The 72,089-nt window shown below is 43.3% G+C and overlaps 2 protein-coding genes and 1 pseudogene across 3 annotated transcripts; all 3 read left to right on the top strand.

Annotated features, from left to right (window-relative positions):
* Positions 1-25,245: 25,245 nt before the first annotated feature.
* Positions 25,246-37,218, top strand: LOC136510967 (uncharacterized). Its single transcript, XM_066505233.1, has 2 exons — positions 25,246-25,722; positions 37,135-37,218. Exons 1-2 carry the CDS (start codon positions 25,246-25,248, stop codon positions 37,216-37,218), a joined length of 561 nt encoding a protein of 186 aa, XP_066361330.1.
* Positions 37,219-46,451: 9,233 nt separating this feature from the next.
* Positions 46,452-49,224, top strand: LOC136512512 (uncharacterized). Of its 2 annotated transcripts, none has more exons than XM_066506478.1 (4): positions 46,452-46,676; positions 47,670-47,722; positions 48,209-48,401; positions 48,486-49,224. In XM_066506478.1, exons 1-4 carry the CDS (start codon positions 46,643-46,645, stop codon positions 48,620-48,622), a joined length of 417 nt encoding a protein of 138 aa, XP_066362575.1. In that variant the 5' UTR covers positions 46,452-46,642; the 3' UTR covers positions 48,623-49,224. The 2 variants fall into 2 exon arrangements, with proteins under 2 accessions (XP_066362575.1, XP_066362574.1); XM_066506477.1 differs by having other exon boundaries at positions 46,453-46,676; positions 47,670-47,881.
* Positions 49,225-67,214: 17,990 nt separating this feature from the next.
* Positions 67,215-69,040, top strand: LOC136512966 (probable beta-1,3-galactosyltransferase 8; annotated as a pseudogene).
* Positions 69,041-72,089: the final 3,049 nt, after the last annotated feature.

Raw genomic sequence — 72,089 nt, 5'->3', positions numbered from 1 at the left:
GGGTTCACAGAGTGACCGGACGCTAGGTTCAGAGTCTAGTCAGTAGCAGCAGGGAGCACACATCTCGGTCTTGTGACCGGACGCTGACGCGAAGAGTGACCGGACGCTGGCAAGGTGTGTCCAGTCAATGCTGACGTACGCTGACGTGTGGCGCATAGTGGAGACATTGAGTGACCGGAGGCTAGGTGAGTCTGGTCAAGCATGACCGGACGCGTCCGGTCGTGAAAATTCATGTTTGGAACCTTACTGGAAATGACCGGACGCTGAGGTCCAGCGTCCGGTCACTTTCTAACTGACGTGTCCAGTCATCACTTGACCGTTGAAATCGGGCGATCGGTGTTTGAAGTCGATGACACGCGGCGCACATCGCATGACCGGACGCTGAGGTCCAGCGTCCGGTCAATCTGACCGGAGCGTCCGATCGGCCTGTGTTTAGTGCAGTGAGTAGCCCAACGACTCTATTTCGTGGGGGCTTCTATTTAAGCCCCATAGCTGGCTCAAGCTCACCCTCTTGGCCATTTGCATTGTTATAGCAACCTTGTGAGCTTAGCCAAAGCCCTCCCACTCATCTCCATCATTGATTCATCATCTTTGTGAGATTGGGAGAGAATCCAAGTGCATTGCTTGAGTGATTGCATCTAGAGGCACTTGGTATTCGTGTTTTGCTGTGGATTTCGCTTGTTGCTCTTGGTGGTTGCCGCCACCTAGATGACTTGGTGTAGCGGTGGAGGATTGGCACGAGTTGGTGATTGTTCGTGGCCATCTCCGGTGATTGTGAGGGGATTTGTACCTTCCCCGGCGGAGCGTCGAAAGATAACTCTAGTGGATTGCTCGTGTCATTGAGTTACCTCACTTGTGGGTAGGTTCTTGCGGTGTCCAATTGTGTGGACGAGGTTTGTGCAACACCTCTTAGCCGCCGAACCACCAAGTGTTGGTCGACACAACAGGGACGTAGCGTGTTGGCAAGCACGTGAACCTCGGGAGAAAATTAGTTGTCTCTTGCCCCTTGGTATTCTCATGGTGGTTGATTTCATCTTCATCTTGTGATTGGTTCATCCCTCTACACGGCGGTATAATCACTCTACTCACTCTTTTATATTCTTGCAAACTAGTTGTGGAAAGCTCTTTAGTGTAATTAGAATTGAGAGCTTGATTTGTTATTTAAGTTCATCTAGTGGAGCTCTTTAGTGTAGCAAGTTTGAGAGCTCTTAGTGAGTAGTATCATAGCAAGTTGTGTGTCTAGTAATCATTGCAACTAGAATTGTTGGATAGGTGGCTTGCAACTCTTGTAGAGCTAGAGCAAGTTTGCATTTCGTTATTTGTCTTACTAATCAAATTGCTCTAGTTGATTTGTAGAATTTTAAATAGGCTATTCACCCCCCCTCTAGCCATATTAGGACCTTTCACCATCCCCAACGCCAAAGTGGCCACCAGAGACGAGAAGGAATCGAGTGAATCGATGCTGGGAGTTGGAAATCGTCTGGGATTCGCCCGCGATCTACTGTATCTCGGGGAAAGAAGCGTGTGGAAGAGACCGCATGCGGCTGCTCTCACTACCAAAAACCGTAAATATGCCGAGTGTTTATTTATTTGCCGAGTGCAATTAATCGGGCACTCGGCAAAGAGCTAATTTGCCGAGTGTAGGAAGTAAGACACTTGGCATACATATTACACTCGGTAAAGAACAAGATTTGCCGAGTGTAGACTATAAGACACTTGGCAAACCACAATACGACACTCGGCAAAAAATTAACACTCGGCAAAATCGTATCACGTGACCGGCATGTGCGACGGCCTCTGACGGTGTGTCGGCCGTTAGCAAAAGTGCAACTTTGCCGAATGTTTTGCCAAAGCACTCGGCAAAATAATCAGTTTGCCGAGTGTTTTTATCCAGCACTCGACAAAATTATAAGTTTGCCGAGTATTTTTCCCCAACACTCGGCAAATCTAAAACTTATTTTCCTCTCCTACCCTCCAAACTTTTTGTACCATCCACATACAACATGTGTTACTACATGTTAAAATTTGGTATATTTTGATATATTTAATTAATTTATTATGTTTAGAGGAATTTTTTGGTATAAGTCAAATTTGAACTGCAAGTGATTCAAATAATGGAATAAAATGAGTGGAAAAATTATATTCATGTTATTGAGTCCATTTTGAGGCCTTGCCCAGGAAATGAAAAGAATTTTTGAACATCTTATTCACGAAACCCGACCACGAACGTGTGGTCGAATGGTTTTTAAATTCTAAAAAAACAAACGAAGTCTGAAAAATCATGAGATTTATCAAAATCTCATGATATCATACATGGAGGCTATGGTAAAAAATTGAGAGGTTTCGGACAATCTGTCATGTACGATGTTTACAATCCGAAGTATCTCAAAAGAAGAATCGTAGCGTAGAGAATGATCCGGTAAGATTTGGACTCAAAGTGACGGTCGAATTGGGGTTTGACTTCAGAACTTTTTGTATAGGCAATATAGAACATAGATTGATCCATGTGTAATTTTGGTAAATTTTTTGATCCATTTGATAATTTTAATTTGTTAAGTGCAATTATAGAATTTTAATTGATATACATTGAATTTGAGCTACAACTACATGAAATAATAAGTTTTTTTCACTCCTGACCTTGAAACTTTTTCTAGTCTCCATATACAACATGTGGTACTCCATGTTAAGAATTGGTATATTTTCTGGATCCATTTGGTAGGTACATACAACACATTAAGATGTGGTATTGCATGAAATAATAAGTTTTTTTTCACTCCTGACCTTGAAACTTTTTCTACTCTCCACATACAACATGTGGTACTCCATGTTAAGAATTAATATATTTCTGGATCCATTTGGTAGGTACATACAACATGTTAAGATGTGGTATTGCATGAAATAATAAGTTTGTCGAGTGCCCGGTATATGGGGCTAGCTAGGTGTTTCTTATTTTTTTTAGGTTATTTGTTAATTAGGCCTGATTAGCATTGGAAGTTTGTGAGTGCAGTTTCCAATACGTCCTCGTAGATATCAAACTTGCACAATCACATGTCCAGGTGTGCGACTCGAAGAGAACTTTCTCAGATCAATGACCTACTCATGGTGCTAAGTAAGTAAGTGAAGCTAGTAACATATAATTTTCTAATCACATAGCACATTCTAATTTCACCGCCTTTCACACTTTATAGTGTCACACTGAGTCAAGAAAAATATAGACGGATACAGGAAGAACCATTTCGAGGCTCATTATATGGAAACACATATCCGTAGAATAGTTAATAGCCAACAATAAATGCGGGTTCTACGTGATGTGGGCAATGCATTAGTACCTCAACGAGAGCACAATGGAAGAAAATAAAATGGTGTGTATGTTTCTCATTTTATGTATATCGGTTAACTCAATAAAACACACTACTGTTTTGTCTAATACTTATGCATGTTGATGTCATCTTGCTTCAACGATAGCGTGAGAAACTTAAAACCCCAAAAGCTATTAGACTTCGAGATCAAAGAACTACAAGACAAGCTAGCATCCTTCGCCATGGACGATGTCTTGAGTAAAAGAGTATCTTTCAGCATTGATCAAGCCAAGGATAAGAGTAGTATAGATTCAGAGATGACGAAACTTCTATCATAGTATATACATTTTTACTGTAATGACATATACATTATTGTAACATTTGTAATATAAATCTTGATGGATTTGTAATGTATGTGATGCTTTAAATATCCAGTCCAGTAACATAGGAAATAAAAAATATATGACACAAAAATAATAAAATAAAATAAAATAATGAATAGGCATATGGAAAAATCAAATAAGTTTGCCGAGTGCCCGATAAATGGTACTCAGCAAATCTCAATTTTGCCGAGTGTCATACCTGGGACACTCGGCAAACCCCTTCACGGCCCCACCGAGCAGTTTAGTTGATTGTTATTGAAAATAAAAAAAAACAGAACAGGGTTTGCCAAGTGCTAGATCTCGGGCACTCGGCAAACCCCTTCACGGCCCACCGAGCAGTTTAGCTATTGAAAATGAAAAAAAAACAAAACGGGGGTTTGCCGAGTGCTAGATCGCGAGCACTCGGCAAACCTCCTTTGTAACCACCCCAGTCCCCGCTCGGCCGCACACACGCGCGCAGTCAAACACACCGCTGGTCTCACGCACACCACACCGTTGGCCGGCCCCGCCACCCGCCCACACCAGCCCCCGGCGCCGCTGGTCTCGCGCGCCACTGCCCGCCCACCCCCACCAACGCCGCTGTTCCCGCGCCCGCCCATAGCAGCCCCCGATGTCGCCCGTCCACACCCGTCCCCTCCGGCCCTGCGCGCGCCCGGCAGCCGGCACCCCTGTTGGCCGGCGCCCGCGCGTCCACGCCGGCCTGCCGCGCGCCGTCCCCGCAATCCTGCTGGCCTCCCGCGCCGCCGCGGAAGCTCGACGCCGCCCACGCCCCGGAAGCTTGACGCCGCGACCGCTGCCGTCCGCTCCAGCCCTGCGTGCGCCCGGCGGCCGTGTCTCGCACGGTGCGTCGGCCCCCGGCGTCCCGCACCCGGCGCCCGGCCCCGCACGCCGACGACGCAGGCTCCCGCGGCTAGCCCCCGGCGCCCGCCCCCGCGCGCCGACGACATAAGGTAGTTCAAGATTAGCAGATAGTTGGTGCATAAGGTCTCTGTACAGGTTTTTGATTAGCAGATAGTTGTGAGCTGTGCCTCCTTGTGTGGTGAGAAATTTGCAATTAGGGAATGCAACTCTGTTGTTTTGCTTGATTGATGCATATGTGAATTCAGTTGTTTCGCCCCCTTCCATTTTTAAGATTGCATACAGTAGAATATTGGGTGTACAATGCAACTACCTTCGAAGTACAATCTCCAAGTTTAGGTACTTAAAGTAGACCACATGGTAGCTGTATTATATTTCTTGCGTAGAAAAAATATAGGATGGCAACTTGTTTAATGTTCAGTGGTGTCTGTCAGCGTGTTCTGATTATATCATATGTACGTACACAAGTCTACTATATGTAGCACCGGAACTTACCAACCAGTTCATCATGTTAAGCTGCAAATGGATAATAGTATATATACAATGGTATTATTGTTTCTAGAGTTCTAGATAAGGACACTGCATTATTATTTCCATGTAGATGCCCTCTGCTGTCTGCTCATCAAAGCAGAGCTTCAGAGAACAAAAGGTTGCTTCAGAAAATATGACATGATGCCCCCTAAGTGTGATGGGCTAGAGTAGTGTTTTTTATAGTATCACTGGAGTATAATTTTGGGAAGCTAATATTTACATCATACCGTTGGTTTGTTGTGTATGTGGTTGTCGGTCATCGTGCCATTGGTTTGTTGTAGGTTTTGGTTATTATCTCACCGTGTAGGGGAGGTGCTGCCGAAATTTACAATTGACACTATTATGTTCATTTGTTGCAGGAGAGACTATTGCAAGGATCATTCCCCACCGTCCTTGACTCATCACTTTGCATGACAGCAAGGTGAGGCATCCTACACCCCTCTTTCCATATCATATTCGTATATCACGTAACCTAGCTAGGCGTCTCCCGTTCGAAAGAGATACGATTAGAAATATGCAGATCTTTGCATATCTATAACCGTATCTGTTTCGAATTGTCCATGTTTTTTGGATAGCCGGAGGATGTGTAGATGGAGTTAGTTTCCATGCTCTACTCGGATCCGAGACAGAGTTTCAGCAGTATCTCCCTGTTGTTCTCCGGATACACAATCTCCTTGCCAGGACGTGTATTTGGAGAACAGTGGGGAGGTGCTGCCAAAATTCTATCTCAGATAGGAGTAGAGCATGGAAACTAACCCCATCTACACATCCTCGGGTGGGATTAGGACCTATCTTCACCTATTAGACAATATATGAACCTGTAGATGTAATTGATTTTTATATTACTTGGTGATATGTTAGAGGATGGATGACCATGAGTGGATGTACACGGGCCGCTCTAGTCAGGGTTTGATGACCGATGAATGGATTGTGAAGACCGATGCTTTCTTGGAACTAGCATTTGCAAGGGTTAAAGGAGCGTGTGGTACTTGGTGTCCCTGCAGCATTTGTGCAAACACGCGTCGACAAACAAAGGTGGTCATGGGTAAACATCTTTGCAAGAATGGATTTACGACGGACTATACCAGGTGGATCTACCATGGTGAATCCGATCGTGTGAGAGACGAGGTCGTGAGACAACGCATTGAGGATTATGATGCTGATGCCGGGGTAGGAGACATGTTAAATGACTATCATGAAGTTCACTTCGATGAAGGACGTAGGGAGGAGGAGCCAGAGCCAACCACAAAGGCGTATTACGATATGTTGTCTACGGCACAGCAACCCCTTCACAGGCATGCCAAGGTTTCTCAACTGGATGCCATTGCACGCCTAATGGCCGTAAAGTCCTAATTTAGCTTGAGTCGAGAAGCCTTCGATGTTATGCTGACAGTTTTTGGTAGTCTGCTCTCGGATGGTCACATCCTACCAAAGAGCGTGTATGAGGCATAGAAACTCCTTCATGCACTTAAGATGCCATATGAGCATATACATGCTTGTCCGAAGGGATGCATCTTATTTAGGAAAGAACATGCGGAAGCAAAGTACTGTGTGAAGTGTAAATCATCTAGGTTCCTGGAGGTAGACTCTAGTGATGATCAGAAGAGGCGGCTCGCCATCCCCGTGAAGATCCTACGGTACCTTCCATTCATACCGAGGATCCAACGGCTTTATATGACTGAGGAATCCGTAAAATAGATGACATGGCACAAATACGGACATCGATACAATCCTAAGAAGCTGGTGCATCCATCCGATGGTGAAGCATAGACAAGGTTTGATATGATTCATCATGAGAAAGCTCTAGAGGCTTGTAATGTACGTGTTGCGCTGGCAACAAATGGGTTCAATCCTTATGGAATGGCGGCTGCCTCATACACTTGTTGGCCCATGTTCGTTATCCCTCTCAATCTCCCCCCTGACATCCTCTTTCAATGACAGAACATATTCTTGTCGTTGATAATTTCTGAACACCCAGGAATAATATGAGTGTGTACATGGAGCCTTTGATTGATGATTTGATCCGTGCTTGGGAGGAAGGGGTATGGACATATGACCGAGCTACAAAGACAAACTTCAAAATGAATGTTTGGTACCAATACTCCTTGCATGACTATTCGGCGTATGGGATATTCTGCGGCTGGTGTGTTCACAGGAAGTTCCCATGCCTAGTATGCAAGGCGTCTCTAATGTTCATTTGGTTGACGAAGGGTGGCAAGTATTCTTCGTTCGACAAACATCGACAATTCCTCCCTCTTGACCAGCCATTCAGACGAGACATCAAGAACTTTACGAAAGATGTAGTAGTTGAAGGTCCTGCACCCCAGATGATGATTGGTGCCACGGTTCATGCCCAGTTAGACGCTCTCGAGGTCAATGACCAAGGAGATCGTTTTCTAGGATATGGTGAGGAACATGCACGGAGCACGGGTTCCAGTCCGACGATACGCCCACGGTCGGACTCTACACGGTTTCAGATGAACGCACTCCAGGTTATTTCTGTTTTATTCATCGTTCATTGATTTTTACATACTTTTGCATTGCATTGTAACATTGGGATGAAATATTGTAGGCTCAGCTAGAACAAGAAACGAGGCGCGGGGAGGAGCTAGAGGCGAAGATGGAGGCAGAGCACTAGAGGACGGAGACAGAGCGCTAGAGGATGGAGGTAGAGATGGTGGCAGAGCGGCAGAGGATGGAGCTACATATGTTTGAATATATGAGGGGTGTTTATGCTGCAATCGGGCAACCTCCACCACCGTTTGCAGCCCCTCCTCCTCCTGCTCCAAATACTATTTCAGGCACTGTGAGCCACTTTACAACCTTATAATCTAGTTTATGCAGAATCAATCTTACTTTGCATCCTTTGAAAGAGAGTAAAGTTATTCAAAATGTCATCTAGAGATTGTCAGTTAACAAATGTCTTTTCATGGTTTTCAATATGCTATTCTATTGATTCATGTTAATTGTTTGTTGTCTTCCCTGAATTTGGAATCTCAGTTTATGTATATGTATTAGCACACTAAATGTTCACTTTATTTCATATATTGGCGCCATCATTTTCCAACACTGTATCTGTCATAATAGCAATATTTTAATTCTATCAATATTTATTTTATTGCTTGCATGATTTTAATACTATCAATATTTTATTCCTTCGCTGGTTCAGTACATGAAAGACGAATCATATCTTGAGATCAGCATTGTGCCCTTGTTGCTTGATGCACTGTTAGGTGCTGCCCTTATGCATGAGAGTGGTCCATGAGGTGCTGCCCTTATGCATGAGAGTGCCTTTGTTATTTACTATTAATACAAATGAGAAGATAAACTGGAAAATAATAGAAAACTGAGAAGATATTGCAATCTCTTCTCCTTTGTGCATATGTGTTGTTTAATCTTGTCTCTCACACATGCAATCTTTTCTCCTTTGTGCAGCATCAATCGGCGGCATCGAATCAGCCTCATGACCCAGCCCCATCGCTGTGGAACTCATGGCCTAAGTGAAGCCCTGTCGCAGTGAACTCGTGGCCTAAGTACTTGTGATTTTATTTGTATTTGCATTTGTGGATTATCTGTGACTACTTGTGGTTGTGAATGAGCTATGACTATTTGTGGATTTTGAAGTTTATTTGCATCTATGTGTTGTCGATATATCTATATGAATTGCCTATGAAGTCTATTGTGAACTATCTATGATGGATGTGATGTTTATTTGAATGTGGTACGTGGCTGTGACCGAACCAAATAAACTGATTATTTGTGGCATCTTTGCCGAGTGTTACACTAGGCAAAGAGCCTTTTTGCCGAGTGCCAGGTGTAAACCACTCAGCAAAGTAGACACATGGCAAAATTCTGTGCACTCTAGGACTAAAATGGCATCTTTGCCGAGTGTCTGCCCTATGACACTCGGCAAAGAAGCCAAATTATGTGGATTTTGGAACGGTCTTTGCCGAGTGCCCATACTTTGACACACGGCAAAAGGAGTCACTATGCCGAGTGTCCCCTCTTTGACACATGGTAAAAAGGCCAGCTTTGCCGAGTGCTCATAGTTTGACACACGGCAAATGGGCCAGATTTGCCGAGGGCCCAAAGTTTGACACATGGCAAACGGCCAAGCTTTGCCGAGTGCCTAATATTTGACACTAGGCAAACGGGACGTGACCGTTTCCGCTCCGTGACGTACTTTTTTTGCCGAGTGTCGTTTTCAGCTCTCGACAAAGTCTTTGCCGAGTGCCCGACAGAAAACACTCAACAAAGACGCTGTTTATTGGTACTGTAGCTACCGTGTGCTCTTTGCCGAGTGTTACACTCGGCAAACCCTTTACCGAGTGTTTTTCGGGCTTTGCCGAGTATTCGTGGCACACGGAAAAACTACTGTTTCCGGTTGTGTCTTCTCATTTGCCCGAAAGCCAGCAAGAAGCAAGGCCGCAGAGCGCAGGAGCAGAGAGCAGCTCTACCGCCCGAGCATAGATGGAAGGGCTATATGGGCTTGGATAAGCTGGGCTGGGTTAACGAAATAGAGCGAGTTAACAATGGCGGTGGGCTATAGGCTGGACTGACAAGGCATATACTCAAGAAATGTCCTAAAATTTGGCCTAGATCTGGGAAAAACTGCAGAAACCCCCTATATGCCGATTTGATTTTGTCTTTCCCCCTATATAAATCATTTTGTGGCAAAAGTACTCCTGGTACTTTCAGTATGGTTTGATTTTCCTCCAAATTTATAATGTGCTTAACGAGCTTGGTTTTCGACGATTGCTTATTACTTCATGATATGTATGGGCATGGTAAATGGCTACCATCATAAGCATAAAGATGTAGATTAATAATGCGAGGACCCTTCATTAAATAATATTAAATCAAGATGTCAATTATTAACCACATTTGATTTAACACAAATTGAAAGAAAAATAAAAAGGGAGTACATAGTCACACAAGTTCAACACATAAATAAAGGTATACAACACAAGTTCCATTAACAGTGGTTCATGCTACCACCATGAGCTATGCTAGTTTTGATGGATATACATGGACATGTTCATCTCGTATTCCTTCCATCCTCTGCCTTTCTCATCTCTTCCTCTCAAATTCATGGCTGCCAAGGTCACCTCCAATAATTCAAGCGGATCTGATGACCTTAAGCGAGAAATCTGGTGACCCAAGCAGCCAAGCAAGATTAGCGATTAGGGTTTCAAGGTTCACAATTTTGGGTTAGGGGTTGCTATATTTTCTGACTACAAAGAGATTTTTTGGGAGGTCGGTGGACCGGCGATGGAGCGTAGTAAATGTGTTGCCCACAGGGACGGTGGAAAAGGATAGTTGGGCGATGTAGGTGTCATGAAGCTTCACCATAAGAGGGAGTAAAAGAATGTTGTGATTAGGGCTGGTGGTAGCGGAGGCAACATTTGGCTACAGGTGTGAAAGCTCTAGTTTGGTTTTGGTGAATTGATGAAACCCTAAATGCTAACCAAGTTTATCAAGTGATCATGAGATAGGTAGCACACTTCAAGTGGAGAAGCTAATGAAGATCATAGCATGACTATGGTGATGGCATGGTGATGATCATAGGGCTTAAACTTGAAAAGAAGAAAGAGAAAAACAAAAAGCTCAAGGCAAAGGTATAACTTGTAGGAGCTATTTTGTTTTGGTGATCAAGACACTTAGAGAGTGTGATCACATTTAGGTTTGATAGCCGTACTATTAAGAGGGGTGAAACTCGTATCGGAATGCGGTTATCAAAGTGCCACTAGATGCTCTAACTCATTGCATATGCATTTAGGATCTAGTGGAGAACTAACACCCTTGAAAATGTTTGTGAAAATATGCTAACACATGTGCACAAGGTGATACACTTGGTGGTTGGCACATTTGAGCAAGGGTGGAGAAGATAGAAGTGAAAGGGAGTTGGTCGCAATGATGCTGGCGTCGGTCAACTGACCGGACGCTGGGTCACTCTGCGACCGGACGCTAAAGGGCTGCATCCGGTCGAGTGGTCGGTCGGCACAGTGATTAGGGTTAAGCACCGGACGCTGGGCTATGTCCGGTCAAGCATGACCGGACACGTTCGGTCAACAAAAACTGGTTTTGGACCCTTACTGTAAACGACCGGACGCTAAGGGATCAGCGTCTGGTCAGCTCTATCGGAGTGTCCAGTCAACTTGTCGACCGTTGAGATCAAACGTTCACCATTGAACGCAGGAGATACGTGGCCACCATCGGGCGACAGGACGATGAGGAGCAGTGTCTGGTCAGTAGGACCGGAGCGTCCAATCACCCCGATCAGTGCCCAGTGAAGGGGTACAACGGCTCTATTTCGTGGGGGCTTCTATTTAAGCCCCACGGCCGCCTGTAGCTCATGACTCTTGGCCATTTGCATTGACATAGCAACCTTGTGAGCTTAGCCAAAGCCCTCCCACTCATCTCCATTATTGATTCATCATCTTTGTGAGATTGGGAGAGAATCCAAGTGCATTGCTTGAGTGTTTGCATCTAGAGGCACTTGGTGTTCGTGTTTCGCTATGGATTTCGCTTGTTACTCTTGGTGGTTGCCACCACCTAGATGGCTTGTAGCAGCGAGGATCGTTGAGCGGAGGTGGTGATTGTCTCTGGCTCCGATCGTGGTGATTGTGAGGGGTTCTTGACCTTTTCCTGGTGGAGCGCCAAAAGGTACTCTAGTGGATTGCTCATGGCTTGTGTGATCCTCATCTTGTGTTGGTTGTGCGGCACCCTATTGAGGGTTTGGCGTGTGAAGCCAATTAGCGCGTGAACCTCCAAGTGAGTGAATCGCCACAACGAGGACTAGCTTGCCGGCAAGCAAGTGAACCTTGGTAAAAAATCATTGTGTTCATCATTGATTCCAAGGTGATTGGTCTTTATTGTTATTCATCCTTCTGATTGATTGGTTCCTTCCTCTACAGGACGGTATAACCTTCTTGATCACTCTCTTTACATTACCGCAAACTAGTTGTCAAGCTCTTTAGTGTAACTAGTTGTGAGAGCTTGTTTGCTTGGTTGGTGTGGCTCTTTAGTTAGTCTTTGAGAGCACACTAACATAGGGTAGTGTCTTTGCTATTGTGTAGATAAACACTATCTAAACTAGAATTGTGGTAGGTGGCTTGCTTTTTGAGTAGGCTAACGCAACACTCGCTTCGCCTCATAATTGTCTAACCATTTTGTTAAGTGTTGTTGTAGAAATTTTATTAGGCTATTCACCCCCCTCTAGCCATTAGGACCTTTCAAGTGGTATTAGAGCTGAGGTCACCGTGATTTGAGGCTTAACAAACTTCGGTGTAAAAATGGCTCAAATCAACAACACCAAGAAGCCACCCCAATTTGATGGCACAAATTATCCCTATTGGAAGGCTAAGATAACAACATATATCAAGTCAATCAATAGGAAGATTTGGAAGGTGGTAGAAACAAAAATTGAGATAGTAGATGAAGAGGCTCCCACCATCACAGAAGAATTGCTTCTCCAAAACAATGACATTGCTCTTAGTGCCATCCATGATGCTTTGGATGAGAGAACATTTGAGCAAATCAAGAACATTGAGAGAGCTCATGAGGCATGGAAGAAATTGGAAGAATCATTTGAGGGCACCAAGGCAATCAAGGGTGCAAAGGCATATATTCTCAAGGATAAATTTGCTAGTTTCAAGATGAAGGAAGATGAGAGTGTGCCGGACATGTTCCATCAGATGGAAGTGATTGTAAATGATCTCAAGGCACTTGGTGAGAAGATAGAGGACAAGGAATTCTCAAATAAGTTCTTGAGATGCTTACCCTCAAGATTTGGTACATTAGTCACTATTCTAGTGAGGTCTGGTTTGGATACAATGACACCAAATCAAATCTTGGGAGATATCATGACCGATGATGCTTATAGAGATGATGATGAGAAGGAAGAAAAGAGGGAGAAGAAAGAAGAAAAGAAGGATGACAAGAAGAAGAGCGTGGCATTCAAAGCCACATCATCCATGGGAAAAGCCAAGCAAGAAACATCAAGTGAAGATGATGATTCATGGGATGATGATGATGATGAGAAAATGGCTCTATTTGTCAAGAGATTTGGCAAGTTCATGGTGAAGAAGGGCTACCATGCTAGAAGAAAGAAGTCTTCATCCAAGAACAAAGAAGAGTCAAGAAGGTGCTTCAAGTGTGGAAGCAAAGATCATCTTGTTGCTCAATGCCCATGCAATAGCGACAATGATGATGACAACAAGAAGAATAAGAAGAAGGACAAGAAGGAAAAGAAAGAGAAGAAGGACAAGATGGCCTTCAAGAAGAAGAAGGGTGGTTCATATGTAGTCACTTGGGATAGTGATGCTTCCTCAAGTGATGATGATGATGATAGTGATGATCACAAGACCACCAAGAAGAAGGTTCTTGTAAGTATTGCTATCAATGAGAAGCCTTCTCTCTTCGAATCTTCATCATGCTTCATGGCTAAGGCCACTAAGGTACAATCTTGTGATGATGAAAGTGATGAAGAACATGTTGATGATAATGAACATGAAAATGAAAATGATAGTGATAGTGATGATGATGAACCTACTAAGGATGAATTATTTGACATACTAGAAGATGCTAAAGAACACTTTGACATTAAGAGAAGGGAATGCAAAAGCTTGAATAAGGAGGTAAAAGCCCTTAAGCAAGCCCTTGATGAGCTCAAAGCAACTCATGAGAAGCTAGAGGAAGCCCATGAGAAGCTTGGCAAGGCTCACAAAAAGATTGAAAAGGCTCATTCCACTTTGCTTAATGAACAAGATAAAAAGAAGCATGTTGAAGCTTGTGATATAGGTTTAACTTGTGATATAATTGATGAATCACTATCTATGCCTATCATTATTGCTCCTACTAATCCTTCTTGTAGCACTTCCACCTCTACCTCATCTAGTAGTGATGGTCTCACTTGTGATGCCTCACTAGTAGTTGAGAATGAGAACCTCAAGAAGGAGGTCACTAAGCTCACTCACACCTTAGCTAAGGCTTATGGTGGTGAGGACCGCTTGCTTATGTGCTTGGGTAGCCAAAGAGCTTCTCTCTACAAAGAGGGATTGGGCTATACCCCCAAGAAAGGCAAGGTGGCCTTTGCTCCTCACAAGACTAGTTTTGTGAAGAACAATGGTCGGTTTTGCACTAGTTGCAAGCAAGTGGGTCACAAAGAGCAAGAATGCAAAAACAAGAGCAAAAATGCTAATGTATCCTCCATTAAGCTTGATTCATGCTATATGCTTACTAAGGGTACAAATGGTGTGAAGGCTAAGTTCATTGGTAAACCATGGATGGGCTCAAAGAAAAAAGCCATTTGGGTACCAAAGAACCTAGTGACTAACCTTCAAGGACCCAAGCAAGTTTGGGTACCTAAAAAGAATTGATCTTCTTTTGTAGGTTAATTATAAAGCTGGAGGAAGGCATTGGGTTCTTGATAGTGGGTGCACTCAACACATGACCGGTGATGCAAGAATGTTCAACTCAATCAACACCAATGGCAATGATGGTTATGATAGTATCACATTTGGTGACAATGGCAAAGGCAAGGTCAAGGGGCTTGGTAAGATTACAATATCCAATGACATGAGCATTTCTAATGTGTTGCTAGTAGAGAGCTTGAACTTCAATTTACTATCCATGGCTCAATTGTGTGATCTAGGATTCAAATGCATATTTGGGGTAGATGATGTAGAAATCATAAGTGTAGATGGCTCTAATTTGATCTTAAAAGGTTTTAGATATGAGAATCTATACTTGGTTGATTTCAATGCTAGTGAAGCTAGATTATCTACATGCTTGTTCACTAAGTCTAGCATGGGTTGGTTATGGCATAGAAGGCTTGGTCATGTTGGAATGAAACAATTGAATAGATTGGTTAAGCATGACTTAGTTAAAGGCTTCAAAGATGTTGTGTTTGAAAAGGATAAGATTTGTAGCTATTGTCAAGCCAGAAAACAAGTTGGAAACACCCATCCTAAGAAAAGCATGATGAGCACTAGTAAAGCATTTGAGTTATTGCACATGGATTTGTTCGGGCCAACACAATACACTAGTATCGGTGGAAACAAGTATGGCTTTGTGATAGTGGATGACTACACTAGATATACATGGATATTCTTTCTAGTGGACAAAAGTGATGTATTTGCAACATTCAAATCATTTGTCAAGGGCATTCACAATGAGTTTGAAACAACCATCAAGAGAGTTAGAAGTGACAATGGTAGTGAGTTTAAGAACACTAGAATTGATGAGTTGTGTGATGAATTTGGAATTAGACATCAATTCTCAGCCAAGTACACACCTTAATCAAATGGCCTTGTTGAGAGAAAGAATAGAATACTCATCGATATGGCAAGGTCTATGCTTAGTGAGTACAATGTGAGTTAATCTTTTTGGGCCGAAGCTATCAACACGGCTTGCTATTGTAGCAACCATCTCTATTGTCACAAATTGAAAGAGAAGACACCATATGAGCTCTTGAATGGTAGAAAGCCCAACATTGCATATTTTTGGGTCTTTGGTTGAAAATGCTATATCTTGAAGAAAGGCACAAGATTGGGAAAATTTGACAAGAAATGTGATGAAGGATTCCTACTTGGTTATTCCACTACAAGCAAAGCATATAGAGTTTGGAATTTGGATAGTGGTACTCTTGAGGAAGTTCATGATGTTGAATTTGATGAAACCAAGGGTTCACAAGTAGAGAATGAGAATTTGGAAGATGTTAGAGGCATTCAACTTTCAAATGCCATGAAGAACATGGATATTGGTGAATTGAGGCCTAGGCAAGTGAATGATGATGAAGTTGATCAAGTACAAGTGCTCTCCAACTCAAATGTGCAAGATGATACAAATCAAGCTAGTACAAGTGGATCTCATGACAATGAACAAGATCAAGTGGCTAGTACATCATCTCAACCCAATGATCAAGCAAGTGCAAGAAATCAAGTTCCAATCCTCCAACCAACCAATGTTGCAAGAGATCATCCATTGGATACTATCATTGGTGATATTTTAAGAGGTGTGCAAACAAGATCAAGATTAGCATCATTTTGTGAACACTTCTCATTTGTGTCATCCATTGAACCAAAGAAGATAGATGAAGCTTTGAAGGGTGTTGATTAGGTGAATGCTATGCATGAAGAATTGAACAACTTCACAAGAAATCAAGTATGGGAATTAGTAGAGAGACCAAAGGGACACAATGTGATTGGAACCAAATGGGTCTTTAGAAACAAGCAATATCAAGATGGGATAGTAGTAAGGAACAAAGCAAGATTGGTAGCACAAGGCTATACACAAGTTGAAGGTCTTGACTTTGGAGAAACATATGCCCCGGTTGCTAGATTGGAAGCAATAAGAATCTTGCTAGCCTATGCTTGTGCCCACAACATCAAGCTCTATCAAATGGATGTTAAGAGTGCATTTCTCAATGGCTATATCAATGAAGAAGTATATGTTGAGCAACCTCCCGGTTTTGAAGATGACAAGAAGCCCAACCATGTGTACAAGTTAAAGAAAGCTTTGTATGGTTTGAAACAAGCACCTAGAGCATGGTATGAGAGATTGAGGGATTTCCTACTCTCTAAAGGGTTCACAATGGGCAAGGTTGACACCACTCTTTTCATCAAGAAGATTGGAAAAGATCTATTTATCTTGCAAATCTATGTTGATGATATCATATTTGGATCAACCAATCAAGACTTTTGTGATGAGTTTGGAAAGATGATGGCTAATGAGTTTGAGATGTCCATGATTGGAGAGTTGAGTTACTTCCTTGGTCTTCAAATCAAGCAATTAAAGAATGGTACATTTGCGAGTCAAGGCAAGTACATCAAGGACATGATCAAGAAGTTTGGCATGATTGATAGCAAAGTCATTAGCACACCAATGGGAACAAATGGCAACTTGGATAGTGATGCAAGTGGAAACATGGTGGATCAAAAATTGTATCGGTCTATGATTGGAAGCCTACTCTATGTGACCGCATCAAGGCCAGATGTCATGTTTAGTGTATGCATGTGTGCAAGATTTCAAGCCTCACCAAGAGAAAGTCATTTGAAGGCTACAAAGAGGATATTGAGGTACTTGAAGCATACACCAAATGTTGGTTTGTGGTATCCCAAAGGAGCAAAGTTTGAGCTAGTTGGTTACTCTGACTCAGATTATGCGGGATGCAAGGTTGAAAGGAAGAGCACCTCGGGCACATGTCAATTTTTGGGAAGATCACTTGTTTCATGGTCATCAAAGAAGCAAAATAGTGTTGCATTATCAACCGCCGAAGCCAAATACATATCTGCCGGTAGTTGTTGTGCACAAATACTTTGGATGAAGGCCACTTTGAGTGACTTTGGAATCAAGTTCAAGAAAGTGCCATTGCTATGTGACAATGAGAGTGCAATCAAGCTAACCAACAATCCGGTTCAACATGCAAGAACAAAGCACATTGATGTTCGCCACCATTTCATAAGAGATCACCAACAAAAAGGGGACATTTGCATTGAGAGTGTAGGCACCGAAGATCAACTTGCCGATATATTCACCAAGCCATTGGATGAGAAAAGGTTTTGCAAGCTAAGGAATGAGTTGAACATATTAGATTTCTCAAATATGTGTTGATGCACCCCCACTCATATGACATGCCTCTCCTTCGAGCAATCTAAGGTAAAAGTTGATTGGCATGACATACATCTTTGCTAAGGACATGATTAGTGCATCTAGTCACATTCTCAAATTTATTAGGACCTTTCAAGTGGTTCTATTTTATTAGGCTCATTCATGAAAATCAAATGATTTTGATGTTTATATGATATCACTATTGCTTCTATGCTTGATTTGATCTAGTGATAGCATATGACATGTTTATGGGCTTGTAAACCTAGTGTTTAATCTAGAATATGAGCTCTAAGTATTTAACTCAACATGGTACAAGATAACCCTTATTTGGAGGCATGAAGAAGCTTGTCCTTGGATCAAACCGAGTTAAATATCTTTGGCAAATGATCTAAATTGGACCAAATTTGGGAAAATGATCCTCGCCCCATTGATTGACATTGATAATCTCGACCCTACATGTAATACTATCTATATTTTGAACCTTTGTGGTCATTGATGACAAAGGGGGAGAGAAACAAAGATAGTAGTAAAGATAGTGAAAAAGGGGGAGAAATATCATAAAGGGAGAGAAACATAAAGATATCTTGATATATGACTTGATATATGGAAAGAGATCAACTAAAAGAGATCAACTAAAATTTTGAGCACACAAGTAGGGGGAGCAAGCTCATAAACTTGTATGGTGCATTTGAATGTGCATTTCATATGTTTGCTTGCATGGCATACGTTCTAAATTTAAAATCCATGCTTGTGTGATGTATGTTAGTTGTTAGATTGAATGATGAAATGAAATCACTAGATAACTTTTATTTCCAAGTATTTCCAAGTGGTATTAAACTAACCATGGTGCTAAGGATGGTATAATGGTGCACTCCGATTGGTATCACGCTTCAAAGGTCCATCTTTTATACCTTAGCATCATGTGGTAGACATTGACTCCTATATTTCCTATCTAAGCATATGTGCAAGCTTCAATCCAAACTCTTAGCACATATGTAGGGGGAGCAATTGCTACCATTTGGGGTTCATGAAACTTGTCCATATCCTTTTACACATGGTAAATATGCTTGGACAAGCAACATGGATTCAACAGAATTTTAATTCATATCTTTGTATAAGGGTTGTCATCAATTACCAAAAAGGGGGAGATTGAAAGCTCTAGTTTGGTTTTGGTGAATTGATGAAACCCTAAGTGCTAACCTAGTTTATCAAGTGATCATGAGATAGGTAGCACACTTCAAGTGGAGAAGCTAATGAAGATCATAGCATGACTATGGTGATGGCATGGTGATGATCATAGGGCTTAAACTTGAAAAGAAGAAAGAGAAAAACAAAAAGCTCAAGGCAAAGGTATAACTTGTAGGAGCTATTTTGTTTTGGTGATCAAGACACTTAGAGAGTGTGATCACATTTAGGTTTGATAGCCGTACTATTAAGAGGGGTGAAACTCGTATCGGAATGCGGCTATCAAAGTGCCACTAGATGCTCTAACTCATTGCATATGCATTTAGGATCTAGTGGAGAACTAACACCCTTGAAAATGTTTGTGAAAAAATGCTAACACATGTGCACAAGGGGATATACTTGGTGGTTGGCACATTTGAGCAAGGGTGGAGAAGTTAGAAGTGAAAGGGAGTTGGTCGCAATGATGCTGGCGTCGGTCAACTGACCGGACGCTGGGTCGCTCTACGACCGGATGCTAAAGGGCTGCATCTGGTCGAGTGGTCGGTCGGCACAGTGATTAGGGTTAAGCATCGGACGCTGGGCTGTGTCCGGTCAAGCATGACCAGACGCGTCCGGTCGGCAAAAACTGGTTTTGGACCGTTACTGTAAACGACCGGATGTCTGGTCAACTTGTTGACCATTGAGATCAAACGTTCACTGTTGAATGTAGGAGACACGTGGCCGCCATCGGGCGACCGGACGTTGAGGAGCAGTGTCCAGTCAGTAGGACCGGAGCGTCCGGTCACCCCGATTAGTGCCCAGTGAAGGGGTACAATGGCTCTATTTCATGGGGGCTTCTATTTAAGCCCCATGGCCAGCTGTAGCTCATGACTCTTGGCCATTTGCATTGACATAGCAACCTTGAGAGCTTAGCCAAAGCCCTCCCACTCATCTCCATTATTGATTCATCATCGTTGTGAGATTGGGAGAGAATCCAAGTGCATTGCTTGAGTGTTTGCATCTAGAGGCACTTGGTGTTCGTGTTTTGCTGTGGATTTTGCTTGTTACTCTTGGTGGTTGCCGCCACCTAGATGGCTTAGAGTAGCGAGGATCATTGAGTGGAGGTGGTGATTGTCTCCGGCTCCGATCGTGGTGATTGTGAGGGGTTCTTGACCTTTCCCCGGCGGAGCGCCAAAAGGTACTCTAGTGGATTGCTCGTGGCTTGTGTGATCCTCATCTTGTGTTGGTTGTGCGGCACCCTATTGAGGGTTTGGCGTGTGAAGCCAATTAGCGCGTGAACCTCCAAGTGAGTGAATCGCCACAACAAGGACTAGCTTGCCAGCAAGCAAGTGAACCTCGGTAAAAAATCATTGTGTTCATCATTGATTCCAAGGTGATTGGTCTTCATTGTTATTCATCCTTGCGATTGATTGGTTCCTTCCTCTACACAACGGTATAACCTTCTTGATCACTCTCTTTACATTACCGCAAACTAGTTGTCAAGCTCTTTAGTGTAACTAGTTGTGAGAGCTTGTTTGCTTGGTTGGTGTGGCTCTTTAGTTAGTCTTTGAGAACACACTAACATAGGGTAGTGTCTTTGCTATTGTGTGGATAAACACTATCTAAACTAGAATTGTGGTAGGTGGCTTGCTTTTTGAGTAGGCTAACGCAACACTCGCTTCGCCTCTTAATTGTCTAATCATTTTGTTAAGTGTTGTTGTAGAAATTTTATTAGGCTATTCACCCCCCCTCTAGCCATTAGGACCTTTCAAGGTGGCGGTGATGGCAGGGGCAAGCAACCTCTTCTCGATTAGCGAAGGAATGGGATGGAGTGGTGAAGGGCGGTGGGTGGTATGGACAACAATGATGACAAACATCATTGGTCAAGGACGGCGATGCGGGATGACGGTGGCAGGGTTAGTTTGGTCAACACACTAGCAGGGGCGAAGCTATGTTATAGCCAGGGGGTGCAAATGCACCCGTCTCAAAATGGGACAACAATAATTTTAGCTAAAATTCTACCATATATGCACCCCCTAGACATATGTTTATGCACCCTTCTTCAATTTGCTCTAACTTCACCACTGCACACCGGTAATGCCGAACTCATTTTTCTGTGCATGACGTGTTCCTACATTATTAAAAAATACTGAAAGATAGAAATCATAATTACGAGTTATAGGTTGGGAGAAAAATACTGAAAATAGAAATCATTATGAGTTTTCAATTCTAGTATGGAATGTGCATGCGAAATGGTCAGTCTTGCGTGACTGAAATTTAAGACCTATTTAGATATAATAGCTAATTGTTACTTAGCTAAATTTTTTTAATGCATTCAAATGGGAGGGCTAATAGGTGAATTAATTTTTAACTAAATTTTTAATTAGTTGTTAGTTAACTAGATAATTAACTCTAACTAATTTAGACTATTTTTTAGATAACTACATAGCTTTAGGGATCAGAACATGCCATAGCAATGTCAACAAAACATTTGTTGTACATGCACAAGCCCAACCGACCATGTCAAACTTCAGATACACAAACGCAACTACGCTACCAGGAAAAATAAGAAGTTGAAAATCCTCGAGAGAACACCACCACCCATCTACCCCTCTCTATCCCTTCCTCAGAGAAGCCCCAATACAGACCACATCTAAGAGTTTGAGCAAAAAGTTATTGCCATATAGGTTTTGAACATGTGGAACAACTATTGCCCCGACGTAGCAAAAGTAGGAGTGCTGCTTCACCTCAACCCCTTTACTCGACGTGGGCATGTTAGTTGAGATAGCAGAGCACACATCATCTTCCTCATGTCATCTTCCTCCTCTAGCCATCTTCCCCAACTTCCACTTCCCCCGCCGGCTTCCCCTTCCACCTAGATCACCGATGACCTCACCACCCACCTTCCCCTATCGTTGTGATCCTGCCCTTCACTAATGTTGTGCTTGGTCACCCCCGCTGCCGACCCTGCTCACTGGTTGTTCTCCACAACTCGGCTGGCGGTGCCACCATCGCCGCGTCTCGTCGCCCTCAAACCACCACCACCACCGGACCAGCCACCGCCCCCAGCCATCCCTCTAGGGTTGGAGGAGATTGGAGATTTCTGTAAAGCTCCAACCCTAACCCTAAGCCCATCCTTCCACCACCGCCGTGGCCAGCGGACAACAAGATGTCGTCGCACTGCTCCACCCACCTCCCACCCACCCCAAGCGTCTGCTACCCTCACCTAACCAAGAGGAAGACACCTTGAGCCTGTCTTCCCCGCCACCGCAGTGGCCGGTGATGAGGACCCCACCCACCTCCCACCCACTCCATGTGCTCGTCGTCCTCCCCTAACAAAGAAGATGTCATGTGTCAGTAATAGTACCAACACATGTGCGTCCAATAAGAATTTGGTGCTTCACCTGCACACCTAGCCCAGTAGTTGAAAGCCCTAGTTTGGTTTTGGATAATTGATGAAACCTATGCACTAACCTTTGTCATGAGTTGTGATATGAGCTAGGTTGGTGCAATCCAAGTTGTGAAGCATGTTGGCACTCAAATGGTGATGTTGATCACATGAAATGATGAGATGGCCACATGTGATGATGATCAAGTGCTCAACTTGAAAAAAAAGAAAGAGAAAAAACAAAACCCTATGGAGATCAAGGCAAAGGTATAATTAGGGGTTTTGTTTTGGTGATTAAGACACTATAGAGAGTGTGATCACGTTTAGGGTAGATGGTCGTACTATTAAGAGGGGTTCTTAACTAGACAATTTAGTCATCTAGTGCCACTAGGGGTTGGACTTCATGCATTGCATTTAGGCCTAGTACACATCGGAGAGCAAGCGAAAATATTTATCAAAAATATTTTGAGAAATGCTAACTTGGCTCTAACATGTTTTGAGAAAACACTTTGAGAGATAGCATCGCTTGCGGGAACTGGCTCGAGTTGACATGGATCAAAATGCGACAAAGTTTGCAACTCAGAGAGCTTGTGGTGGTGCCTGGGTGGCACCGCCACCCCTTGTCCGGTGCTCCGTCACCATTGTGGTGGTGCCCACCTAGACCTGGCAGAGAAGGGCCAAGAGTGGCTAGTTTGGGGTGGTCACCGGACATGCTGGTGTACACAGCCATGGGCGTGGCGGTGCACCGCCATGGGCTGTTCGGTGCCACCGTCGTTTTCTTCCAGAGATAGGCACAAGCGAGGAAAGTCACAGCCATGGCCACCACCAGGGTGATGCGGTGCATAGCCCTATTTTCCTAAGACTTGGCCGGGATGGTCACCGCCACCCCTAGGGCAGTGCCACTGCCATGCCATGTCCGGTGACCAATGGGGGAAGTGACCATTGGGGCACCACCACCCAGGGGCGGTGTGCCACCACCGTGTCCGGTGCCCTTGTGCAGACAGCTCCAAGGGGTACAACGGCTCTATTTGCTTGTGAGGCTATAAATAGAGGGTGTGGCTGGCCTTGGCCACTCTCTTGGCAACTCATACACTTGTGCACACCCTTTGGAAGCTGAGCAACACACTCCACTCACTTGTTCACTTGATTTCATTATCTTGAGTGAGATTGGAGAGCCTCTAGTGCATTGCATTGAGTTGCATCATCTTGTGGCACCAGTTGGGTGATTTGGGCTGGTTGTGAGCTTGTTACTCTTGGTGTTTGCCGACACCTAGATGGCCTAGTGATTGGAGGATCATTGAGTGGAGTTGGTGATTGTCTCTGGCCTCGATCGGTTGCTTGTGAGGGGTCTTGTGCCTTCCCTGGCGGAGCGCCAAAGGCAACTCTAGTAAATTGCTCGTGTCATTGAGCTACCTCACTAGTGGGTAGGTTCTTGTGGTGTCCAATTGTGTGGATGAGATTCGTGCAACACCCCTTAGCCACTGAACCACCAAGTGTTGGTCGACACAACGGGGACTAGCGTGCCAGCAAGCACGTGAACCTTGGAAGAAAAATTGTTTGTCTCTTGCCATTGGCATTCTCCCGGTGATTGTATTGGTGATCATATTGTGATTGGTTCATCCATCTACACGGTGGTATAAATGTCCCACTCACTCCTCTACTTACTTGCAAAGTAGTTGTATCAAGCTCTTTAGTGTAACTAGTTTTGAGAGCTTGTTTGCTTGCTAGTTTAGTATCACCTAGTGGAGCTCTTTAGTGTAGACTTGTTGAGAGCTCTTAGTGAGTAGTGACATAGCCAATGTTTGTGCCTAGTGATCATAGAAACTAGAATTGTTGGATAGGTGGCTTGCAACCCTTGTAAAGCTAGAGCAAAATTGCATTTCACCATTTAGAGTACTAACCTCTTGCTCTAGTGTATTTGTAGAAATTTTTATAGGCTATTCATCCCCCTCTAGTCATTTAGGACCTTTCAAGTGGTGTCAGAGCCATGGTCACTGTTTGATTCAAGGCTTAACAACCTTCGGTGCAAAATATAGCTCAAACAATGTTCAAGCATGTTGGAGGTAAACCACCATTCTTTGATGGCACATCTTTTGAATATTGAAAGAGAAAGATAAAGATGTACCTTGGTTCAATCAATGACAAGGTGTGGGATGTGGTAGAGAATGAGTTTGTGATCATTGACCCTACCAATCTCACCGACAATAACAAGATCAACAAGCAATGCAACACTATGGCACTCAACACAATATACAATGGCATTGATTCAAAAGTGTTTGAGCAAATCAAAGATCTTGAGAAGGCAAGTGAAGTTTGGGTGAGACTAGAAGAAACATATGAGGGCATTTCAACAGTAAAAAGTGCCAAGCTCTATATGCTCAAAGACAAGCTATCAAACTTCAAGATGAAGGATGATGAGTCCATTCCGGAGATGTTCTATAGGCTATAAGTCATCATCAATGATCTCAATAGTTTGGGTGAGAAGGTGAAGGATGAGGACTTCTCTCACAAGTTCTTGATGTGTTTGCCAAAGAGATTGAAGATATTGAGAACTATCATCTTTAGAGGTGGATTGAAGGATGTCACTCCAAATGAGGTGCTTGGTGATGTGATGACCGAGGACCAATACAATAGTGATGGTGAAGAGCTTGTGAAGGAGGAAGACAAGAAGAAGAAGAGTGTGGCATTCAAGGTCGGCACTTCATCATCCAAGAACAAGAGCAAGGGCAAGGCTAAGAAGGAAGAATCAAGTGATGAAGAATGCTCTCATGATGATAGTGATAATAAAGCACTAGCTCTCTTTGTGCGCAAGTTTGGCAAGATGATGAAGAAGAAAGGCTATGGTGCAAGGAAGAGAAGAGATTGCTTCAAGAACAAAAAGTATGTGAGGTTGTGCTACAAATGCAAGAGCCCCAATCATATTGTAGCGGATTGTCCCAACAATAGTGACAATGAGGATAATGAGAAGAAGAAGAGCAAGAAAGAGAAGAAGGAGAAGAAAGAGAAGAAGATGACCTTCAAGAAGAAGAAGAAGGGTGGATCCTATGTTGTCACATGGGATAGTGACGCCTCCACCGACAGTGATTCAAGTGATGATGACAAGGCATCCAAGAAGAAGGCTCTAGTAAGCATTGCTATCAACAACAAGCCCTCACTATTTGACACTCCATCATGCTTCATGGCCATGGGCTCCAAGGTTAAATATGACGAGAGTGAAAATGATGATAGTGAAAGTGAAAATGATAGTGATGATGATGAATTCTCAAATGAACAACTAATGAACATGCTAGAACAAGCCAACTTAATAATTAACAAGAAAAGCAAGAAGTGCAAAGAATTGCAAAAGAAGCTTAGTGCTCTTGAGCAATCCTTTGATGAGCTCAATGCTACTCATGAGAGTCTAGTGGAAGCCCATGAGAAGCTTGGCAAAGCTCACACCAAACTTGAAAAGTCTCACTCCTTGCTTCTTGAACAAGATAAGGAAAGGGTTATAGTATCATGTGATGTGGGCATAACATGTGACATTATTGAAGAATCATTTTATAAACCTATTGTTGTTGCTCCCACTAACCCTTCTTGTAGCTCATCATCCACCACCACCACCACTCCTACCTCTACTACTAGTGATGGATTCACTTGTGATGCCTCACTAATGGTTGAGAATGAGACTCTCAAGAGAGGTGGATGAGCTCACTCACGCCCTAGGCAAGGCCTATGGCGGTGAGGCCCGCTTGCTAAAGTGCTTGGGTAGCCAAAGGTTCTCTCTTAACAAAGAGGAATTGGGCTATACCCCCAAGAAAGGTAAGACGGCCTTTGCTACTCCCAAAGCTAGCTTTGTGAAGAGCAATGGCTGGTTTTGCAATAGATGCAAGCAAGTAGAGCACATAGAGTAATATTGCATAAAGAACAAGAACAAGAACAATGCTAATGTATCCTCAATTTGTTTTGATTCTTGTTACATGCTTATCAATGGTGTGAAGGCTAAGTTCATTGGTACACCTATTGTGGGCTCAAACAAGAAAGCTATCTGGGTACCAAAGACTTTAGTAACTAATCTTCAAGGACCCAAGCAAGTTTGGGTACCTAAAAAGAATTTATTTTCTTTTGTAGGTAAACTATAAAGCCGGAGGAAGGTATTGGGTGCTTGATAGTGGGTGCACACAACACATGACCAATGATTCAAGAATGTTCGCTTCAATCAACTCAAATGATGACAATGGGATTGATAGTATCACATTTGGTGGTAATGGCAAAGGCAAAGTCAAAGGGCTTGGTAAGATTGCAATATCCAATGACTTGAGCATTTCCAATGTGCTACTTGTAGAGAGCTTGAACTTCAACCTATTGTTGGTAGCTCAACTTTGTGATCTTGGTTTCAAATGCATATTTGGAGTTGATGATGTATAGGTCATAAGTGTAGATGGCTCTAACTTGATATTCAAAGGATTTAGATATAAGAATCTATACTTAGTTGATTTCAATGCTAGAGAAGCTCAATTGTCAACATGTTTACTCACTAAGTCTAGCATAGGTTAGTTATGGCATAGAAGGCTTGGTCATGTTGGAATGAAACAATTGAACAAGTTGATTAAGTATGATCTAGTTAGAGGCTTGAAAGATGTCACATTTGAGAAGGATAAGCTATGTAGTGCATGTCAAGCTAGAAAGCAAGTTGGCAACACACATCCTAAGAAAGAGTATGATGAGCACATCTAAGGCATTTTAGTTATTGCACATGGACTTGTGATTGTGGATGATTTCATTAGATATACATGGGTGTTCTTTCTTGTTGACGAGAGTGATGTATTTGCAACCTTCAATACATTCATCAAGAGAATTCACAATGAGTTTAAAACAGCCATCAAGAAAGTGAGAAATGACAATGGAAGTGAATTCAAGAACACAAAAGTGGATAATTTATGTGATGAGTTTGGAATTAGGCATCAATTCTTGGCCAAGTACACTCCATAATCAAATAGCCTAGTTGAGAGAAAGAATAGAACCTTAATTGACATGGCAAGATCAATATTGAGTGAGTACAATGTGAGTCATTCATTTTTGGGCTGAAGCAATCAACACAGTTTGCTACTATAGCAACCGACTCTATTGTCATCCATTGAAGGAGAAGACACCTTATGAGCTCTTAATGATAGAAAGCCCAATATTGCATACTTTCGGTTTTTTTGTTGCAAATGCTACATATTGAAGAAAGGCACTAGATTGAGCAAGTTTGAGAAAAAAATGTGATGAAGGTTTCTTGCTTGGTTACTCAACTACTAGCATGGCCTATAGAGTTTGGAATTTGGCTAGTGGTACTATTGAGGAGGTTCATGATGTGGAATTTCATGAAACCAAGGGTTCCTAAGAGGAAGATGAGAATTTAGATAATGTAAGAGGCACTAAATTGGTTAATGCAATGAAGAATATGGATATTGGTGACATAAGACCTAGAGAGATGATTGAAGTTGAAGATGACAAAGATCAAGTGCTCGCTAACTCAAATGTGTAAGTTGATACAAGTCAAGCTAGTCCATCATCTCAAAAGCAAAATCAACAAGTGGTTAGTACATCATCTCAACCAAATGATCAATCAAATGCAAGCAATCAAATACAAGTGCTCCAACCAACAAATGTTGTAAGAGATCATCCTTTGGATTCTATCATTGGTGATATCTCAAGAGGTGTACAAACAAAATCAAGATTGGCATCATTTTGTGAACATTTCTCATTTGTGTCATCCATTAAACCAAAGAAGATAGATGAAGCTTTGTTGGATGTTGATTGGGTCAATGCTATGCATGAAGAGCTAAACAACTTCATAAGAAATCAAGTATGAGAGTTGGTAGAGGGGCCTAAGGGACACAATGTGATTGGAACTAGATGGGTCTTTCGAAACAAGCAAGATCAAGATGGGATAGTTGTAAGGAACAAAGCAAGATTAGTGGCTCAAGGTTATACTAAAGTTGAAGGTCTTAACTTTAGAGAAACATATGCCCCCATTGCAATATTGGAAGCAATTAGAATCTTGTTAGCCTATGCTTGTGCCCACAACATCAAACTATATCAAATAGATGTGAAGAGTGTATTTCTCAATGCCTATATCAATGAAGAAGTATATGTTGAGGAACCTTCTAGTTTTGAAGATGAGAAGAATCCTAACCATGTTTACAAGCTAAGAATGGCGTTGTATGGTTTGAAGCAAGCACCTAGAGCATGGTATGAGAGATTTCTTGCTCTCTAAAGGGTTCAAGATGGGTAAGGTTGACACCACTCTTTTCACCAAGAAGATAGGCAATGACTTGTTTGTGTTGCAAATCTATGTTGATGACATCATATTTAGATCAACTAATCAAGATTTTTGTGAAGAGTTTGGAAAGATGATGGCTAATGAATTTGAGATGTCCATGATTGGAGAGCTTAGTTACTTCCTTAGTCTTCAAATTAAGCAATTGAAGAATGGTACATTTATTAGTCAAGGCAAGTACATCCAAGACATGCTCAAGAAATTTAGAATGAATGATGTGAAGTCAATTAGTACACCAATGGGGACGAATGGAAACTTGGATAGTGATGCTAGTGGTAATATGGTGGATCAAAAGTTGTATCAGTCTGTGATTGGAAGCCTACTCTATGTGACCGCATCAAGGTCGGATATGATGTTTAGTGTATGCATATGTGCAAGATTTCATGCCTCACCAAGAGAAAGTCATTTGAAAGCAACAAAAAGAATATTGAGGCACTTGAAGCATATACAAAATGTTAGATTATGGTATCCCAAAGGTGCAAGGTTTGATAAGAGATCACCAACAAAAATGGGACTTTTGCATTGAGAGTGTGGGTACCGATGATCAATTTGCCGATATCTTCACCAAGCCACTTGATGAGAAGAGGTTTTATAAGCTAAGGAATGAATTGAACATACTTGACTTCTCCAATATGTGTTGATGCACCCCCATATATGACATGCCTCTCCTTCGAGCAAAGCAAGGTAAAGTTGATTGATATGTCATTCATCCATTGTTAAGGACTTGTTTAGTGCATCTAGTCATTCCTCACATGTCTTAGGCTCATTCATGAAAATCAAATGAATTTGATGCTTGTATGGTACCACTATTGCTTGTATGCTTGAAATGATCTAGTGGTAGCATATGACATGTTTGTGGGCTTGTGAACCTAGTATTTAATCTAGAAAATGAGCTATAAGTGTTTAACTCAACATGGTGCATGATAACCCTTATTTGAAGGTATGAAGAAGCTTGCCCTTGGATCAAAATGAGTTAAATATCTTTTGCAAATGATCTAGATTGAACCAAATTGGGAAAATGATCCTCACTTCACATGGTTTCACCTCAACCTATCCAAAATTTGAGCTCACGTTTTGTGCTAATTGTTGACAAAGGGGGAGAGAAATTCACAAAGATAGTAAGAGATAGAGGGAGCAAATAAATGAAATGACATTGTAAGGGGATCAATTAAAATTTGAAGCACACAAGTAGGGGGAGCAAGCTCATAAACTTGTATGTTGCATTTGTATGTGCATTACATATGTTTGCTTGCATGGCACAAGTTTTAAATTTCATATCCATGCTTGTGTGATGTATGCTAGTAGTAACTTGAATGATGAATGAAGCACTAGCATGCATAGGAAGAGTAACTAGACTTGTGCTTATCTTGTAAAAAACTAGACTCTTTCATATAATTTTGATCTCATGGGTTTTTCTAGTTTTTTGTGAATATCTAGTTACCAATGGTGCTAAGGATGGTGTACAAATGGCAACTCTGATTGATATCATGCTTCAAAGGTCCATTCTTTACACCTTATCATCATTTGGTAGCTATTACTCTCCCCAACTTTCTATTCATGCATATGTGCAAGCTTTCAAATCCAAACTCTTAGCATATATGTAGGAGGAGCTAATACTACCAATTTGTGAAACTTATTCATAACCTTTACACATGGTAATATGCTTGGGGAAGCAACATGAATCCAAAAAGATTTTATTGAATATCTTTGTAAATAGGTTGTCATCAATTACCAAAAAGGGGGAGATTAAAAGCGCTAGTTTGGTTTTGGATAATTGATGAAACTTATGCACTAACCTTTGTCATGAGTTATGATATAAGCTAGGTTGGTGTAATCCAAGTTGTGAAGCATGGTGGCACTCAAATGGTGATGTTGATCACATGAAATGATGAGATGGCTACATGTGATGATGATCAAGTGCTCAACTTAGAAAAGAAGAAAGAGAAAAACAAAACCCTATGGAGATCAAGGCAAATGTATAATTAGGGGTTTTATTTCGGTGATCAATACACTATAGAGAGTGTGATCACGTTTAGGGTAGATGGTCGTACTATTAAGAGGGGTTCTTAAGTAGACAATTCAGACATCTAGTGCCACTAGGTGTTGGACTTCATGCATTGTATTTAGGCCTAGTGCACATCAGAGAGCAAGCGAAAATATTTATCAAAAATATTTTGAGAAATGCTAACTTGGCTCTAACATGTTTTGAGAAAACACTTTGAGAGATAGCATCGCTTGCAGGAAGTAGCTCGAGTTGACGTGGATCGAAACACGACAAAGTTTGCAACTCAGAGAGCTCATGGTGGTGCCTGGGTGACATCGCCACCCCTTGTCTGGTGCACCATCACCCCTATGGCTGTGCCCACCTGAACCTGGCAAAGAAGGGCCGAGAGTGGCTGGTTTAGGGTGATCACTGGACATGCTAGTGTACACCGCCATGGGCACGGCGGTGCACTGCCTGGTCACCACCATGGGCTGTTCGGTGCCACCTCCATTTTCTTCCAGTGACAGGCGCAAGCGAGGAAGGTCACCGCCAGGGTGATGGCAATGCACCACCCTATTTTTCCAGAGAGGGCTAGTTTCGGGGACTTAGCTAGGATGGTCACCTCATCGTTGGGAAGTGACCATTGGGGCACCTCTACCCCAGGGGTGGTGTGCCACCACCGTGTCTGATGCCCCCGCGCAGACAGCTCTAAGGGGTACAATGGCTCTATTTGCTTGTGTGGCTATAAATAGAGGGTCTAGCTGGCCTTGGCCACTCTCTTGGCACCTCATACACTTGTGCACACCCTTTGGAAGCTGAGCAACACCCTCCACTCACTTGTTCACTTGATTTCATCACCTCTTAGCCACCGAACCACCAAGTGTTGGTCGACACAACAGGGACTAGCGCGCCGGCAAGCATGTGAACTTTAGGAGAAAAATCATTTGTCTCTTGCCATTGGCATTCTCCCGGTGATTGTATTGGTGATCATATTGTGATTAGTTCATCCATCTATAGGGCGGTATAAACGTCCCACTCACTCCTTTACTTACTTGCAAAGTAGGTGTATCAAGCTCTTTAGTGTAACTAGTTTTGAGAGCTTGTTTGCTTGCTTGTTTAGAATCACTTAGTGGAGCTCTTTAGTGTAGACTTGTTGAGAGCTCTTAGTGAGTAGTAACATAGCCATTGTTTGTGCCTAGTGATCATAGCAACTAGAATTGTTGGATAGGTGGCTTGTAACCCTTGTAGAGCTGAAAGGACCTAGGATGCTGCCAAGAGGGGGGTGAATAGGCATTTCTAACAATTAACACCTTTAAATGTGGAAACAATTAGAAAAGGGAGTTTCCAAAATGGAAACTCCAAATTAAGAGTAATACCACCCCTCACAAGTTAGCCATAGAGTAAACAAGATATAAATAATATATCTAGAAGCTACAACCCTACAACACAAAGTTAGAATAGAGAATAAATATTTTCAATACTGAGCTTTAATATCGGACGTGTCCGGTATACACGATTTCTACAGATCAGCCCCGAACTTGCTCCTTTCAATTTCTATCTTCAAACCAAACTGTAGGCACCTACTAGAGATGACAATATACACAGAGAGCCTTCACAAGAGCTAGAGCAACACAAATATCAAATGAAATGCGGATTGAGACACAATATTTGTTTTACCGAAGTTCGGGCTCGTTCGAGTCCTACTCTCCATTGAGGGGGCTACGGGCGACCCAGTGAAGGTCAGCCCTAGAGGGTACCACGAAGGTCACTCTAGCCGGAGTCTTTTCCAACTCCTTTTCCTCCTTCCACTAGTTGATTCTGAGCCGGCGCAACCGACCGTTACAAACTTTCTGAGGCACACCACAATCTCTCGGGTGCTCTCCGGTGATGCCTAGCCGTCTAGGACTGAAGAGTCCAAGAGTAACAAATGCAAATCATGAGATTGACAATATGCACAAGTGCTCAAGTGGTTGGATTGCTCTCTTTTTGAATTTTACTCAACCCACAATTTGATTTGGCAAATTTGATCAAACACTCACTAAGAGATGGTTGGGAGAGTTGGCAAAGCTCAAAAACATGTGAAAGCTCTAGTTTGGTTTTGGTGAATTGATGGAACCCTAAGTGCTAACCTAGTTTATCAAGTGATCATGAGATAGGTAGCTCATTCCAAGTGGTGAAGCAAATGAAGATCATGACATAAAGATGGCGACGCCATGGTGATGATCAAGTGCTTGGACTTGGAAAGAAGAAAGAGAAAAACAAAAAGCTCAAGGCAAAGGTATAAACCACAGGGGCTATTTTGTTTTGGTGATCAAGACACTTAGTGAGTGTGATCGCATTTAGATTTGATAGTCGTACTATTAAGAGGGGTGAAACTTGTATCGGAATGCGGTTATCAAAGTGCCACTAGATGCTCTAACTCATTGCATATGCATTTAGGATCTAGTGGAGTGCTAACACCCTTGAAAATGTTTGTGAAAATATGCTAACACATGTGCACAAGGTGATACACTTGGTGATTGGCACATTTGATCAAGGGTGGTGAAGTTTAGGTGCAAGGGTAAGTAACTCCACCAGCGGAGTGTCCGCCCATAGAGGGCGGACAGTCCGACGGTGCCACCTGCGCCCTAAACAGAAAAGACGGAGGTCACTGGAAGTGACTGGACGCTGGCCTCGGTTGGACCGGCACGTCCGGTCAGGTGTAACAGCGAAGACGCTAGCATCGGTCAAATGACCAGACGCTGGTAGGGTGCGTCTGGTCAGTGCTGACGTACACTGATGTAAGGCACACAGAGGAGACGTTGAGTGACCAGACGCTGGGTGAGTCTGGTCAGGTATGACCGGATGCGTCCAGTCGTGAAAATTCGAGTTTGGAACCTTACTAGAAATGACTGGACGCTGTGGTCCAGTGTCCGGTCACTTTCTAACTGACGCGTCCGGTCATCTCTTGACCGTTGGGATCGGGCGAACTGTATTTGAAGCGGGGGACACGTGGCGTGAATCGTGTGACCGGACGACTGGAGCATCCGGTCACCCTGCGCTGTACCCAGTGAAGGGGTACAACGGCTCTATTTCGTGGGGGCTTCTATTTAAGCCCCATGGCTAGCTCAAGCTCACTCTCTTGGCCATTTACATTGAGATAGCAACCTTGTGAGCTTAACCAAAGCCCTCCCACTCATCTTCATCATTGATTCATCATCTTTGTGAGATTGGGAGTGAATCCAAGTGTATTGCTTGAGTGTTTGCATCTAGAGGCACTTGGTTCGTGTTTCGCTGTGGATTTCACTTGTTACTCTTGGTGGTTGCCACCACCTAGATGGCTTGGAGTAGCAAGGATCGTTGAGCGGAGGGTGGTGATTGTCTCTGGCTCCGATCGTGGTGATTGTGAGGGGTTCTTGACCTTTCCCCGGCAGAGAGCCAAAAGGTACTCTAGTTGATTGCTCATGGCTTGTGTGATCCTCATCTTATGTTGGTTGTGCGGCACCCTATTGAGGGTTTGGCATGTGAACCCAATTAGCGCGTGAACCTCCAAGTGAGTGAATCGCCACAACGAGGACTAGCTTGCCGGCAAGCAAGTGAACCTCGGTAAAAAATCATTGTGTTCATCATTGATTCTGAGGTGATTGGTCTTCATTGTTATTCATCCTTGTGATTGATTAGTTTCTTCATCTACATGGTGGTATAACCTTCTTGATCACTCTCTTTACTTTATCGCAAACTAGTTGACAAGCTCTTTAGTATAGCTAGTTGTGAGAGCTTGCTTCCTTGGTTGGAGTGGCTCTTTAGTTAGACTTTGAGAGCACACTAACATAGGGTAGTGTCATAGCTATTGTGTGGATAGACACTATCTAAACTAGAATTATGGTAGGTGGCTTGTATTTTGAGTAGGCTAGCACAACACTTGCTTCGCCTCCTAATTGTCTAACCATTTTGTTAAGTGTTGTTGTAGAAATTTTTATTAGGCTATTCACCCCCCGCTAGCCATTAGGACCTTTCAACGTGCTAGAGGATCAGCAGAATCAGCATCCTCCAAAGGTGGAGGCTTGGGGGTATTTATAGCCCCCTTGGAAAAACTAGCCATTTTATAGCCGTTGCCATATTGGACACGTCCGGTATGCATACTGGACACGTCCGGTATGACTTACACTGCGCCAACAGTATTAAGTTATAGTGTCAATGTGAGATGTCAGAACTCCTGATGAATGCTGGTACTCCCGACAGTCGGAACTCCCAACTCACGTCGGAACTCCCGACCCTTAGCATATTTGAAACTAAGTAACTGAGTTGAAGTTTGTGAGTTGTCGAAACTCTCGACTCATGCCGAAACTTCCGACCGTCGGAACTCCCGACTTAAGTTAGAACTCCTGACTCTCAAGGCATTTGCAAACTAGTCATTGGCCTCTGGTCATCCATATACCGGACACGTCCGGTATGACCACCACAGTGAACTCTCCAAGTCAGTTAAAGCGCAAGACGTCGGAACTCCCGACCATTGTCGGAACTCTAGACCGTCGAAACTCCCGACGAACCAAACCGAGAACAACAATTTTACCATTATTGGGCAAATACCAGACACGTCCGGTATTGCTAGACCAGCAAGAAATCAGTTAGCTCTTTTGTCTCTCAAATACTCAAAACACACATGGGTTGGCTTGAGCACTTATGAAACATTATCTATCAACATGATGCATCCCTCTTAATAGTATGACATACCTATTAAACTCAAGATTAAAGGAAAAACGAATTTATACCGCTTGAGTTGACCTCTTTTGAATTAATGTTGTCTCTTTCAATCTTCATCAAGTAAGGGTGTCAACATGTTGATATTGATCTTGTCACTTGAGCATAGCCATCTTGAGCACATGACTTGATTCCATTCATCAAATATGAATAACTCTAAATGCATCAAGTCACTTCAAACACTTTGTCCAATATAGATTTGATCCTCCATATCAATATGACCATCATAGCTTGATTAGTACCTCAACTAAATGCAAGTACTTCCTTCTTCACCCTAGCTAGGTTCTTCGGTTGCTAAGCCGTCGCTTGTCCTTCACCCTTGCTTAGTACCTCGAAGCCTTTCCTTGCTATCTTCACCATCTCAAGCCATTAAGTCAATCTTGTGTTGAATCAACCATTCATTTGTATTGTTATCTTTTTCATTTCAATTTAGCAAGCTTCAAATATGAGACCATTCCATATGCAATCCCTCATGTCTCATTAATTAATTCTTACGAGCTTGCTTTCACATAGAACATGGAAATCCCACAATAAATAAGCCTTTGCATGAATTCCATTTGCATTGTTGTCTTGTGCTTGAACTAGATTGTTTTATACAACAACGCATCATTTTGGCTTTCATTAAGTACCTGTGAGATAACCTATTACCTGTCCACACTTAGTAAACAGGATTAGACCTTTAATCACGTTGTCATTCAACCATCCAAAACCCACTAAAGGGCTAGATGCACTTTCAATCTCCCCCTTTTTGGTGATTGATGACAACTTGATTAAAGCTTACAAAAGAATATAAACTATTTAAACTTTTGGGTTCAATGATTTATGAGAGGCTCCCCCTTAATATGTGCTTGTGATTAGAATTCATGAAATGACCTCAAATGTCAATTGCACATACTAAAACATATAGGAGACTCCCCCTAAATCATTGCATTCATGGAGTGCATGTGTGTGTGACAAAGTAAAACCGTGATGCATATGTCAAGATATATCACACAAGAATAAATATAAAGACATCACATCAAATATTTTCATTCTAGCATGCATAGTCCTTATGAAAATAAATATAACACATGTATGTCACACATAGCACTCATTACATATTTTCTCAAGTCCACAAGCCACTAATATAATATAAATAAAGATAATGTCTCAAGAGATACAAAGATAAAACATAAGTAAGTCTTATCTCTCACATGATACAATCTATTTCAAACTCAAGATATACATCAATGAAGCTCACAAACTATAGCCTGCAGTACATATCTTCAGGTGCAAAGAAAAGCCAAAAGAGACAAATATCCTGAAGCTTTAATCAGTCTCTCTCCCCTTTGTCATCTATCACCATAAAGGTCCAACAATGACATACTAAGGATAAAGGGGCTGCAAGCTGTCTCTGACAGCTGTGATCACTCATCATCATCTTCATCTCTACCAACATCCTCATCATCTGAGCGTGTAGCACCGACTGGACGAGAACCACCCGCACTAGACGGGTCATAGAAACTACCCATGAGGTCACTCCACTAGTCTTAAGCATACTCGTCTGCTGCACTGGGACATGGCTGAGAGTGAGTAGGCACACGAGCCTATAGTGGTAAAGTGTCAGGATGCTCTGGTGCCTGCTGTTGCTATTGTTGTCGCTGAAGGAACTCAGCAAACTCTATGTCATACCTTCCCTACTGCTGCTCCTCAGTCTCAGGCCTCACTAGCTGCCTCATCTGATAGTGGAGACCTAGGAGGATCAAGCTCAAGTCTAGAAGCAATCTGCTTCAAAGTTCGAGTATCCTTCCTCCTAGCCTCCCTCTCCTTCTGCTGATAGGTCCGTATGTCCTTGCACATCTCAAAGATAGCACTGAACATCTTGCGAATAGAAGGAGGACTACGGCGACATGGAGAAGAACGTGAAGGAGCATGTGGTAGAGGAGAAGCTCGTCCTGCTGCACCACCACCTATAGGTGCATCTACCTTGGTGCTACTACTGCTCCTCCTGGTCCTGCTAGAGGTACCCCAACCTCAGTCAAATCTGCAACAATCTTCAGGGCCTTATGTACCTTGTCATACTCAAAGGTATGCCCTGTGACCTGCTAAATCATGTGCATGATGTAGGGAGCAAAACCATAGCCCTTGAGGGGCCTCTCATCGACACTCCTGATCTCGCACCATATGAAATCAAAGATGCTAAAAGGTCATGCATCAGGTGCCATCCTGTGGAGCAGGTTTCTAGAGTAATCTGCAATGTTTCCCTTATCTCCACCCTTGCAATCAATGGTCTTCCTAAACATCTTGTCCAGGTATCTATAAGTAGGGTGAAGACCTAGAACCTTCCCCATAGCTCCTCTCTCACCCCCTAGTGGGTACATGTAGGCAAGCTGCTCTGGAGGTAACACCTGCTCTGTGTGGATCCTATCTTTCTAAAGATCATCATCATTGAGAAGCCAAGTAGAGCCACAAAAGCATTATAATCTACACTGTACCACTGGCCCTCAACCATCTAATGCATATGCCTCTCATCCTCATCTACATATAGGGTGGCGTAGAACTGAGCTACCACCTCTGTGTTCCAGTCATGCTGGAACTCCATAATCTCATAAACCCTTATATGCTCACAAATGGCAATAGCATGATCAATGGAGGCCTTCTGCAAATCTCTAACATACTGCCAGTCAATCCACTAAGACCTGACAATCACTGGGTTCCTAGCGAGGATCACACTGGTGTAGAAGTCCATATGAAAGGCTATCTAAAATCGATGATCAAACTGAATCCTCAACAAGCCCCTTGGATTAATTCTTCTTTCATCTCTGGCCCTTCTGGTCATGCCTTTCCCTCGATAGTCAACTCTAAAAACATAAGAGGGTACACTAGGTGGATGTGGCTCAAGTAAACCATAGTGCATACCCTGACCTAGCTGGTGCTGAGCTGGAGGTACTGCCTGCTCCTCCTCAATCTCTTACTCATCATCTGAGCTGCCACCATCTAAACCTCTATCAGTGCTCTTCCTCTTTCTTGTATTGGGCTCCACTCTATACTCCTCTGTATCTGTGTCAAAGGAAGAATGGTTGTCTCCCTCTTTATATTGTGGAGCACCTCTAGTAGCCCTTGAGAGTCCTCTGCTACTCCCCTGCTCCTGCTGACTATATCTAGGATGCATTTCCTGTCTTTCCTTCTTGTATTTCTCCAAAGCTGGATCATGCCTATGCTTGGACCTAGGCTCCTATCTTCCACTCATAGCTGTTTTCCTGTATCCAAATATTTGTAAGGAATTTTAGATACATGCCTAAACGATAGCTTATTTTAGTTGATATATAGAAATAAGAATAATTGTCCCATGCTTTGTAATCACCTCAACCAAACTAGATCAAAAGGTTCACAAAACACAATAGACAATTAAACTTAGTCCTAAGAATTAACCATTGAGAAGATTGAAATAAGGGAGCAAAATCTGCTTTGTTGTCCCATACCGGACATGTCCGGTATGAGCGGACAGCATCCCTAACCGGGGTCCTTGGCACAATCTTCAACCAATCCAATCCAAACCCTGGGCATTGCTTCTAGACAGGTAATGTAGCATCTCTACCGAAGGGATTTCAAAATCATGCCCTAACTACTTAGATCAGATGAGGTCTAGGATTAGGGTACCTTGAGAGAGTGAATGAAGATATGTTTGGAAATCCAAGTCCTGGAGCCTTCGATCTTGATGCAAATCTCCTCCGATCCAATCTCCCTCTCTTCCTTTTCATGGTGGAAACTTGAAATCAGCCAATGAAGGTCGAGGAGAGGCAGGCTGGGTTGGCTGGAAGATGAAAAACCTAACTTGGCCGAAGGGGTACCGAGCTGTTTTTATAATCCCGCTCATACGCATACCAGACACGTCCGGTATTTGCGGGATGGCTGTTCTTTTTCCAAATTTTATTCACTTAATTCCAATCCCCTTCTCTATCATTTCTTGATCCAAAAACATGTATGTCCTTGATCCAAATAAGGTGTAAATACTTTTCTTATCCAAATGCCATGAGTATCACTTCTCTTTTCCAATTATTTGGCATATATAGATTTTGATTACTTGAGAGAGATATTGTGAGACATAGTAGATTGTGGACTTAAGAAAGCCATGTCATGTGTAATTATCCAATCAAATAATCAAGGGAGCTATAATTATCACATGACAAGGCTAGGTCACAAAGACCAAGATTCAAATAGTTTTTCAAATTCACACCACCTACACATGCTAGTTATGGGTTTTGAAAAACATCTCTCCTATGTCACACAAATGCACATTCTAACATATAAAGGGCCTTAGATGCACTTACAATGCATGTATGTAAAGACATACCTTTGCCTTGAGCCCACAAGAATACCACTAAGAAGATACATAGCATGATAATCTTTATGTTGACCTTAATTGCCAAATAATCATGCTAGATACATTTTCATTCAAAGGACTACAAAGAATGCTAGATAAATTTGTTAGTCCACAAAGGTGCAAAATAGAAACTGAGCTCCCCCTAAATAAGTGCTTTAAGTAATTTGAATGACTTTCAACTAGCACTTTATTCTATTAAGAATATGGGAGTCAATTTTCTATTTTGAACCATAACCAAATAATTTGCCATATTTAAATTTGAGTTCAAGAGATGCTCACAATCCACTTAGATTTGATAAACCACAAGCTTCTGAGTAAATTGAGGATATATGAAAATATATGGATCAAAGACTCAGTTGTAATCCTATTAGTGTTCTGGTTCCTGCAATATCAGACACGTCTGATAGGTATACCGGACATGTCCGGAATACGCAAAATAGAAACACTTGCTTTCTGTCCCTGTCCATACCGGACACGTCCGATAGTAATACCGGACACGTCCGATAGGTGCAGGACAGAAGCAAATAACCCATTGCTTGTGATTCTTCATTTTAGCGATAGTATTTATTTTATGCCTTGCATCTCAACAAATAAATTACTCCACTAGAGAGCCATTAAAAGCATCATATGGCAAAATAAAATACTTTTCAATTAGCCACTTTCAATATTTCACAAATATGCCGATTTGTGAACTATTGAACACAAAACGAGCAAGGTGGCTATCCTATAAGGTTTAGGTACTTATTACCAATGGTGAGGATGAAATATATGATATATTCATTGAATTATCTTTGAGTCAACCATATAAGAGATTATGATAAGAATTGGTTGATAGATTGAGTGAATATTATCAAATTGCTTGCTCAACCACCCCGAAGCCTTCATCTCATCACCAAGTACCTACATCATTAACCTAAGCACACTTTGGTACCCAACTCTTGTTGGGTCCTTTTCGGTTAGTCAACAAGTGCTTAGGCACCCAAATGGCTTTAGCACTAGTTTGTGGTGAACACATCACCTTGCTAGTGCTAACTCCATTTGTGGTCTTCCTAAGCTTATCATTATAAACAAATGTGTTCGGCTTAGGAGCGTTACCATTTGGGCATTCATAGCTTAGATGCCCCTTTCTTCTACAAGCATAGCATATGCGACCTTTGTTTGCTCTATGCTTGTTTTGCTTGTATGGACATCTATCAACCTTGTGGCCCATCTCATTGCATCCATAGCATCTTCTTGTTGCAACTTGGGCTTCCTTTCTTGCCTCTTTGTACATTGGGCATTTCTTGGTAGGATGCCCCAATTTCTTGCTCATGAGACAAGCGCTTTGTCCATCACTTTTCTTTTGGTTGGCCAACTTGTTTGAGGCCTTTTGTTCGGCCACTTCACACTTGTCGGACCAACTCTTATGTGGACACATTGCCCACTCATGTCCATATAATCCACAACCATAGCATAACCTTTTTCCATGTTTCTTGCTCTTGGTTGTGTTGGCCTTACTTGAAATGTGATTCTTTTGTTGGGTTTTGGAGGAAGCAAGGTTTGAACCCTTCTCAAGCTTCTTCACCATGTTATCACGGTTATCTTGAGAAGGTTGTGCTTTCTCCCTACCCTTCAACCGAATCACATCTTTCTTTAACCTTTTCACCTCTTCTTTGAGCTCTATGTTTTCTATAAGATTTAGCTCAATCGAAGATTGGCTTGCTTGAGGAGCACACTCATTAATACAAGAAATATTTAATTGAGATGGTGTACTAGTGAGTGAATGTGTGAGAGGTTGAGAAAATTTTACCGATGTGATCACAACCTCATGAGCTACCTCAAGCATGATGCTTGATTCTACTACTTCATCATGAGAGCACTTTAGATGAACATAGTTTGCTTGTAGCACATTATACTTGCTTGATAGTTCATCTAGCCTTGCCTTGAGCTCAAAGTTTTCCTTCTCTAGTTGTGAAACACTAGAAGAGGAGTTAGTAACTAAAGCATGCTCAATTGACAATTTTTCATACCTTTCACTTAGAGCCTTTAGTTCTTCCATCTTGGAGATGAGAAACAATTCTTGCTTTTGAAGTGATTGCTCTTGCTTCTCAATCTCTTCTTCAAGCTCATCATTCTTTTCAACTATCTTCATGATGATGAACTTGTCTTTGCGGTTGAGATGATCAAGGTTGTAGTTGTCTTCAACTTCAACATCACTCTCATCTTGATCATCTACTTGTGCTTTCTCCTTTTCTTGATCTTTCTTGTTACTCTTTTTCTTGCTTTTCTTGGCCATGAGACACAAGTGATGAGTATCATGAGATACTGAGGTTGACTCATCACTTGGTCGCCACCGGGCTTGAGCATCGTTGCAAACAGCTGCTTGCTGTTCTGCTGCCTCAGCCATACCGGACATGTCTGGTTGGCATACCATGTAGGCAGACAACAAGTCATGCACTGCTTGCACTTCTTGCTCCGGCTCGGTGCTCTTGAGGTCTTGTGAGGCTTCTTCGCTGCATGAAGACACAATGGACATACTTTCCATTGACTCAATCTCAAGTGCATCATCACATTTGGATTTTCCGTATAAATCAAAAAGTCTAGTCCAAATGAGATGAACACTCTCCGGAGGTGGTTGTCCATTGAAGATTGCCTCATCTTGAACCTCTACACTTAATGTACTCAAAATGACATTAATAGCTTGAGCATTGAGTTGCACACATATCTCTTCCTCTTTTGACAAATTTTTGTAGTTGCTCCAATCAACTATAGAAAGAGTTATGCTTGCATCCACAATATGCTCAACAAGAGGACTAATATTCCTAAAAGCATTAAGTACATGAATTGACCAAGCTAGAAAGTTTGAACCATCATTTTGGAGAAGCACCGGCTCCAACTCGATAGGCGTCGATATCCTTTTCTCACAGCAGTGAAGCTTTAGGTGAGAACCTTGCTCTGATACTAATTGAAAGGACCTAGGATGCCACCTAGGGGGGGTGAATAGGCATTTTTTAAAATTAACACCTTTAAATGCGGAAACAATTAGAAAAGGGAGTTTCCAAAACGGAAACTCCAAATTAAGAGTAATACCACCCCTCATAAGTTAGCCATAGAGTAAACAAGGTATAAAGAATATATCTAGAATCTATAACCCTGCAACACAAAGATAGGACAGAGATCAAATAGTATTCACATAGAGCTCTAATACCAGACGTGTCTGGTAATACATGATTTCTACAGATCAGCCCTGAACAGACTTGCTCCGAACTTGCTCCTTTCGATTTCTATCTTCAAACCAAACTGTAGGCACCTACTAGAGATGACAATATACATAGAGAACCTGCACAAGAGCTGGAGCAACACAAATATCAAATGAAATGTGAATTGAGACACGATATTTGTTTAACCGAAGTTCAGACTCGTTTGAGTCCTACTCTCCATTGAGGGGGGCTAGCGGGCGACCCAGCGAAGGTTAGCCCTAGAGGGTACCACTGAAGGTCACTCTAGCTGGAGTCTTTTCCAACTCCTTTTCCTCCTTCCACTAGTTGATTTCTGAGGCGGCGGAATCGACCGTTACAAACTTTCCGAGGCACACCACAATCTCTCGGGTGCTCTCCGCTGAAGCCTAACCATCTAGGACCGAAGAGTCCAAGAGTAACAAATGCGAAATCACGAGATTGACAATATGCACAAGTGCTCAAGTGGTTGGATTGCTCTCTTTTTGAATTCATCTCAACCCACAATTTGATTTGGCAAATTTGATCAAACACTCACTAAGAGAGGGTTGGGAGAGTTGGCAAGGCTCAAAAAAGTGCTATGAGGTATCAGCAGAATTCAGCAGCCTCCAAAGGTGGAGGCTTGGGGGTATTTATAGCCCCTTAGAAAAACTAGCCGTTAGCCATACCAGACACGTACGTCCGGTATGACTTACTACTGCTCCAACGGTAACTAAGTTACAGTGACAATGTGAAGCGTCGGAACTCCCGATGAATGCCGGAACTCCCGACAGTCGGAACTCCCGACCTCAGCATATTTGAAAACTAAGTAACTGAGTTGAAGTTTGTGAGTTGTCGGAACTCCCGACTCATGCCAGAACTTCCGATCGTCGGAACTTCCCGACTTACGTCGGAACTCCCCAGACTCTCAAGGCATTTGAAAACTAGCCTTTGGCCTCGGTCGTCCATACCGGACACGTCCAGTATGACCACCACAGTGAACTCTCCAAGTCAGTTAAAGTGCAAGACGTCGGAACTCCGACTGTCGGAAACTCCCGACTTATGTCGAACTCCCGATGAACCAACCCTAGAGAACAACAATTTTACCATTGCTGGGCAAATACCGGACACGTCCGGTATTGTCAGACCAGCAAGAAATCAGTTAGCTCTTTGTCTCTCAAATACTCAAAACTCACATGGGTTGGCTTGAGTACTTATGAAACATTATCTACCACCATGATACATCCCTCTTAATAGTACGACATTATCTATTAAACTCAAGATTAAAGGAAAAACGAATTTATACCGCTTGAGTTGACCTCTTTTGAATTAATGCCGTCTCTTTCAATCTTCATCAAGTAAGGGTGCCAACATGTTGATATTGATCTTGTCACTTGAGCATAGCCATCTTGAGCACATGACTTGATTCCATTCATCAAATATGAATAACTCCAAATGCATCAAGTCACTTCAAACACTTTGTCCAATATAGATTTGATCCTCCACATCAATATGACCATCGTAGCTTGATTAGTACCTCAACTAAATGCAAGTACTTCCTTCTTCACCCTAGCTAGGTTCTTCGGCCGCCAAGCCAGTCGCTTGCCCTTCACCCTTGCTTAGTACCTCGAAGCCTTTCCTTGCTATCTTCACCATCTCAAGCCATCAAGTCACATCTTGTGTTGAATCAACCATTCATTTGTATTGTTATCTTTTTCATTTCAATTTAGCAAGCTTCAAATATGAGACCATTCCATATGCAATCCCTCATGTCTCATTAATTAATTCTTACGAGCTTACTTTCACATAGAACATGGAAATCCCACAATAAATAAGCCTTTGCATGAATTTCATTTGCATTGTTGTCTTATGCTTGAACTGGATTGTTTTATACAACAACGCATCATTTTGGCTTTCATTAAGTACCTGTGAGATAACCTATTACCTGTCTACACTTAGCAAATGGGTTAGACCTTTAATCACATTATCATTCAACCATCCAAAACCCACTAAAGGGCTAGATGCACTTTCAAGAGCTAGAGCAAAATTGCATTTCGCCATTTAGAGTACTAACCTCTTACTCTAGTGTATTTGTAGAACTTTTTATAGGCTATGCATCCCTCTCTAGTCATTTAGGACCTTTCAGCAGCAGGACCATGAGCTCTCTTTTCTCTCATCCATATTCTTCTCTCTCCTCAAACCTGTACTTTTTCCGACCAAGCTACAAGTGCTTCTGCAACACCTTGGCTAGACTACGAAACCACCATTTTCACGCTCTCTTTCCTCCATGCCACATTCAAGCCTACGTGGCTCTGTGAGGCCAATAGCCACATTGGTGCGTTGGGGCTGGCCTCACAGGTCACACAATCAGATTCAGGGCCTGTTTGATTTCTGGCCCTGCCTAGCACGGCTGGCTGGCCTGGCCCTAGCCAGCTCGAGCACGTCTTATATGGTGCAACGTTGTGTGTTTGATTTACTTGGTCCAGACAAGCCTGGTTCAACTGAGGTCGTGTTCGATTTCTAGCCCAAATGGTTGTGGCTATTCTGCACTAGAAATCCGGTAGCCTTACCACCAGACTTTCGCCTTTCTCTCATCATTCACATTTCATCGAGCACCTGAGAGGCGTGCCAAGTGTCGTCATTGGCGGCGCATGCAGCCGGGCTTCTCCGCCGCTCGTTCCTTCCCCTCTGCCTTGAGGCTCGCCTGGACGCCGCATCACCGCGTCAACCTAGCTGCTCCTCGCCCTGGTTACCGCACCACAGTGCCGTCATCCATCGCCACCGCGACCATTAGCGACCTTCAACTCGAGCTCCCAATCTCCTCGTCCGAGCCACCTTGTGCTCCTGCTACACCACGACCCCACCCAACCCCTCTGTGGGCGCTGCGAAAGCTGGCTAGGGTGTCTCTGTGGGCGCGAGCCGAGGGGGTGTCGGTGTGCGTGCAGAGCACGACGAGTTCCTTGACGAAGGTAGTCGCGGCTCATCTCGTCCTAGGAGGAGTCGAAGGCGATGCGTGATTGGGCAAGATCGCCCACGCCGGCCCGGCGACCGCGGCACGGGACTTGACAGACAGCAGAGGGCTGCCGGCATCGAGCGGCTTGGCGTGGTCGTTGAGCAGGGACACGGTGGCGGCAGCCTCTATCCTCGCTGGAGCTCCAAGCCGCCATGGCCGAACCGCTCGCCGTAACCACCTCGATCTCCCTCTTCACTGCCTTCTGGGCGGCGGCACGGTGAGCCGGACTCACGGAGAAGGAGCGGCGGCCGGTGGGTGAGAGACGGAGGAGAAAGAGGTGACTCCATCTCACTCATAAGCGCCCACACACGCTGCAGCCAGCCGGGCCGAGTAGTAACAGACCTTAGGAACATTTCCCGGATGCAGAAGAGAGAGGGTGATTTGCACGCTTCGAGCCGAGCCGAAAGCTGGGCCTAGTGAATCAAACCAGGCCTGTTGCAGCTGGAGGACGCAGAGCGACCCAAAGCCTCGCATCAAACGGGCCCTCAATGTCTTATTTTTTATATTTTGAGAACGATCCTCGGCCGTAAAAGGTACGGAGCCATTCATACGCCAGTCGTCAGTTGGCGTGGGCAACCGAGCCGCCTGAACAAATAGCAGGGGTAGGCCACACCGAACAGAGTCGTCTCTAGTCTCTAGTACCAACCAAACCCCCGTGCGCGCTCGCCTCGCCTCGGCTTGCCACTCTGCTTCCGTGCTTCGCTTGCTCGCTTGCCTTCCCCGTCTCGACTCCTCGCATTCGCCGCGGCGTCAACTCGTCTTCCTTCCCGCGGTCTCTCTTCCTCCTCCGCCTCTCAGATCCGGCGGCCATGGCGAGGAACCCGGGCTGCACCGTCTTCATAGGTGAGATCTCGCCTCCTCCCCCGCGCGCTCCCTTCCTGCTCGTCTGCTCGAGGTCCGAGTCGCACGGGACGGTCCGGTGACTCCCGCGGAGGCTCAGTATCTCGCGAGGTTTCCCTTCCCTCAAATTCTTCCGTGGTGGCTTGGATTTTGCGTGCGTAGTAACTAGGAATCTAACCTTCGTGGGGTCGCTGTCCACGCGCTTATCCTCTCATCGGCGGCTGGAACTGTTGCTTCCGCCCCCAAATCGGGACGTTTCGTACTTCCTTGGCTCTCTGTTTACTAGGGAATTTGGTGGGTTCCGCCTTGTAATTTGCCGCTCAATTAAATGAAACGGTGATTTGCTAAGGTTCCGGTCTGCCCTCCCGTACTCTTATGTTAGGTTGTGATTGCCCTCGCGGATCCAAATATAGCAGGAGCTATTCCCCAAACAGAATTTAGATTTTATCTGGGTTAATTGCATGAACTTCCCGTCTTCTCTTGTAATTTTTTCCCTGTGAAGAAGACGGATGAACTTAGGTAGAAATAGCTTACTTATATATAAGTAAACATCTCTTGGTGCCATCAATGGAAATTGGACATCATGGTATTGAAGCGATTATCATGCCGTCATGTTGCATTTCAGCTTGGGTAATTTTAATCAGTTACAGCAAAGATCTTGATCCTATAGTCCTTTCCAAGTAAGGAATAAGAAAAAATTGCCTCGTGTTAGCCTCATCTGTTATGTTCTTTGTTTAACTAGTAGGTGTTCTCAGGCTGCCTGTTTGCTTATTCCTTGCTTCACTCAGGCGTCCTTCTGTATGAACTCCTTTTTGCAGTGTTTTGCGTAGCTTCATGTCTATGTTATGCTATTCTGCTACCTATTATGGTTGTTGCTTGTTGTGCAGCTCTGGTACTACTTAACGTCTTAACCTATGTGGTTGTTTTGTTATTCTACCTCTTGTTTTTGTTGTCAGACATAATATATTAGTGTTGTGTGCTCTTTTTCTTAAATAGGTAACTTGGATGACAAGGTTCCTGAGAGGGTTCTGTACGAAATTCTTATTCAGGTAGGTCGTGTTGTAGACCTACACATACCTCGTGACAAGGAAACTAGCCGACCAAAAGGTTATGCTTTTGCTGAGTATGAAACAGAGGAGATTGCCCAGTATGCCATTAAGCTATTTTCTGGCCTTGTGCGACTTCAAAATAAAACACTTAGATTTGCGGTGCGTTTCTTTTTGCTCCCTCATTTTACATAAGTTACATTAGTATAGCTGGATAGGTGAATGTTACTGTCCCTTTTTCATAGTATATAATACTCCCTCCATCCCTAAATGTTTGATGTTGATTAGTTCAAAATTAAACTAACCAACGTCAAACATTTAGGGATGGTGTGAGTATCTATTATGTATTTATGTGTTGGGTCATGGGATTCGGTCCTAGCCCAGCCCCATATACTTTTGTACTTTACTAATTGAGGTACTTGCACTTACTATATGTTTTTTTAGTATCGCCATAAGACTCAACTCTGAAATTACTGCAATTTTCGACAGATCTCTGGGCAAGACAAACCCTCATCAAATGGCAATATCCCTGTAACTCCTAGGTTAAACTCTGTACCACAGCCAAAGCAACCTCAACCTATGAGGTCTAGTGATACTCCTTTGCCACAGCATACAGCTGTGAATGGCAGGAGTGCTGGTTATGGCATCTTACCAAATCATTCATACGACGCACGCTCTCGAGGTGAGGAAAACTCTGGTCATTTTGGAATGCAAGACATTTAATGTTGAATTATGCGTTAAGTCTCACAACTCCCCTTTTGACCAGCACCGGAGTCAAGTGGGTTACCGAGTAGAGGACTAAGCAACGGTACGTATGAATATAGTAGGCGTGTATTTGGTTCTGTTCTGAATGATGTTAGCCGTCGAGCTACCAGGGAACCAGTTCCATACCCGTCCTACTAGCATGTTGAGCTCCGCTCTGGTGACTGTGACTCTATGCTGACAGAAAAAGGTCTCTGAAGATGTTGTCTGTTGTCTCAGCCACATGTAAGGTTATCTCTGTACTCACCATTTCATACCTGTAAATATGGGTTATGGTGGTAGGACATATGCTTGTCTTTTGGGTTGTTCTGTTCTTTGCATTGTAGTGAGACTTTTCCCTGCTGGTTAGGTCCCTCTCATTCCCTAGTGTGAAGGCCATGCCTCCACTAATATGGATGCACTAGGAATTACCATGCCTAGTTACATGAATGGGTGGCAATATGCTCGCAATTGTGTTTTAACATTAAGTGCCATTAGCTGTTTCAATGTTATAGCAGGGCGTGTTTGTGTTTGAGATATTAGTATTTGGTGGATTTTGTGCTTTTCATCCTGATCTGGGACATCTGAAGGAGAAACATCGTTTTAAAAGAAAATTGTGAAACCAGTACCACAATTTATGATGTTTGATTATATGAATATTTCGTTATATATGACTTGTTTGCTTGAGCTGTATTCTGTCCAGCACAAGCATTCATTATCGCCCAACTGGCTCTCAGAGTGATCAAGTTATACCTTTTCTGTTACCTGGCTGCTGTCTGGTATTTGCAAGTTGATCTGTTGTCATTTCCAAGTTCATTAGCTGGGAAGTTGGTGCTGCTGGATTTTCACTTAACTGGTGAATTATCTAGATGTTGCATTGTTATAATGCTACTCCATCTTCTTAGTCAGAAATCAGCTGGCTCTCCGAGTCGCAAACCAGCTGGTGACCACAAATCCACAATATTGGTGGTCGAGATGGGTCAGATACTGCCCATTTCTCATCGGGTTGTATCTGGACGCCCCATGACTGCGATTGTGAACTCATGTACCTGTTGACCGTTGTATCTGCCTGTGATTGTGAAGCTCGTGTACCTGCAGTAGGCGGCGAACAGAATGGTAAAATATCAATACTTCTGAAGTTGGAACTTGACCCCGTTGGGGGATCCAAACTACAGGTTGTCAGAGTTCGTAATAGAGGCTCAGACTATGAAATCAATCTGGGACCAAAAAATATGACAGTGCACCATTTACCTTTACGATACCAATCGTCCCGAGACACCAAATTTTGCCCGCAGTTTGGGGTAGTACGTAGACACGACTCGACGGTAGCCCATAGGACTAAGGCCCCTGCGTTGGCGTGATTTCTTTTTCTATGACGAACCGAATTTAATTACTTATAGCAGCAGCGAAATTACAGAAGTTTAACCACACAAGTTCCGTTTACCATAGCTGCCATCAACATGTGCTTATTCATTTTCTAACACAATAACCATTTAGATGTTCCATAATCTCTATACAGTCCTTAGAAATTTACCAATTACTTCGTATGTTCTAAATTTGCATCTGTTGAATTGCACCTTTATAGATTTTTAATATGTATTTAGTTAAAGTCTTGGCTTAATTTCCATAAGCTTTTGTTGCATCATTTTGTGACGAGTGTTAAGTTCGAACTCTTACGCTTATTATATTTTTTATTCAAAATTTCCTTTTATTTTTCTATTAGAAAACAGATTCTGTGTCCTAGACTTTAGCTTTAGTTACTATATAATAACATAAATAGTCGTTTTTCAGTTTTCTCGACGGTACTCAATGATCAAGATATTATCAAAGAATTATATATGTAGTAGCATCGTCAGCACCCGGATTGCCCCGCTCCCCCAACCCCGGTCACAGTGATACGAAAACAGGGTTCTAATGCAAAACCGTTCATTAGCTTTTTATTATTTTCCGTGGGCAAAAAATTATGGCCCTGGTGCAACGCACAACATGTATGTAGTTATTTAGAAAATAAAATAGATACAATGATTATTATTATCAATGGTAATTGGGTCCGATCATTTTTAATTCCATGACAATTTTTTACGATTCTAGTATGTCTTGTGAGTATTTGTTAAAGCGTGAAATGAACCAGATTTGGGAGAACCGTTGCTTTCATTGATCTCAAAAATATATTTATACAAGTGGAGGGGTGTCACGAAGGGACACGACTGTTCTCAAAAGACATGCCATTTGGAACTAAAATTAACTGTCTAATCCTATCCACTAATCCTGTGCTTGATGGATGAGATCACTCGTGAAGAGACGCCTGCTCGTCTGTAGACATCTGTTCGCGTATAGGTGTCGTTTCACAACACTCTCCCTTGATCGAATCTTTCTCGAGATCAATGCAGTTGTAAGCTGAAATTCCTCAAAAATCCTATGGGAAAATCTGAGGAATATATGATATGCTATAAAAACTTCTTTAAACCTTATTGGAAAATAAGAAGAAAATAGCATATTTATTTGTGATTTAAATAAACCACTATGTCATTGGTATCCCATTAAAAACCCTAATGGGAAAAAATATTAGAGATACGACATAAAGATAAGTCCTTCAAAAATCTTTCAAAAAAAATAAGAGGAGCAATATAAAATGACATGTCGCTAAAACTTCTGTAAAAACCCAGTGGGAAAATTAGGAGAAAATATGACGACATATTATTGGTATTGCCTCTTGGATAACTCACATGAAAAACCTTTTCAGGGAAAAACCATGGATGAGTTGTGAGGGCAATATGTGTCTTTGATATTTCCCACAAAAACCCCGGTGGTGAAAATAGAAAATATGACACATGCTTATGTTAATATTACCTCATTAAAAACTTTAACAAGAAACCTTGTAAGTAAAACTTGTGAAAGAAAAGAGTATAATATGATGCTGGTACAGGTCAATATTTAGGAGATGTCTTCCTCTGATTCTGGCAAATCTCGAAGTCGCTGCATACCAATTCCATGTATCGTTTTTTTTTAAACACAGAAGTTGATAAGGACTTAGTAAATAGGTCAGCGAGATTATCACATGACTGGATTTGCAAGATGTTTATTTCTCCGCTTTCTTATAACTTATGGGTATAAAACAGCTTAGGGGCAATGTCCTTAGCGACATTACTCTTTATGTAACCTGTTTGCATCTATGTAACATAAGCGAAATTATCTTCATAGATAATTGTAGGTGATTTAATCAAACCAATACCACATGTCTGTTGTATGTGGTTAATCATTCTGTGAAGTCATACACATTCATGTGATGCATCGTATAGAGCAATAATTTCAGAATGATTAGTAGAGATCGTCATCAGAGTCTGTTTAGAAGACTTCATGAAATAGTTGTACCTCCATGTAAGAATACAAATCTAGTTTGGGATGGGGACCAGATAAGTAATCAGCATCCGTGTATCCAATCATATTGGGATCATGATTTCTCTTAAAAAATAAACCAAGATCCTTTGTGTCACTAAGATATCTGAGGATATGCTTCGCTCCCATCTAATGATGGTGAGTTGGATTTGCATTATGTCTAACTAGTATGTTCACTGCAAATGCGATATCAGGCCTGGTGCAATTTGTAAAATACATAAGTGCTCCAATGACACTAAGATATGGAACCTTGGTCCCAATATCTTTTCTTCAACATTTTCTAGATATAGGCTGATTGATGCACTAAAATCCCTGAAGGACGGAGCTCAAGTTGTAAGCCTAGATAATATTTGGTGTTACTCAAATCCTCAATTTTGAATTCACATGATGGAAATTGTATCTCAAATGATTGCATAATTATTTATGTATCATGATGATATCAAAATAACCAATATACGCAATCATGCTTAATTATACACAATGTATGTTGCGATTTGTATTTGGATTCAGAATATGAAGTCCATTGGGACTTATACGTCCAAATCTATCAAATTCATTTGATATACCAATTATTGAATTTGGAAAACTTCATTTTCACACATACCATGGGGTATGCTATGTTGGGTCTCTGCGTGAAACCATATGCTACAAGCTCTCATTGTTCACCACCTTGCTTCTGAAAAGAAACTCTGTGAGGGAAGATATTACTGTGGTAATACTTCTCATCATTGAACAAGAGCAATCTCCTTAATTGCCACCTTTTAGTTTGACCAAATTTGAGTGTGAAGACACTCTGTCTAGGACTTTTGGTCTAGATCCAGTAAGGTAAAAAAAGCAATCTTTGAGGAGTATATGCCGCGATAATTTGTAGTCTTTAAATGATTGATTCGGTTCTTGAAATCAATATAGCATGTGAAAATGTTAACCCTTTTGGACTTCGAGTCATTTCCCATATGGAGTCAGGGTGTTCCAATGTCCCCGGATCATAATTTGGGTGCACCGTTGATCCGGGTGGATTTTGATCTGGATTTTGGATGCTCATCCATTTTGGGTGTCTATCAACTTGATGTTGGCTTGGATTTACTAATTTGGAGGATATTGTCCTCGGTATCCTCGGACGCTTACTTGGAGCATTATCCTTAGGAGCGGCCGTACTTCTCCCCCTCTTCTTTGGAAGTGGGAGTTGAATGGTTTTAATTGGTACCTCCATTCTTTCGGGCGTATTATAAGTAGGACAATAGGATTTTGTGACACCCATATTATCAGTAAATGTTTCTGGCAGATTCTTTGCAATACGATGCAAATACAAGACATTCTAAATGATTAGGTTTAGAATTTTTTGGTACGTGGATGTGAGGATTGTTCTTTTGATTCCTGGCATTCTTAATGTGGTATAAATCTCTCCCTAATATCTGGAATTATCCTCAAATGTGATCAACATACGGGCAATTTATAAATCCACTACAGAGTTACCGCTTGGGATCCCTAATGCCCATTGGTATGTTGGGGTGGTGATATGGGTATGTGAAAACATACTTGATGCGCAGATGGGAAATGTTTGGCTGCGGCCAAAGTTTCACGTACGTACTGTAATGGAGGGAGTTGAATAAGTGCAGCTTGATGAATTTGAATTAACGATGCGGTGTGTAAGGCCGCATGAAAACAACTTAGTTCTGATAAATTACAATTCTATTTTAATATGTCATGCAATTTGATTCTCAACAAGAGACTCAATAAAACTATTATTGGTATGGACGTAAGGTAGTTGATATATAGTACCCAAAAACCAAACTGTTCCATATAAAATGGATTTGATCCCGCATCCAAGATAATTTGCTCTAAATTGAAGATTTTGAGCAATGAGTTTGGTATAGTGATGGTTCTCATGACTAAGAGACACACTTGGGACTATATTATGGATGCATAAATGTGCATTACATAGTATCTTTATGGTCCATAAAATAGTAAATAGAGTCACATGTATGTTCTTGAATTTCTTCAAGAAATGTAGTGGCTCATATTGATGCTATGACCAATAGAATTGATAATAATTCTCAAGTTGTCTATATAGTTGAATAACTAAGACAAATGTGCCAAGTCTTGTTGACATCAAGAGAGAGAATTATTTGTATGCAACATTAGATACAGGTTATGCATATGTAGTCAAATCCAACTGAGGATGTTTTGTTTAAGTACTGACATATCCGTTGTTAAGAGAAAATACTCATCTTAGTTGCTATCTTGGGGTTTCCATATGAAAACCACATTGACGGATATCTCTATAATTTTAATTGGGTACATTATGGAATCAGAATACAAGAATAGATTCATGATTATTATTTAAATACGAATAGATAGTATGATAGTAGGATGACCAAACCCCACTATCATGACATCACATCAACCGATTAACAAAATATTTCCTTATCTCTATGTAAGAGTTTAGGAATATTTTGCTTTCCTATGTATAGAGTTTGTGGTGCAACTATCCACTAGGCAAAATTCCTCTTTGCATTTGGATTGACTCCCGTATAAGTCTATATATAGCATGAAGAATATAATGATATTCTTTGCAGATATATAGATTACATACAAGTTAATTAATGGAATATCAATTGTGATGGCACATTATTGTGATATTCAATTAAAATTGATGACAACATTTTATATTACAACACCAAAATAGGACGTAGATACTAGATATATTTGTAAATGGAAGACAAATTTGGTCTCCAAAATAGATCAAGCGAAGTAAATTCGATGATCGTGCTCTCCATGCTCATAAGACCCACTTATTAATTAAGTGTTTGGTTGCTACTTGGTTTTTTCATGAAACTTGCTGTGAACAACTGGCCTTCCTGGTGGTGTCAGGTTGAAGATAGAAGCGTGCTTCATATCTTTATTGTTGAGCCAGATATTTATGTCCAATGAATTTGTAATACCGATCAATTAAATGTTTGACATTTCCAAGTTGTGTGGCTGTAACATACACAATTGGAACAAAATATGGTTCTGTCATATTTGGGAAATGCATTGACCCTAAAGAATGCACGGGGCTGCTACTTCTTTTTTACGTTAAATCTTACCATTAAAGTTCTATGGATGGCATTACTACATGCATCGAACTTGTAATGATTCTGAAAATTCAATGTACTTTAGATGATAGAGCATCACTATAATGCTAATGATGATTCCTCGATAAGAGTTTATCATACACTTAGACCTGAAGTAATGTAGGAATTAATCTAGAATACATTTGGTAAGTTGTGTGCTTTCACGAAAACGCAATGTTGGGGGATATTTTGGAACAACATAATTATATTCTCAAGTGGATTTAAGATCGTAGAGATAAAGTTGTGGCCAATCATAGTTGGCATTGGGTAGAATGACTGCCTTGTGTTGTTCGTATCACTCATTGAAAGCTAGCCATATAGTGCTTCGATTTGCATCCATTGAGATACACATATGTGTGATCTGGATGTGTATAGTGCTTTATTTAAATAAAACTCCATACTTAATTGTCTAGTAAGCGGTGGTGCTCTCTTACGAGGAGCACCAAGTATATTTTACTATGAATCCATAGAACAACAAAGTTTAACTTTATGTCCATTGACCATGTTAGATAATGGTGACCATCAAGAGCAAGAGATCAAACTCTTTGCTGGCTATTATTCTAACAAGGTTTAAACCATAAATTTTTTGAATTTACGCTAAGGGTAAATTTAAAATTGCTATGGTGATGCTATATTAATTAATCCAAAATAAATAGGAGACAAGATCTATTTCACTAATAGTGTAAACCTCATTTATGCTAACACATTAGAGGTAATTATCATAAAGATATAAACCTCTAATAATATGGACATAGTCTGTTAAACAGTAGATACCAAGTGATGTATGCAATTTGTATAAACACATTTTAAGGTAATCATCAAAAGATTGATGTAGACCTTAGTTAATCCGCAAACGAATTGGGAACACACGTTGAGGATAGTCACTAAGTTGTGGACTTAGTGTAGATCCCGCAGTAGCAACTATGGTGCTACCTTGTGTATGACCAATATGAATGCTGATTAATGGTAGTCATCTTGTGAAAAGATGTAGACCGTATGTTTCAATTTATGATGTTGGGTACGCACATTGAGGATAGTCACTAAGAATTTAGTGTAGATCCCACAGTAGCAACTATGGCGCTACCTTGTGTATGGCCAACATACAATGTGGAACATTTATGTTATACAAATAATGAGGTAATACACTTAATTGATTTTGCATTAAAAATTGTAAGCGCTATAAGCTTTAAATAAAGCATAAATAGGCTTAACATAAAATGAAAATTGTAAATAACAAAGTTGTTGCAATGAAAACGTCGTGATAATTATATTACATGTTTATTGGGTTTGCCAATTTGGACAAACACTTTGAATAGCACTAAAACAAATCCAGAAAACATGGGATCTGAAAAGCGAATTTACATGATGTAAATTAAAAATTTATGCGGTGGCTTAAATTATAATGCAACTTCGGGAGATCGGTGAATACCAAATGAATATTTATATAGGTAAATATGGTGCATTGTGGTTTGTTTTTAGCCAAGGATGATCTCTGTTATATCTTTTGCATTTTTTTGCAATAAATTTACAGGATATTTTGGACTAAAAACATAAAGGTACTAAATACGGTACCAATGTTTGGACTATTTTATCACCACGGGAATATTTCACCTGTGGGGAAAAATCCTCCTCGCTCACCCTTGATCTCGGATGTTGACTATGGAGGTTCGGTGTCCAGTTAGTACCGCGTGAAAGCCAATTAGTGGCAACGATGAACGATTGCCTATTTATTGCATTGTTGGTGAAGTAGACTTCGTGATGTTATTTACAGAAAAGTAAGGATTTTTCTGCAAAAACCACACAATCTTATCCTTTGTACGGGTGGTTTCCATCGCACTCGCACGGATGGTTGCGTGTGTTGAACGCTGAACACGTGATGCGACGAGTCCCTTGGCCACTCCGGCGTTGGTGAAGACGCCGCCCTGGGGCTAAGCGCTGGGGCCGGGTGCTGCTGCGGGCTTAGGCGTGCGAAAACGCTCCTGCAGTACCCGAGAGCGTGAACGCCACCGCCGGCCGGGCGCTCGGGCTCCTCGCGCGGCCGGTGCGGAGATGGCCGGCTGCGGCCACTCGAAGACGGCGGGCGTCGGTGCGCGCGGAGGCGCTGGGCTTGCGCCGCCGATGTGGCCGGCTATGGAGCGGTGCGGAGCCGAAACCCTTTGGTGAAGATGTGCACGACGGCGAGGTACGATCAGTTTGTTCGGGTGGCAGGTTCATATCGCTGGTTTGTTTACGAAGTATTACTAGCTGGTTTATATGAATAGGGCGGATGTGAGGAGGCTGGCCAGCTAGCCAGATGCAATCGATGGGATCCATCCTCCCTGTTCGTGCGTTCTTCAACCTGTTCGTCCAAGCGTTTTCGAGCGAACAGAGAGCGAGCATTATGTGCGGATAACGTGTTAAAGCGTGAATGTAAATGAACAAGATTTGAGAGAGCCGTTGTTTTCATTGATCTTAGAAATATATTTATATAAGTGGAGGGGTGTCACGAAGGGACACGACTGTTCCTAAAAAGACATGTCTTTGGAACTAAAATTAACTGTCTAATAATATCCACTAATCCTGTACTTGATGGATGAGATCACTCGTGAAGAGACGCCTGTTCGTCTGTAGACGTCTGTTCACGTATAGGTGTCGTTTCACAACAGTATTAACATGGATATCCAATTAGGAATATTAACATCCTTTGCATTGCACCTATGCAGATTTTTTATATGTATTTAGTTGATACCTAAGTTTAAGTTCTATAAGCTCTTGCTATATCTTTTTGTGTCATCACAAGTCTATATTTTGGCTTTCAACTTTCGATGATATTAGTTATGTCTATCTTAATCCATGTGTTGAGTTAAAGCTCGAGTGTTTTTTTATTCAAAAAATTCTTTTATTTCTATTTATAATATATTATAGATTCTAGACTACACCCAGTTACTATAATGGCTTAAATAGTCCTTTCAGCTTGCATGTGGCACTTAAGATGTTGAATTTGCTAAAGAATTATATGTGTAATTGTTTTATGGAAAAAAAATACCATGCTTAAAATTGAATCACCACATTTGATATGTCATAATGTTTCAATCAAAATTATAAACTTATTTAATGTATAAACTTACAAAATTTATTGTCATGGAGTGTTAATATACTTTAAGTGAATTATCAATTTCATTGACATATGGTTTGATATACGAGAACATTCTTCTACGCTAGATAAAATATTAAAAAGAAACACTTATCCTATTGCATGCATGCTTGCTTGTCTGTAGATAGTGCATAGTATTATGTTTATTAATTTAACATTGGTACAAGTGTTTAACGTAGGAAACATAAACAACCTAAGTATTTATATGTAGATTTTGAGAGATATTTTATTTTATTTTATTTTTTACAACCACACTTGTGGGTAATTTAGATATAATTTTTTTAGAATTACACAGTACAATGTTGACGTCCACAACACATACGTACACTCATCCCTATGAACACACGTACGTAAATCCAATTTCTATGAGCACCCCCGAAGGACCGAGCCAGCAGATCTCGAGATTCACAATGTGTTATTTTATATTATTTGTTAATTTACGTGTGTAATTTAGATGTAAACATAGGAATTACTTTGCAATATCTTTTGTAATAGTAAAGGTGGAGAATTTGGATCAAAATTTAATGGGCTATTTTAAATTATATTTCATAAATCATAATGATATATGCCTTTAATTTATATACAAATGTAGATGGTTATTTGAAATTATTTTATAATGACAACTTACATGGAAATTAGTGGGGGGGGGGGGGGGTTATTTTTTATTTATAATGGCGAAGGTGGGTAAGTTTTTATATAAAAAATAATACATTTATTGACATTATTGACGATGATAATCAAATTCTACAAAATTAAAAGAGAACGGCTTATTATTGTGAGAACTTTTCTATGATTTATGGTTTTTCCTAGCACAACCTATGAGGATTAACATAGTGGCCGCCAAAGATGTTTGTCATACTTGTGAAAATTGACATGGAGGATTTATGTTTCTAATTATCGTAAAAATTAACATGGAGGATTTTTTTTTCCAGTGCATCTCTAAAACCTCAAATTAGTAATAGTAAGATACTAGTTGTCGTTTGTTATTATACTTGAACAGAAAAGCTTTGCAATATTCATATAATTATGGGTGTGACATTTAGTATGCGTTGTATGCTTTTTTTTTTTTTTTATAAATGCTTGTATGTTTTTGTCCCTCTCGTCTCTGCAGAGATCACTGGAGTCTTATCTAGTGTGTTCGATTTGTCTTAAAATGTAGCTGATAAAAAAAGTCCCTTTATTAGTTTCACTCCAGATATGTCTGTTTGTGGAATTCTATGTGTAATAAAATGCTCACAAAGTTTACGTGTCCCAGTTTGCTGTTAGCTGTGCAGGCTTCTTCTATTCTGATTCTTCGACCAACTTCATTTCACTTCATTTCACTCAATCACCGATTCACCGGACGAATAATCATCATAATCATGACACGTTTGCTTCAGTGATCCTTCTTCAGGCCGCAGCCTGCAGGACATCAATAGCATTGAGCAAAGCTAACTCCGAGTCGAGCCCTGCGTTCTAGCACTGGCAGCTTAATCGTGCCACCCTAACTAAGCTCTGGTTCACACCGCCAGCGTGAACGGCGAACCACCTCACGCCAAAGGGCCTTGCCATCTGAACCGCTTCGCCGTGCAGGGATCGATCGGATGACAGATAGGCGGCGTGTTCTGCGCGCCATGCTCGATCGGAGCTCCGCGTGCATGCATTTGGGTTAGCTCCCTAGCTTCTCCGGCTCCATGAGGCGCAGGGATTCGCCGTAGAGAGCCAGTGTAAACGTCGCCGCGACGACGATGGTATGTAGTGCATGCGCTACTGGAGCTGCGTTGGCCTGAAATTTTGTGCGCACGATCGATTGTGTGTGTGTATATAGGTACACATATATCTTTCTTCAACGGTGACCTCTGCACTGTTCGTGGTGACATTGCAGGCGCTGCTGACCGAGAGACAACCGCAGCTGGAGAAGGCGCCACGGGCGAGGCCGATGTCGGGGAAGGGCGTCGTCATGCTGTCCGCCGCAAGCTTCTTCGTGGGGCTGCTGCTCAGGATTTTTTTTTTTAAATTTAACACTTTTTGAAAACTAATTTTAAATCTAACACTGTCTGTTTTTTTTAAACTAATACTTTTGGCCGCACCTATTGTCATGGCGCATAGTGGCGCGGCAGCGGGCTGACGTGGCGACGACCGGAATCGCTGACCGGTGACGTGGTTGGGCTTGCCGCGCCACCGATCTTGGCGCGGCAGTGCCGTGCCCTGATCCGTGGCGCGGCAGAGCCGAATAAAATCCCCGCGTTCGCCCGCGCCAGCCCGCAGCCGAGCACGCCGGCCCTGCCCGCCGCCGCACCCGCGCCCGCGTCCGCCCATGCCAGCTCCCGCCGCCCGCGCCCTTGCCCGTAGCCGCGCCTGACCGCCGACGCGCCCACGGCCGCGTCCGCCCACGCCAGCCTGCAGCCGAGCACGCCGGCCCTGCCCGCCGCCGAGCACGCTGGCCGCCGCGCCATGAACGTCGGCACGGCATGGCCGCCGGCCGCCCGGTGCGGCCGCCGCGCCCACACGCTAGTGCGCCACCCCCTCCGGCCACGCACGGCGGCGGCCCATCAAGGCCTGCGCCCGCGCCTTCCGGCCCGGTCTAGCGCGCCACCGCCACGAGGATGAGCGCCGCTGTCGTGAGGTACTCCCTTCATGTAGTTAGTATAGTTAATAAAGTTAGTAAAATTAGTAAAGTATAGTTAGTATAGTTAATAAAGTTAGTTAGTTTAGTTAGTATAGGTAATATAGTAAGTTAGTATAGATAGTAAAGTTAGGTAATTTAGTTAGTACAATTATTGAGTCTAGTTATACATTTGATTTAGTCTAATTAGTTGTTGTAGTTAGCCTTGTATAGATGTTAATATTAGATTAGTTAATATAGTTATAGTTAGAATATGTATTAATATTATTATGGATATTACGTACGACGAATTCGATGACTTGATGAAGTTTGTTGAAATGCTTTTACAGATGGATTGTTGTGTTAGAGTTTTATACGGAGGAAGTGTTAGGAGAAAAGATGGTATGTTTGAAGATATGGAAGAAGAATTGGAATGGTTTGATGAACCTCCTAACTTCAACGACTTTGTGTCCGTTTGAATGTAAAGTTTGACGATGATTTCACACTGAAGGGAAGGTTTAATACTGGAAAGACTATGGCATACTATGTCCTTATGCCTTTGCGTGACCCTGCTCACTGGTCCTGCTACACTAGGGTTCTCCAAGGTTCCAATGTGCCCATGACTGAGGTGGTGGTGGAGAATGGGTACAGAATGCAGAGTGTTCAGGATAGCCCGTCCATTGATAGTTTTGGAGGCAATGAACAAGAATTAGGGGTCGAAGGGGAAGCAACCCAGGATAACATGGATTTGGACGGCCAGTTAACGCAGGAGAAGTTTCATTCAACTGTAACAGGCTGTATAAGCAATGACTTCAATGTGAATGAGTTAGAACGGAAAGAGGAGGAGCAGGAGGAGGAGGACAGGATCGGTACTGTAGTTAGTAGTGATTTAGACGATTCTGATGATGACCAAGGATGTACAGATGCTATGCTAACACCGGCTAATGTCATGCCAGTACTGGTTCATACTATGCCATTACCAGTACCAACTGTGGTTTTGCATGGTGTGTAGGCTCAGGGTAGACTAGTCATAGATTTGGTTGCAGATGATACCCCCTATGATTCATGGGCCAGAATTAGCGAAGCATAGCAGTATGTTCCACCACCACCTTATACAACGACTGAGCTTGAGCAACTAAGGTCCAAGAACGTACCTTTCAGGGGCGTTCCGAACTATAGGGATGTCAGCATGGCGGATATGGTAGTTTGTGACACCGGTCTCCAGATGTGTAGGAAATCATTGTATGACGATGAGAAAGAAACCCTTAGGAAGGGGATGATATTCAACACAATATCAGAGATGAAACTCTTCCTTCAGGACTATGTTGTGTACCACCATAGGTCATACACCATCACTCATTCGGACCAGGAGTTGAGGTACCACGTGATATGCAAAAACGGTTGTATGTGGAGGTTAAATGCACGAAAGAGACAGAGTGATGGCAAGTGTAGGATAACTAAAGTTGTCGAACCCCATAATTGCCTAGACAATAGGGGGAAGAAAAATCATCAGCAGCTCACTGCACGTTACCTTGCCCGTCGTATATTGGGGCTCGTTGATGACAATAACGATATTTCGGTGTCTTCTTTACAACAGTCCATATCTGAATTTGTTAAGTACGATGTGACGTATGGAAAGGCTTGGCGTGCCAAGCAAATTGCTCTGTCGATTCGATGGGGTAGTTGAGAGGAAGCGTACAACAGGGTGCCCCGTATCTTATGTGCAATGCATTACTACAACCCTGGCTTGAAATGGTTTGTGGACACTGGAGGGATGTGTTTTTGGGACCCATTGAGGCATGTCCTCTATCGTGTGTTCTGGTTGTTCGCGCAAACGGAACATGCATTCCAGTTTTGTCGGCCAGTCGTACTTGTTGATGGGACTTTCCTGATAGGAAAGTATAGGGGCACCTTGATGATGGTTGCTGCTATTGATCCTGAGGACCAGATAGTACCGGTGGCTTTTGCTTTGGCAGAGGGAGAGAACAATGAATCGTGGTCATGGTTCATGCGGCTTCTACGTGTACAAGTGCTTGGCCCATCTCGCACTATATGTTTCATCTCGGACCGTCACACAGGGCTTCTTAATGCTGCAGCTGAGCATATAGATGGGTTCCCACCTCTAGTACATAGATGGTGCATGAGACACTTTGCCGCTAATTTCTGGCAGCGTCAGCGGAAGCAAGAGGTATGTGACAAGGTAAAGACTCTATGTTGTGTACATACAGAGCACCAGTTCGAGAAGACAAAGAGAGAACTAGACAAGATGGTAAATGAAGCGGGAAAGGCCTAGTTAGAGGCGCATATGGAACAGAAGGCTCAGTGGGCGTTAGCATATGACGAGGGGGGTTTCAGGTAGGGCATCATGACCACTAACTCCTCGGAGTCCTTCAACAATGTATTCACCGGAGTTCGATCGCTGCCTGTGTCTGGAATTGTTGAGTTCTCCTTTTATAAGTGCAACGAATATTTTGTGAAGAGGTGAGAACTTGCGCAGAGGAATATAACTGAGCAGGAGCATTTTGGAAAGGCCGGAGCTGAACATTTAAAGGAGGCCGAGGAATTAGCCAAGCAGCACACCGCCGAGCCGTATGGACCCCGCCGCCATATCTTTAGTATACGGGGTAAGGGTGGCACAAGCTTGGGCGGCGAACGTTATGGTGGACGAAACTACCGAGTTGATCTTAAAAAGGCAGAGTGCAGTTGCAACGTCCCTCAGATCATGCATGCCCCTTGCTCTCATATGATCACGGCTTGCAGGGTTCGTGGGTACAACTATGAGGATCTGCCATATATGTCACCCTTGTATCTCTGTTCGAACACCGTTAGTATTTGGAAGATGAGCTTCGAGCCATACCTTGACCTCACACGGTGGCCACCTTATAATGGTAATGACTACGTGCCGCATCCGGATCTAATGAAGGTAGGGAAGGGTAGGAGAAAGAAGAAGCGACTCAAGGGGGGCATGGACGCTATGAGAGGGTATGGCGAAGACATGTACGGCGGGGGAGACTTCAACGAGACCCGTGGCAGGAATCTTTGCTCCATTTACAAACAATCTGGTCACAAGGCTAGCAGGCATAGAAGACGAGGGCAGCAGGTGCTTTCATATTGTGTTCGTATTGCATAACAAGTAGTTTAAATTTTGCAATGCTACATAATGTTAATCTAAATATTGTTAATTTAAATACTCTAACCCTCTGTTTATCAATTTATAACAGGATGGCCCCTCCCACGTCGCACCAGATGTACCCCCTTCTTGAGGTGGAGTACGACGACCCCCTTCTTCCACCGGACGACGAGGTTTCCGAGAGGCGTTCGAGGGATCCTTACATTCCTGGGACTTAGTTCGTTACATTGAACTTATGTCGAACGAATATTGTCGTCGAAAACTTGCAGAATCATAAACCAATAAAAATGTTATGTAGCAACTTGTGGCAACTTATCGTCCATTTGTTGTTTCATATTCGTTTCAACTTGCGCACGGTCGCGACAGCACTTGTAGTTTTTTACAGCACCGACAACAGCTCAATTGAGGCCGGTCGGTTTCTACCCACGTCACTGATGCGCCGTGGACTATGGTGGGGCAGAACCTGGGCTATGGCGTGGCTGAACCAGTGAGCTATGGCGCTGTATTCGAGATAATTTCACTCGATTACGTTCATTTTAGAAATTCTCAACGCATGATACAAACAGATGTGACCACTTAAGATCGAACATGGATAATCCGAGTACATGATACATGGGTACAATACATCAGTAGTTCAAATGGAATATAAGACAACACAATGGAATTTCTAGTACATAGCTACATTGATCATTAATAAAGTATGTAACTAACAGACGGCGCAATCAAAAACCCTCAGTCAGAAACATACTGAGTAAGCAACTCGTCGTCCGAGTATCAATCCTCAACCACTACCCTATTGCTGTGGCTAGGCTCACCTGCATTGCCCTAATCTGCCTTTCGCCTGTAGTAAACAGCCTCCGCTTCATCTGCGGCCTCTACGGCCTAAGTGAAGAACGCGTCGTCATCCTCCTCCGCCTGCAAGCCTGCCTCTGCTAGAGCGATGAGCTCGCTCAGTCTGGCAGTGTCGTCCTCAGCCTCCTCCGCCTGCAAACCCGCCTCTGCTAGAGCGATGAGCTCGCTCAGTCTACCAGTGTCGTCTTCAACCTCCTCCGCCTACAAGCCCGCCTCTGCTAGAGCGATGAGCTCACTGAGTCTAGCAGTGTCGTCCTCATCCTCGTCCCCCTCATCAGACAACACAATCGGTGATTCAACGGTGCGACCAGCTCGCTTTCTGTGCTCATCTAAGTTCTTTTCCTCGTACCTTGCATGAGCCACCTCTATAGCATGTTCCTCGCTACATCCAATCCCTTCATGTATAAAATACAATCAGTTAGCAACACGATTATATTACATTTAAAATTAGGCAACCAAAAAAAGGCTTTCAAATACTCACTGGCACATAATGCAACAACATGCTCGTTCAAGACCTGCATCTGTACTCTTGTCTCCTTCCTTGCCTTCTTCTCCTCTAACGTCATCTATCTCTCCAATCCCCATTTGTCAAGCCCAACGTCGATCGGGTTACGAATACCGCGCTGTCTAGCAAACTCACGCATCTTGTCTTTGTGATGTTTAACGAAAAGGTTGACATAGTCAGGTCCATATCTCCTCTTTCGTGCAATTACTTGTTTCCCCTTTAGTTCATCCAAGAACTTAGCTTGACCATCATAACATTTCCACCTGCATTTCCTAGTGCTCTGTTCAAATAAAAAATTATATCATATATGTCTTAGCAAAAGAAACAAAATACGATTTTATGGTTACCACAAAAATAACCAACCTCATCATAATAATGGCCTATTCTAAGCTCCGAAGGGACTAGACCGTAGTTGGATTTAACACCATATTCGCACTTGACTGGAGGTGCTTTGTAAATTAACCTTTCTTTCTTCTTTTGTTTTGCCTTTGGAGGTTCTTCGGACCATTTGTTCTTAGGACCATACAACCACTCCTTAAAACGACACTTCGCCATTGAATACACCTAAAAACGTGACATTAGTACATGAACACATATAGCTCAACATTTCAACACATACATTTTGCACTTACTTCATGCTTGTTTGGACACACGAACTCCAACGTACTCTCATGGTTCATCACAGCTCGATCTCCGCAATCGCACAGAGGAGGTTTCTCGAGTCGTCTAACTGCGGCTAAGTGCTTCTCCTTAGTCATCATTGGAGGGGGGTTAGGGGGAGGTGGAACCCACCGCTCGAAATGCTCTCGTGGATGTCGCCCTCTCCACCAATCATCGAAAAGGAGGTACCTAGGGTCAAACTTGTCTGCATCGTCGATCCACTGAAAGAAAAAGCACTTCTCATGGGCCTACACAACAAAATTTCAACAAAATATTAGTAACCTAGTAATACAAATGAAGAAAAAAACATACGGAAACAATTACTTACATTAAAACGACTGCGTGTGTAGAAGCAATGAGCTGCTGTCCGGATGTCTCGATTGAAACACGTCGGCCGGACGACCACAGTCACAATTAGGGACATGGAGTTCAGGAGGGATGGGGGCATCTTTGCTAGACTCATCGGGGTATAATTCTCTAGGACGACCCCGTTTTCGTCACAACTGCTCCCGAAACATATCTTCCATCTAATAAAATAGTTCAAAACAACGCAAATTAATGTAAAATATAATCATTTGTATTGCAACTCAAATAATATAACCAACACTTATATCAACAAAAACATACATGGTAAACATACTTCTAACTAAATAATTAACCTTAACATTGATAAAATCAAATTAATATCTTCCTTCAAACCATAGTCCATAGTTCCCAAACATAATTTTCCTCCTAATCTTAACTCATATTCATAATATCCTATCCACCGTTCAAACGAAAATCAAAAGTACGTCATTACCTTGAACGAGGACGAGGAGGGAGGGAGGCGGTCGAGGAATGGAAGATAAGGGAGGGAGGCGGCAATGGAGGGCCGGGCGGGCGGCGGGCACGGCGGCCAAGCGCGGGCAGGCGGTCTTGCTGCTCGGGCAGGGGGGAACTGGCCGCGGGGTTTTTATTCGGCTCTGCCGCGCCAAGATCGGTGGCGCGGTAAGCCCAGCCACGTCACCGGTCAGCGATTCCAGTCGTCGCCACGTGAGTCCACTGCCGCGCCGCGCCATGGCAATATGCGCGGCCAAAAGTATTAGTTTAAAAAAAACAGACAATGTTAGATTTAAAATTAGTTTTCAAAAAGTGTTAAAATTAAAAAAAATCCTGCTCAGCGGCCAGGTGACGCTGCTGACGCCACCGTCGAATGCGCCTTCAGGCCGTGGCTCCAGGATCCTCTGTTCTCAGATGGCTGCGACCAGAGTAGGCGTGTAAGTAACTAATGATGTGCACCATCGAGCGAGCGAGCCTTATAGTTTTCTCGAGCACCAATCGTACACGAGATGATGAAATGCTTTTACTTGTTCCTCTCTCAGAAGATGGACGAGAGCAGCCCCAAGGACATCATGAAGGAGGTATCAAGAACTCACCTAGCAATCCAGTGGGTAGCATAAGTGTTCCTTATATAACCTGGGTCTGAACTCTGAACTCTGAAAACTGAGCTAGTAACGTGTTGCATTCATGCACAGGTCCCTGGACAAGTCGGTGTCGTCGCTGGAGATGGAGCTGGCCGTGGAACGAGCCAAGCAGAACGGCGGGCTCGGCGTGAGCGTGCCGTCCAGGGGCGGCCTCCCCAAGGCGTTCGTGGTGATCGGCATCAACACAGCCTTCAGCAGCAAGAAGCGGCGCGACTCGCTCTGCGACACCTGGGTGCCCCGAGGGGACAAGCTGCGGCGGCTGGAGAAGGAGAAGGGGGTGGTGGTCCGCTTCGTGATCGGGCACAGCGCGACGCCCGGCGGGGCGCTGGACTGCGCCGTCGACGCGGAGGCCGCGGCGACGGCGGACTTCCTGCGGCTGGACCACGTGGAGGGCTACCACGAGCTGTCGGCCAAGACGCGGACCGCCGTCGCCACCTGGGACGCCGACTTCTACGTCAAGGTCGACGACGACGTGCACGTCAACCTGGGCATGCTGACCAGCAGGCTCAACAAGTACAGGGCCAGGTCCAGGGTCTACATCGGCTGCATGAAGTCCGGCCCGGTGCTGTCGCAGAAGTAAAAATATATAACTGCATCTGAACTCTCTGTGCTTGCTTGACCTGCACTGCATGCCTAACTACAAGAGATGGTTGGCATGCCATGGCATTGCAGGGGCGTCAAGTACTACGAGCAGGAGTAGTGGAAGTTCGGCGACGAGGGCAACAAGTACTTCCGCCACGCCACGGGCCAGATCTACGCCGTCTCCAGGGACCTTGCCTCATACATCTCCATAAACCAGTAAGCTAGATAGCGTTCCTGATTTGGCATCGACGTCGACGTCGCTCCGACCCGTTCGCGCACACAAGCGTGCTCCGTGCCGACAGTTACTGACCATCCATGTGCGTGCTTACCTTCGTCTCGAACGAAAACGACGCACGCTGCAGGCCGATCCTGCACCGGTTCGCCAACGAGGACGTGTCGCTCGGCGCGTGGCTCCTCGGGCTGGAGGTCGAGCACGTCGACGACCGGAGCCTCTGCTGCGCCACGCCACCAGGTACGTACGAATTTCGCGGCACGTCGAGGTCGTCGCTATGCTCCTTCCTTTTGCATATGTGACGGCCCGGATGGGTAAAAGCTGCTGATTTTGGCTCCTGCCCCCTTGGGGTGCGGTGTGCAGACTGCGAGTGGAAGAAGCAGGCCGGGAACGTGTGCGCGGCGTCCTTCGACTGGTCGTGCAGCGGCATCTGCAAGTCCGTCGACAGGATGAGGGCCATCCACAGCGCCTGCGGCGAGGGCGACGGCGCCGTCTGGAGCGCCGCCATCTGATCTCTCATGAGTCATGATCCACCAAAACCATGATCAGCACCAGCTTCTTTTGAAGTTTGTTTTTTGTTTGTTTCCTCTAGAATTTTCTGGAACTTGGAAACCATCGTAGCATAGCACTGTCTCAGAAATCAGAGCTGAGATACATCATACACGCTGACACGCAGGACCAGACACCTGCATTCTCGTGTGCATTATATTGCCGCAGACTAGTGGAGTGCTATTACTCTACTACCAGTACAAGAGGTGGTTGCAGCATGCATGATGCGTGCATGTGCTTGTGGAATCACAGGGTCCTGCAGTTTAATTTTGCAAGATTGCAATGGAGTTCGAAGAATTCCTTTTCCATTCGTGCTTTTGCAAACTTATGACCCATTTATGTGAATAACATCAGTGAGTACAACTTACAACACCCAACAAAGTGTGCTGCTGCTACTGCAACGCGCCTTGCAGCTTGCATATTGAGCCTGGCTGGCATAGTGGCATAAGAAGGTCCTAAACATGAAAGGGAACAGCTAAACCTAACGGAAACTGCACACGAATCATCCACTGATGTAGCAACCTGCACTGCACTGCACCGCATGTGCATTATTCCGGGAAAAGTTCTGGCTAGGCCAAGGCCTGTCGTAGCCACCAAATTATGGCCTAAAGTTAGGCAAATGAGCAAAACAGGGCATCAGAAGAATTTTTAGTATTTTGTCAATTGTCCTCCTGTCACAACTTCAAACCTAACTGGTAGGGCACTCTGCTAAATCCACTCGCAATGTTTGACAACCGGCCACTTTTCTTTTCTGCTTTTATTTTTTGTTCTAAGCAGCTTATATACCAACTTTCAAAACTGTAGGAATTGATTAAAATTTATGAAATACTGCTTTGATTTTTGGTTGAGTGTGCAGAGGATGCTATTAATATTTTTTGAACAGATCGCTCTTCTTTGAAGTGAGTGAAGGAGATTCTGTTCCTGCATGATTCGTCGAGCTCCAGCCCTCTCCATCATAGCATCTTCTCTACTCCTGCATGATTCGTCGAGCTCCAGCCCTCTCTAGTCTCCACCGACGACATATCTCAATCTGTATCGTGGAGCTCGATTTACCGAAGAAGGAACTTGATTTACATGTCATCAACCTCAATCCTGACGCCCACTGGATGTGTGCTACCTAGAGCTAGAGCAACAAGAAGCGCTAGTAAACAGTTTTTGCGAGAGGTAGAGCGATCGCCGAGTGGTAAAGCTAGCGCTACGTGGAGCAAGTTTGGAATCACTACGAAACACAACCATCCTGCCATATATAGAACCCCTTATTTTAGAGTCACTTTCTACCAATCAAGCCCTAAGAAGGATAATCTAGATATTGAATCCCCTATTTAGAAAAATAGTGATATAATTTTGAGGATGTGAAGCACACACTCAACACACACATGCTAGAAACACAGCCATACTACCATAAAGTCACTAATTTTAGAGAACCACTGTCTACCAAAAGATCTAAAAAGGATGATCTAGGTATTGAATCCCCTATTTGAGAAAATAGAGATGTAATTTTGAGAGTGCAAAGCGCACGACACATCGTCTAGAAACCATGAGAGCCTAATGTAGTAGCACGCACGCACGCATATGTCCATCTCTTGCCACACACTATTAATTAATACCCTAAAATAGTAATTTAGTCTTGCTCGTTGCAGGTTTTTAGCTACAGCCATGGTTGCAAACACAAGACAACTATCTTTGTAGCCCCTACATCTTTTTTTCTCGAATACGCAAAAGATTTGCGTATCATTGTAATTAAGAAGAAGAGTTTAACCATACACACGACACGCTTCTAATGAGCGCCCTAGGAGGTCTTACAGCTGTGACTGGACCTTCCTAGCAGACTGTTTCAAACTTCAATATTACATAAAAGTAAACAACCGAACTAAGGGCAGCGCAGTAACCTACGGAGCTGGACGTCTCCGCTACTGGCCGCGCGACTCTGCTCCGTCACCCGAGAAGAGTCTTCTACCGGTCGAAGCATTGGTCGCCGGAAACAGCACGTCCAGTGCTTCTACTTCGCTCGACGTCAAGTTCCTTGCGAAAAAGTCATCGTAAGCTCTCTTGGACGCGGATGAGATTGGAGCTCCCGGCAGTGCAAAGCCCATCCTCTGCATGAGGAGCACCTCGCCCCGCTTGGAGATCGGAATGTGCGCCAGCGGCTGAGCGGCAATCCGTCTGCTCTGTTTTGGCATGGGTTGCCTGATGGTTGCCACCTTCTGCCTGGGTGGGCTGGCGATTAATGGCGGCATTCGCTCGAGCTGCACCTCCTCAGTGAACCGTGCGAGACGTCGAGCAGCTTCGCGTGGTGTGGGCGTCGCGTCGCTGGGGGTGGTGCAACCCTCTGCGATGCCGGGTGCTCCCGCTCATGGTGGCGTGAGTTGTGGCGGCCCCTGCACTGGCGACATCAGAGACAAGTCTGTCGTACACTGAGCAGCCGTCGCCGGGGAATAGTTGTCTGCTGCTGGTGCTTCAACCTCCTGAGGGGCTGTCGTAGCAGGCAGACACTCAGGTGTTGCTGCTCTCATTGGCCGGCTCACGACGAGCGAGGCGGCGAGCTCCTCCAGCATCGGGTAGAAAGAGATGACCAATGCGGGAGGCCCCGCACTCACGCACAGCGCCAGCGCCACCGGATCTGGCTCGGGGAAGCTTAGTGCAGCAGTAGAAGTAGGTGCCCTGTCAACGTGGTCGGCAGGCGCACCCATGCCGATCTCCTTCGGCTTAGTCTTGCGTCGCCGATGTCGTCGTCGTCTCCCACCGGCGCCCCCATGGCCCCCGATGCGGCACCCTCTACGCCGCCGTGCGGTGCGTGCTGGGAGGACGTAGGGTCGTCGCGAGCAGAGTACTGTGGCAGGTTGGCACCCACCGCCGCTGAGGTCGAAGTAGTCCTTTGCCTGCAGTCCTTGATGAGGTGCCCGAATCCGCGGCAGCGCAGGCAACGCCGTGGCAACCGACAAGTCGCTACTCGGTGCGAGTAGGAGAGGCAATTGAAGCATCTGCCATGAAGCTCTGCCGAGATCTTCTTGACCTACGAAAGTTGCTTTTGGCTAGGGCGAGGCTCCGTTGAGGCAGCAGCAGATCCTGTGACATGCCGGGGGAGGATCTCACGCCACCCATCGGTGTTGGGGGCGGAGACCCGTCCACGGCGGCCGAGGTGTTGGCGGGCAGGGACACGGCCATCCACTGGCCGCACAAGCAAGCCGTTCACCAGCTGCGGGCGTGGCCGGCTACGCTTTCTCCGCCTACGGCCATGTCCCTACATCAAACAGACGTAGCCCACAACACGACAACTAAAGAAGCTACAACGAGCGGGATGAATATTATTAGACACAACTTGAGTCTCTCAAATGTAGGGTTATGAGGATGCTACGCTACCCGGAAAACAAAAATTTTGACCTCATTAACCAAGATCTACTGCTAGTTATAGATCACGGGATTATCACTA

This window comes from Miscanthus floridulus, chromosome 16 (genome assembly GCF_019320115.1).
Source record: "Miscanthus floridulus cultivar M001 chromosome 16, ASM1932011v1, whole genome shotgun sequence".
NCBI classification, from domain to species: Eukaryota; Viridiplantae; Streptophyta; class Magnoliopsida; order Poales; family Poaceae; genus Miscanthus; species Miscanthus floridulus.
Note: the sequence above shows the minus strand (reverse complement) of the source record. Positions and strands in the feature narration are given on the sequence as shown.

Bases quoted from the DNA above. Each gene is read 5' to 3' on its own strand.
- LOC136510967 (XM_066505233.1), top strand. From the start codon at position 25,246: ATGACCTTCAAGAAGAAGAAGAAGGGTGGATCCTATGTTGTCACATGG. The intron at 25,723-37,134 runs GTTATAGTATCA...TCTTGCGAATAG, and splicing joins TTGAACAAGATAAGGAAAGG to AAGGAGGACTACGGCGACAT.
- LOC136512512 (XM_066506477.1), top strand. From the start codon at position 46,643: ATGGCGAGGAACCCGGGCTGCACCGTCTTCATAG. The intron at 46,677-47,669 runs GTGAGATCTCGC...TTTCTTAAATAG, and splicing joins GGGCTGCACCGTCTTCATAG to GTAACTTGGATGACAAGGTT. The intron at 48,402-48,485 runs GTGAGGAAAACT...CCTTTTGACCAG, and splicing joins ATACGACGCACGCTCTCGAG to CACCGGAGTCAAGTGGGTTA.